This window comes from Crinia signifera, chromosome 11 (genome assembly GCF_055691185.1).
Source record: "Crinia signifera chromosome 11, ASM5569118v1, whole genome shotgun sequence".
Classification (NCBI taxonomy): domain Eukaryota; kingdom Metazoa; phylum Chordata; class Amphibia; order Anura; family Myobatrachidae; genus Crinia; species Crinia signifera.
The window spans coordinates 99,023,821-99,095,909 of NC_139227.1; the positions used below are offsets into that span (position 1 = coordinate 99,023,821).

The following is a 72,089-nucleotide window of genomic DNA, read 5'->3' on the forward strand; positions in this document are numbered from 1 at the left end:
TATATGTAAATAGGCCTATATAACCGAACCATGCCTAACCCCAAACTTTTTATATCTCTTCCTTATAGGTCTGGGACTCGATAGGCGTGTGGGTAGTCGGCCACTCTTTTATTAATTGGGCGGCCAGGTTAGCTGGCTCAGGTAGGGGCCCCTCCTTTGCTTGCACCGGGGCGATCAGATGGCTGGGAGTCCGGGGGATGTCATGGTTGGCACTTCGGGCTTTCCTTATGAAGAACGTCCGCAACTACGGGTTTCCCAGGGTGCTAGTGCTTCATTTAGGGGGTAATGATCTTGGAAAATTGCCCCAATTGGAGCTCAGGAACTTGATCTTAAGTGATCTAGCCGCCATTATTACATCTTGGCCTGGCTGCACCATTGTCTGGTCCTTTGTGGTTCCCAGGCTGACGTGGAGGGGGGTTGGTAATCCAAAGGCGCTCGACGAGGCCAGGAAGAAGTTGAATGCGGCAGTAGCTAGATATGTGCTGGTTTCTGGGGGGGCAGTGGTCTCCCATGAGAGGATCAGATTTGGGTACCAGCACCTCTTTAGGCCGGATGGGGTTCATCTAGGCGATGAGGGCCTGTTTATATTTCTGGAGGATCTGTTTTTAGGTATTGAGTCAGTAGTTGGGTGGTGGCGGGGCGGGGCATCTGTTTAGATGCCTCGCTTTGGCGGGAAAGAACGGCAGGTTTTAATAAAAGGAAGTTTACATTAGTTATTGATCTTGCGTATATGGTTTGTTTCGGTGCTCTCACCTCTCGTTTATTTAGGCCTGTCGCTGTAACACCCGTGTCGGGGTCAGTGACCCCCACCCGGCTGGGTGGGTAGTTCATGCAGTGAGGTGAGTTGGATACCGCTATGTTGAGTTAGGATAGTCACGTGGGTAGTTGGGGTGGAGTTGGAGTTAATAGCCGTTCTTTCTTGGCCACCATTAATCAAACAATTAAATTAAAATAATCAAATTAGATTAAAAATTCCGATAAATAAATCAGTTAACAATTTCTGCCAAACCCAAGTCTCCGAGTCGTTATTTCAGGTGTTTATAGTGATAAGTTGTTCGAAAGAAATGTTTAAAGTTTTACACAGGGCCGGACTGGGACCAAAAATCGGCCCTGGCATTTTGAGCCCACAGGCCCACCTGCAGCAGGCAGGACCCTTGCACGGCGAAAAGGGGGTGTGGCCTCATGGAAAAGAGGCATGGCATCACAAAAAGGAGGCATTACACATTATGGCACACACCGCAATGCCCATTACACATTGTGGAACACACCGTAATGCCCATTACAAACTATACCACATAACATAATGCCTATTACACATTATATTACACAGTCATATACTGTGTATATTATAGATAGCTGACCGACACTTGTCCAAAACTTTTGAAAATGCCCAGATGCACTCCAAGTAGATATACAGTATAGTGTGTAATACACACAGGCAGCACGCATGGGACTTGTGTTGCCATCTAAAGAAACTGCAGCCCACACCATGCAGATTAAAGACTTAAAGGTCTTTAGTCTGCTGGTGTGGGCTGCAGTTTCTTTAAAACATAACACAAGTCCTATGTGTGCCGCCTGTTTGTATTACACACTATATATATATATATATATATATATATATATATATATATATATAAAAGGACCAACCCCCCACCATGAATTAACAGTACCTGCGATTTGCTTCAGGTGTACCCTGACGATGAGCGCTGCTTCATCCGTCAGTGGGGTCGAGAGCTCATCTAGCTGATTTCAGCAGGCACCGCATGGAATCTTCCTAATAGCCTCCTGATGCACAGTGGCATCTTCAGCGCGGCCGCGCTCTTCAGCAGGGGGAGCCGGGGAAGCCGCCACGTGTGTGAGGGAAGGGGGAGCAGCGGCCACGGCCCAGGAGACAGGTGAGCTCCAGGCACAGTGGAAGGGGGAACGGCAGCCAGGACAGGGTGCAGGGGGAGCCACGGACTCTGGGGACAGCTCGAGCCCCATAGCAGCTACGCGGGCCGGAAATACACGTCATATGTAAATGACGTGGCTCAGGCTGTCAGCTCATTACAGAGACGCCGCCGGAGACGGTGCTGAGCTGACAGTCAATCGGCCCACCTGGCCATCGGCCCTTCTGGCATTTGCCAGAAGTGCCAGATGGCCAGTCCGGCCCTGGTTTTACATGTTAAGAGATGACAAGTAAGGTGATGGGATGTTTAGAATAACGCAATGCCTACAATAGGCATGTAGTGGGTTAAACATCCCCACCTTCGTCACACTAAAAAGCATGTGACTAGGGGACCCAATAGAAGGGGTGGGTTTGGCTAGGTTAACTTAGAATATAGGGGCAGGAAGGGGAGGAGGATTCCTCTTCTTCCTGCTGAAATTCCCTCCCGCCCTCCCCATTTGTTGGTCTTTTCTTTTTGGAGGGGTGGGAAGTTTTAATCGCGTTAGCTGATTGGCGGGAAAGAACGGCAGGTTTTAATAAAAGGAAGTTTACATTAGTTATTGATCTTGCGTATATGGTTTGTTTCGGTGCTCTCACCTCTCGTTTATTTAGGCCTGTCGCTGTAACACCTGTGTCGGGGTCAGTGACCCCCACCCGGCTGGGTGGGTAGTTCATGCAGTGAGGTGAGTTGGATACCGCTATGTTGAGTTAGGATAGTCACGTGGGTAGTTGGGGTGGAGTTGGAGTTAATAGCCGTTCTTTCTTGGCCACCATTAATCAAACAATTAAATTAAAATAATCAAATTAGATTAAAAATTCCGATAAATAAATCAGTTAACAATTTCTGCCAAACCCAAGTCTCCGAGTCGTTATTTCAGGTGTTTATAGTGATAAGTTGAGAAATGTTTAAGGTTTTACATGTTAAGAGATGACAAGTAAGGTGATGGGATGTTTAAACACAGCCTGAGCAGGCGCGTACAATGCATGACACTGTATAACACAACCTGAGCAGGCGCGTACAATGCATGACACTGTATAACACAACCTGAGCAGGCGCGTACAATGCATGACACTGTATAACACAACCTGAGCAGGCGCGTACAATGCATGACACTGTATAACACAACCTGAGCAGGCGCGTACAATGCGTGACACTGTATAACACAGCCTGAGCAGGCGCGTACAATGCGTGACACTGTATAACACAACCTGAGCAGGCGCGTACAATGCATGACACTGTATAACACAGCCTGAGCAGGCGCGTACAATGCATGACACTGTATAACACAACCTGAGCAGGCGCGTACAATGCATGACACTGTATAACACAACCTGAGCAGGCGCGTACAATGCATGACACTGTATAACACAACCTGAGCAGGCGCGTACAATGCATGACACTGTATAACACAACCTGAGCAGGCGCGTACAATGCATGACACTGTATAACACAGCCTGAGCAGGCGCGTACAATGCGTGACACTGTATAACACAACCTGAGCAGGCGCGTACAATGCGTGACACTGTATAACACAACCTGAGCAGGCGCGTACAATGCGTGACACTGTATAACACAACCTGAGCAGGCGCGTACAATGCATGACACTGTATAACACAACCTGAGCAGGCGCGTACAATGCATGACACTGTATAACACAACCTGAGCAGGCGCGTACAATGCATGACACTGTATAACACAACCTGAGCAGGCGCGTGCAATGCATGACACTGTATAACACAACCTGAGCAGGCGCGTACAATGCATGTCACTGTATAACACAACCTGAGCAGGCGCGTACAATGCATGACACTGTATAACACAACCTGAGCAGGCGCGTACAATGCATGACACTGTATAACACAACCTGAGCAGGCGCGTACAATGCATGACACTGTATAACACAGCCTGAGCAGGCGCGTACAATGCATGTCACTGTATAACACAACCTGAGCAGGCGCGTACAATGCGTGACACTGTATAACACAACCTGAGCAGGCGCGTACAATGCGTGACACTGTATAACACAACCTGAGCAGGCAGGTACAATGCATGACACTGTATAACACAACCTAAGCAGGCGCGTACAATGCATGACACTGTATAACACAACCTGAGCACGTACGTACAATGCATGACACTGTATAACACAACCTGAGCAGGCGCGTACAATGCGTGACACTGTATAACACAACCTGAGCAGGCGCGTACAATGCATGACACTGTATAACACAACCTGAGCAGGCGCGTACAATGCATGACACTGTATAACACAACCTGAGCAGGCGCGTACAATGCATGACACTGTATAACACAACCTGAGCAGGCGCGTACAATGCGTGACACTGTATAACACAACCTGAGCAGGCGCGTACAATGCATGACACTGTATAACACAACATGAGCAGGCGCGTACAATGCATGACACTGTATAACACAACCTGAGCAGGCGCGTACAATGCATGACACTGTATAACACAACCTGAGCAGGCGCGTACAATGCATGACACTGTATAACACAACCTGAGCAGGCGCGTACAATGCATGACACTGTATAACACAACCTGAGCAGGCGCGTACAATGCATGACACTGTATAACACAACCTGAGCAGGGGCGTACAATGCATGACACTGTATAACACAACCTGAGCAGGCGCGTACAATGCGTGACACTGTATAACACAACATGAGCAGGCGGGTACAATGCATGACACTGTATAACACAACCTGAGCAGGCGCGTACAATGCATGACACTGTATAACACAACCTGAGCAGGCGCGTACAATGCGTGACACTGTATAACACAACCTGAGCAGGCGCGTACAATGCATGACACTGTATAACACAACCTGAGCAGGCACGTACAATGCATGACACTGTATAACACAACCTGAGCAGGCGCGTACAATGCATGACAGGGTATTGTCTAATCGCTGTGCCCAATTATCCCCCCACAAATGACATAACTCTCTTGTTGGATAAAATTGGCCACAGCAGCCATCTTTATTGAAACAATACAAAATTAACAATAACCAAAAACATTCCCCACGGAAGGTGGTCCCCGAGGCCCTCAATAAATCAATCCACACCTCTAAGCACTTCCAGGAGTTGTTACCCCCAGCCGATAGCGATTGGCTCGAGGGCACCAATTGTCAACACCCAGTGCTCATTAATTAGCCTCACCCAGGGGAGTCCAGCCCCCTCATGGGGCCCTCCCCGCCGCATAATTAAGCCTCAATGCCACCAACCTCGAGGACCCCCCTCCGCACAGGCCACTGTGACAAAAGACAACCTATCAATAATTCTTCCTAAAAATTATAAAATTAGGGAGGGTGGGTGGGAGCTGTTCAGAAAAATCTCCCAGTGACCCCTATTTCCTGCCTGCACTCTGCTTATATACCCTTACTACACCCCGTTAAGCCCCTCCCCCTATGACCCTCTCCTTAGACACCCCTTCTATGACTGTCCAGCTAGTCAGCTCCCTACAAACCCTGTCAGGGGAGCCTACCCCCAGGCTTTGCCTCCAGTCCGGCTCCTACATGACAGGGTATTGTCTAATCGCTGTGCCCAATTATCCCCCCACAAATGACATAACTCTCTTGTTGGATAAAATTGGCCACAGCAGCCATCTTTATTGAAACAATACAAAATTAACAATAATCAAAAACATTCCCCACGGAAGGTGGTCCCCGAGGCCCTCAATAAATCAATCCACACCTCTAAGCACTTCCAGGAGTTGTTACCCCCAGCCGATAGCGATTGGCTCGAGGGCACCAATTGTCAACACCCAGTGCTCATTAATTAGCCTCACCCAGGGGAGTCCAGCCCCCTCATGGGGCCCTCCCCGCCGCATAATTAAGCCTCAATGCCACCAACCTCGAGGACCCCCCTCCGCCACCAAGCACGGGGTTAAGCCCTTGACCCCGGGCGACCCCCCCACATCCGGAACGCTGTTTCTATCCCTTCCTGTAGTCCCAAGGACCAAACATCGATCCCTACAGCGTTCAAATGCACACCGTCTCCTCTCCAAAAAGCACCGGCACCAGACTCAAGTTCCCTGTGCCTCACCACCACCGCGCCGTTTCTAGCCATAAAACGCCCAATTGCCCTGTTGACTTTTATCCGTGCCTTATTGATCTTGTCAGCCGACCTTGCATCCCTCCAATAACGGCGCGGCACAATATCCGACCAAACTGTGATCACCTCTGGAAACATTGCCCATAAACGTAGGAGATCAAACTTGATATCCCGTATCAACTCCCTAAATGGTCTGCTCCCAAGGTCATTCCCTCCCACGTGCAACACTAATATGTCGGGAGCCCTATCGAGCCGAACAAAACGGTGAAATTCCTGTAACATTCCACTCCATACCATACCGCGCTTCCCCAGCCATCGAACCACTGCCTCCTCTCTATCCAAACCTAGCTGGCGGCCGTTCGGTCTGACATCAGCCCGCAAAGCTCCCCAAAAGACATATGAATGTCCTAAAATCCAAATCAGGCACGGGGGATGCCCTAAAATTAGAAAGAACACAATCAGCCTCAACAATCCCCTAAACGAACATATGAACGAAAACGAGACGATTCCCATCGCCCAATGCGCTTAATCAGCTCATCTCCCAAACCCATCCTAGCAGCCTCAGTTGCGGCCCCGATGCGGAAAGAGTGACCCGCGTATTCCTCCCCCTTGAGGCCCAACGTCCGCAGGACTGCTCTAAACACGCTTGTGAACTGGAACCGTGATAAAAAGGACCCATTCGCATGCATCAGCAAAGGATCCCTTTCTCTGCCCACTCTGACTTCCTTAAATATCCTCAGCCGTGCTACCGGGCACATATCTGAGCCCGGTACAGAGAAGAGAACTACCTTCTTCCCCCTCCCTAATTGATCCGTCTTAGACCTCCTCACCACTAGCTCCACCCTATCCGAGTATAAATCCACATCCTCCCCTAACAAACCTCCCGGCCTGGAGACGCTTGGACTCACGAGTTCACCAATCCGCAGTGCCCCGAAGAAGGCAAGCGAAAAGGCTACCCCGAACAACCTTTCCTCGAAATTGGAACTACAGACCTCACCCAACTTCCTGCCCATATTCTGCAACAACTGGAAGGACACCGGCCTTCTCTGATCCTGTACTACATGTCCTTTTCTCCAGCCTTTTAAAGCCTGCGCAATCAGGAAATTCTTTGTGACATCAGGCCTCCCACCTGCACGAAACCCAAAAGCTAAGCCCGCCATACAGCGCGTGATCTTAGCCACTGACCAACCAATCTCCTTACAATGGCCTATGTATAGCAAGACAGCCAACTCGTCATCATCCTCTTTCAAACCTACTACCTCACGCCATTCTAACCAGCTCCGCCATTCCTGGTTGTATGCCGACCATGTATTTGGGGCCAAGGATTCCCTGATGAGCTGATCGACTACCCGTCCAGCAGAGCCCAGAGCCGACTCGGGAACCCGGTCCCCTCCCTGTCCGCCTCTGGCGCCAACTCCCGGAATCGTTCCCACTGTGAACGAGATAAAGAATCCGCAATGCCGTTAGAGACACCGGGAACGTGCCTAGCCACAACCCACAAATTCAAAGCCAGACATTCCAATACCAACTGCTGCAAAATAGTAACCACCGGAGGTGAAGATGCCGACAATTGATTAATAGCCATGACCACCCCCAAATTATCGCAGTAAAAACAAATCTTCCTATCGCGGAACAGCTCACCCCAAACAACAACTGCAACCAAAATAGGAAACAATTCCAACAATGCTAAATTTTTAACCAAGCCTCTCTGCACCCAAGACTCCGGCCACCGGCCCACACACCAATGTCCCTGGCAATAAGCCCCAAAACCGCCACTCCCAGCGGCGTCTGTGAAAAGGTCTAGCTCTGTAGCCACGCACGTGTCTGACATCCACAACGCCCTGCCATTAAAGGTTTCCAGAAAAGATGCCCACACCCGCAAGTCCCCTTTCAACTCACTACCTAATCTGACAAAATGATGAGGAAGAACCACCCCTGCTGTCGCTGCTGCCAGCCTCCTGCTGAAAATGCGGCCCATCGGCATAATGCGACACGCAAAATTCAACTTACCCAGCAAGGACTGTAATTCCCTCAATCTGATTTTCTTCAACAGCAACGCCCTCCCTACCTCGGCCTTCAAACCCAGTAACTTTTCTTCAGGCAAGCGACACTCCATATTCACAGTATCAATGACAATACCCAAAAAACTGATCACAGTCGCAGGGCCCTCCGTCTTTCCCGGAGCAAGCGGGACCCCAAAGTCTGCCGACACCCTTTCAACAGTCCTCAACAATAAATCACATACACCGGTCCCCCCGGGACCAATACATAAAAAATCATCTAGGTAATGAATAACTGAACTGCACCCAGAGACATCCTTAACCACCCACTCCAAAAAGGAACTAAAGGCCTCAAAATAAGCACACGACAAGGAGCACCCCATCGGTAAACAACGATCAACAAAAAACTCCCCATCCCAACAACATCCCAACAAGCGCAAACTGGTTGGATGAACAGGCAGCAACCGGAATGCCGATTCAATATCAGTCTTTGCCAACATGGCCCCTTTCCCAAACCGCTTCACCCACTTAACGGCCACATCAAAGGATGTATAAACCACCGAGCAGATGTCGGGGTCAATGCCATCATTGACCGACGCCCCTTTTGGGAAGGATAAATGGTGTATCAGACGAAACTTGTTCGCCTCCTTTTTTGGCACCACCCCCAACGGAGAGACTATCAAATCTGGCCACGGTGCCGCCCTAAACGGTCCAGCCATACGACCCAGCTGCACCTCCTTAAACAGTTTTTCCTGCACCACTTCAGGATGCTCCCTAGCAGACTTCAAATTCCTCCTAAAACTTCCTGACACCTGCACGTCAGAAGGTATCTTAAAACCTTCCCTAAACCCCTCCTCCAACAAGGCGGCTGTCCGCTGGTCAGGATACCTACGCAGATAACCCAGCATCCTTTCCAGCCGAACTGGTGTCGCCCCCTTTTGAACTACTGTCTCGGGACTTCCCTCTGAAGCATTTATTTGCCCCATGGTTCCCTCCACATGATGAACATTCATGCTTGAATTTGCATTTTGCTCCAAACCGGCATGACCCGTCGTTGAAGGCAAAGCAGAGTCCCTTCTGCATGGCCGTCCCGCTTGTGGCCTCTCTCGGCCCCCCCCCATCCCCACGAAAGGGCTGCCCACTTTTTATGGGGGCCGTTACCTTTAACCATAAAGCAATATCCTTATGATCCCAACGAATGTTGGGGCGAACCGCCTTCCTCTGCCTAAACTGCTCATCATACCTGAGCCAGGCCATGCCCCCGTACACACGGTATGCCTCTCCTATCGCATCCATGTAACAGAATAAGCCTGAACAATTGTCAGGTACCTTCTCCCCAATCACACTAGCTAAAATAGCAAATGCCTGTAACCAATTTGTGAATGACCGCGGTATCAGCCGATACCGCCGCCGTTCCTCCTCCTCCTTTTTCTCCTCCTTGCGGGGCCTATCCAGGTTAAAACGCTCTAAGGGTAGTAATGAAAATATATCCACATATTCCCCTTTCCAAATCTTCTCCCTCACCTCCTGCTTCAGGTGGGCCCCCAATGGCCCCTCAAAACATACATACACCTCCCCTTTCGCAGTGTCACTAAGCCTCCCACTCTCATCCTGCGTCACCACACTGCCCCCTTCAGCCCCTGCCCTGCTGCTGCTTTGCTCCCCGCCGGATACCAGCACCACGCTGCTCCCCGGCACCCCACTGCTAACCGGCACCCCACTGCTAACCGTCACCCCACTGCTAACCGGCACCCCACTGCTAACAGGCACACTATTACTGACCGGCACACTAATGCTAGCTGGTGTGCCCGAATTCTGCGGTGCCCATGCTGCCGCCGGGGACGGCCCCGCCCCCTGCCGCAAACCCACCAGCCAATCTGCAAAACCACTCAATAATTCGGTAAAGCCCCTACTCATTTCCCCCTGGGGGGCTAACCCTCCCCCCCCCCTGACTTTGTGCTAAAGCATTAATAGACATAGAGACAGACTCACCAGGCTGCCTGGGGGCTGTGAACCCAGCAGCCGCAGGTCCAGTGTCCTGACGGGTCCCAGATGAAGAAGGACCAGGTATCTCTCCATCGTCTGCTGACGCTGCCATCTCTCTTCTCCTGTCCTCCCGACCTTCAGGTATAGCACCAGCCGGCGTGACCGCGTTGGAGGCGGAGCCAGCTGTGCGTCTCTCGCTCCGTGTACCAGGCCTGCGGTCCGCAGCCTGTACTTCTGCCCCCCTGGCACGACTCACCCCGCGCTGGGCAGCAGCATGCCCCGCATGCCCCGCCGCTCCAGGTCCAGACCCACGTGACGCCGGATCTTCTTGCACGTGGGGGGGGGTTCCCCCCGCGCGGAGGGTTCCGCCTGCATGTTGGATTCCTCCCAGACCTGGTCCTGCGGGCGGAAGGTGCCCGGCCCGCAGCCTGGCCTGGAGGGTCCCTGACGGGGCTCCTAGAACGGCGCTGAACCCTGGGGGACACGGATGGGCTGAAGCGCTCCGGAGGCCTGGACCTCCGAGGCCGTGCGCCCGCTGGAGCAGCCTCCTGCGTTGCTGCTCCCAGTCCCCCCAGCAGACCTGACATCTGCTGCTGCAGCCACTCTGTCCCTCTGGTGCCTGCTGCCTCCCTGAGGGCAGCCAGCGCTGCAGATACCTCAGCATCAGCGTTTGGGGAAGCCATGGGAGATGCAGTGCTGCTTAGCTGTTCAGAAAAATCTCCCAGTGACCCCTATTTCCTGCCTGCACTCTGCTTATATACCCTTACTACACCCCGTTAAGCCCCTCCCCCTATGACCCTCTCCTTAGACACCCCTTCTATGACTGTCCAGCTAGTCAGCTCCCTACAAACCCTGTCAGGGGAGCCTACCCCCAGGCTTTGCCTCCAGTCCGGCTCCTACATGACACTGTATAACACAACCTCAGCAGGCGCGTACAATGCATGACACTGTATAACACAACCTGAGCAGGCGCGTACAATGCATGACACTGTATAACACAACCTGAGCAGGCGCGTACAATGCATGACACTGTATAACACAACCTGAGCAGGCGCGTACAATGCGTGACACTGTATAACACAACCTGAGCAGGCGCGTACAATGCATGACACTGTATAACACAACCTGAGCAGGCGCGTACAATGCATGACACTGTATAACACAACCTGAGCAGGCGCGTACAATGCATGACACTGTATAACACAACCTGAGCAGGCGCGTACAATGCTTGACACTGTATAACACAACCTGAGCAGGCGCGTACAATGCATGACACTGTATAACACGACCTGAGCAGGCGCGTACAATGCATGACACTGTATAACACAACCTGAGCAGGCACGTACAATGCATGACACTGTATAACACAACCTGAGCAGGCGCGTACAATGCATGACACTGTATAACACAACCTGAGCAGGCGCGTACAATGCATGACACTGTATAACAATACGAGCAAGCGTGTACAATGCGTGACACTGTATAACACAACCTGAGCAGGCGCGTACAATGCATGACACTGTATAACACAACCTGAGCAGGCGCGTACAATGCATGACACTGTATAACACAACCTGAGCAGGCGCGTACAATGCATGACACTGTATAACACAACCTGAGCAGGCGTGTACAATGCATGACACTGTATAACACAACCTGAGCAGGCGCGTACAATGCATGTCACTGTATAACACAACCTGAGCAGGCGCGTACAATGCATGACACTGTATAACACAACCTGAGCAGGTGCGTACAATGCATGACACTGTATAACACAACCTGAGCAGGCGCGTACAATGCATGACACTGTATAACAATACGAGCAAGCCTGGATATTGCAGCTTCTGCACTACACACCTCAGAACACTGTTACCCAGACAGTGGCACTGAGCACTGGCGTAGGGCGTAACCCTGACAAGCTGGAACAATGCAATGGAGAAGCCGTTTATTTCCAAACAATGTTGGAACATCCCATAAAATATAATAGTTTATTGTTTCACTGCTTATTAAATTGTCTCATACAGGGACATGTAACTAGTGAGGATCTGCAGCATTCCTGGGGCACTGCGTCATTTTCTCTGTGTCCTGCTCTCGGCGGGAATCGGTCATCTATTAGAATGAACTTAGGTCTACAGTCATTAGGTCGACCCCACTAGGTCGACTGGCAGGAAGGTAGACCTGACTTAAGGTCGACATGGCCCAAGGTCGACATGACTTAAGGTCGAATTTGCATAAAGGTCGACATGAGGAAGGTCGACTGGTCATAAGGTCGACATGGGTTTTTCACTGTTTTTTGAGCTGACATGTGCCGACAGGCGGTATTTCATGCCCTACCATCCACTAGGGCGTGGAGGAGGTTATTAAAGCTGTGGCGAGCGAAGTGAGCCACCGTGCCCGATGCATAGCGAGCGAAGCGAGCAATGCGAGGGTCCGATTCTCATTGCCAACTGTGTCCATGTCGACTGTGTCGACATTCGGGTCAAAAAACAGTGAAAAACCCATGTCGACCGTATCACCAGTCGACCTTCCTCATGTCGACCTTTATGCAAATTCGACCTTAAGTCATGTCGACCTTGGCCCATGTCGACCTTAAGTCAGGTCGACCTTCCTGCCAGTCGACCTAGTGGGGTCGACCTAATGACTGTAGACCTAAGTGTGGTCTGACAGATGTACCGATTGCGTACAGGGGATTTCTATATTGTGAGGGCCCCGCTGCATATGTCGGAGATACCTGCAGCAGACCCCCTAGCAAAAATAGTCCTTTTAGCTTTTTATGGGGTATGAGGAAAAGCCCAATTTACCATTCGTAAAAGCGAAGCGTTCCAGAACTTGTCCCACTGTCCTATTGGCTCCTCTCTGTCTCTCGTCATCATTCTCATCGGAATGTTTATGTTCCTCTCCTGGAGTCCATAGCTGGGCGCGGATTCCCAGTAGATAAGGTGGGTCAGAACTATCACGATTACATTGCATTCTGCATTGGGACTGGCATTTATTGCACCCGCTGTCCTGGCAAGAGAATTTTGATAAATTGTGCACAAGTATTCTGGGTGTGCTGCTTCGCAGTTTGCCTGTGATAAGAGCATCATTGCTAAATAAATGTTAATGTACTCGTTATGTATGTTGTATATAATTTAAGACTAATAATTCTAAAATATGGATCACATATTAAACATGTGAGGAATTTACATTGTCCAGTGTCATCCCATCTTTACGTCTTCGCACTTTTCACTAGGAAGTAAGAGAGATGCAGCCTCACCCCAAAATGTAAGGGTTGCCTGATTGTAGATGAGAATGAAGCAGGTGGGGGAGGACAGAGAGAGGAGGATGTCATAGTGCAACACAGAGATCTAGGGGGCATTCCAAAGCTTCTGTGCTTCCTGCATCAAGTTCCATGTAACAGTGGTTGCCATGGTAGCCACATCATATTGTACATAATGTGTATATAATGTTAATTAAAGACTTAGGAAACAAACCATGCAAAGATAATAATTGTCAATGTTATTCTTATAGCCTGATGCAGTAGCAAATGCAGGATATCTAGAGGGGGGATTCAAAATTCAGTCCACAGTCTCCCACTCTGCAGAACATTGGAGCAAGTGCGGGAGTCTGGGGGAGCGGTAGAAGAACCTAATAATGACCCTGGACATTGATGTACACATTGGTATTTTATACGCTGGATACTGTATGGGATACAGCATTTATATCTAACACTATAGATGGTCTATACTAGTATAGTCTGTTTCACACATATTAATAATATAAATAAGTGGTAATGACAAAGGTTAAACATCCCATAATAAATGCAAAACAGAATAGAATCAGTTCTGCACCCTCTAAGCTCATATTCTCCCACTTAATGATAAGGCTCCTGTCTCTTCTTCCTGGCGGCTGCTCTCTAGTCCAGTGCACTGACTGAGGACTCAGATCCACACACACAGCAAACTTGGTAGAAGAAGCTGCTACCACCGGTCATGTGCATCAGCTCCTCTCTGTCCCTTACACTGATGTGGCGGCAGCTCTAGTAATCCTATTATATACCATTGCTATTGTTGTTATAATTTGAGCCACTTGCCAGAGTATGGGGTTTCTGTTCAACTGGAAACCCCCACTGCATTCGCCTATGTGCCACATTGTTCATGTTATTAATCATAAGCTGCCTGCACATGTTTCTGTTACCTTACAGCTATCTAGCCCCACGCCATGCATACAACCTGTAATTTTGTGCAGTGATATAACATCTCCATCGAGCAGACAGTGGACATAGCCAGGAGTGCTGTGGAACTACAAATCCCAGCACATCTTGCTATAGGATGGTGTGGCATTCTAGGGCTATTTATCTGCGTTATGAATGTTTCTGATGACCAGTGGGGAAATTGTAATTAAAACTTATCATAATGGGTAATGTATGAGTAGTTAAGGACTGCTGGGAAGTAAATATACTGTACAGAACACTTGGTGCTGACTGTGGTCAGGAGTCATTATAAGAATAGACAGAGCAGGGATATTTCAGAATGGAAAATATTACTGTAACCATCACTTATAGAGGCGCAGATGGCTTCAGCCTGGTTTCTGCTGGGATTCCACCTCCGCTCAGCTGTCTGTAGTGATGGGAAACGACGCTCCGGCATTTGTATTCTCCTACTTGTAATGTGCATATGGGAGGGGTCCTACTAAGCCCCTCCCATAGAATTCTCACAGGACCTCAATGGCCGCTGGGCCCTAGCTAAGAGCCTAGGCGGCCTAACAGATCATCTGGGCTATTTATCAATACTAGGAGAAAGGCTTGTACTATCACTGTTCATCACAGTGATAGAAAACCTCCTATCACCTTCATTTATCAACAGAATACCTCCAAGGTGACTAAGCAGTTCTCATATGCTTGGCGATAAGTCCAATCGCATCGGTGACCCAACTAGGAAGGACAGACAAAAAGCCTTTTTTTCGCCAATATGTGATCAAGCCTGGGGCCCGCTGAGGTGTAGAAAAGTCCTATTGCCCTTTGAAAAATAGACTGCATGAGATTACAGGGAGAGCAAGAGGAAAACATCTCTTAAATGAAATTTTGGCGACAGAGAAATAAGCAGAGGAAATGTAAGAGTTTCCGCTAAAGGGATTATCCGGCGCTATAATGAATCACACACTGAATCCAGACTGGAAGTTACTGGTTATTACTAATTCAATAAACATGTTGATACAAGGCAGCTTCTTACTCCTAAATATCCGTCGCTCTCTTCATTCTTTGTCCTTACATCTTTCTTCCATCTGTTTTTTATTAACCTCCCCCTCCCTCTCTCTCTCTCTCTCTCTCCCTCCTTCTCTCCCAATTTAGCATGCTGCATGCTCTTGTCTATCTCTGGTGGCCCCTATAAGTTTACAAGTGGGCTCATTTGAGGGCCTGGTTATCATTTAATATTTACAGATAATCCTCTAAAAAAACCCATCCTCAGTAGATTCCTGCAAAACAGCGGGGTTTCCTATAGTGACGCAAACGCTAATGCGAATTGCGCAGCGGACTACCGGTAGTTATTGAGACAATGAAGAAAGCTTATCAGCCTGCAATTATAGCCCATTATCACGTGACCCTGTGGGCACTGGGCTCCCCACTGCAGGGGCCTTGGTTTTGCATCTTGAGGGCATACCATTGGCTGTCCCAGGAGACTATACAAAATGGTTTTGAATATTTTGCCCACCTAATACCCAGTTTCCCTCAATTCATCCACACCTGCCTCCAGAAATGGGAATTCCTTCTCATTCAAAAAATACCGTTTACATACAACAACTGACCCTTTTGACCTCAGCAGGCTGACCTAATTTGTCACTTTATGGTAACATTTGGCATAATCTGGCTTTACATAAGAAAGTCCCTCCCAAAATACAGTCCTCCAGAGAACACAATCTGCTGCCGGAACTAATTCATGTCTGTAATGACAGGGAGGCGCCGGTATAACGCATCCCTGAGGTGACGAGCCACTGAGGGGACCAGCTTTGATCCTGCTCTCTGTTCTTATTATGATACTGGAAGAGCTTTTATTGAGGCTGCTCCATGTTTCTGCTTTTGAAGTTTATGCGTGAATGGGAGCGTGTCGGAGCGATTCATCTCTGGGTCCCAAAGGTGGCGACGGCGTCATCTAACCATTGTAACCTATTCTAACCTGCGGCCGCTGCAGCCTGCCCCGCAAATGGTCCGGATACACCCGCAACTCTCCGCCACCACCCCAGCAATGGCGAGTCACCACCCCATCAGCTTTTAGATTGTAGCCGAGCATGCGTAGTTTGCCAGAAATCGCGATCGGCTGTTTTTCGGTAATTTGCGGCCAGAACTGAATGAGGCCACAGTCTGCAACATGGCAGGTAGGGGCTGATTGGCTGGTACTTTATTTCTCTCCACTTTGTATCCCTCCAAAGCTTAATAAATAGATCTCTTATATACTATGTAGTGTAAGGTAACTAATAGGCACCAAGCACCGACCCCCCCATTGACTCCCTATTGACTCCCATGCATTCTTTGTTCAAGAGTATAGTATTAGATGGTGTCCGGATGATAGGTCTATAGTGTCTACGTCAACAGTCAATAAGTCGACATCAAAAGGTAGGCATGCACTATGTCGACATTGACAAAAGGTTGACATGCACTTGGTCGACATAAATAAAAGGTCAAAGCAATTAAAGGGTCAATGCAAAAATGGTCAACACATGAAAATGACGACATGAGTTTTTCACAGTTTTTTCTTCCGTATGACTTTTTCATGCTCACGATCCACAGGGACTATGACTGAGAATGGTAAGTGAGGGGAGCAAGGCACCATGCCCGAGGGTATGTGCTACACTAATTAAGGGCCTGTGTCGACAGGTGTGTCGACACTGTCACAAAAACCCATAGAAAACTCATACCTACCTTTACACATGTCAACATGCGCAATGAAACCAACCTGGGACGGAAGTCCAAAAGTGGGCACGACCGCCAAGAAGTGGAATTAACACATCGGGTGGCCACACTGCGCCGCGGCCACGGTTAGCACCATACAGTCCCCCAGATCACCCGCTTGTCACTCCCACCAATGAGCACAGAAAGACAAGAGACAGACAGTTTTATAGCTTTTATATACAGTACGCAGGTGACCTATATGTACAAAACACGTATCTGCCAGGCTCCTAGCTTCACTGTGTAACCCATCCGCTGCCAGGAGAACCCTACAACCGCCATTGTAGGATCTGTTCTGGGACCGACGGGTTAACGATACATTCGCTTGTGTAATCAACGGCATTCAATGTTCATCCATAAAATATTCCTCGGCTTCACACCGTTTATCTAGCGCTTTACGTCTCTATAATCCTGAAGCGTTACATCTGAGCGAGTGTCTCTAAGGCAATGCCGCAAATCGTTCTGCGGTTTTTAATCTACCTCCGATTGTCAGGCGCTCGGCTGATGTGTCACCCCAGTAACATTTAGCATTGTCCTTTATTCCCAATGCCGTCACCTGAAATCGCAGGAACTACGCTACCCAGTGATAGGACAGATAATCAGTAGCGACAGGGTCTCGCCCAACATTAACCCATCGATTCCCTCTCCCGCAGAGATCAATCTCTCTGTAATACTTTGCCAATGCGGCAGCGATAACTGAGGGACAGGAACCATCTGCCAATACAATAAATATTCTGCAACGCATCTTATAAAAGTGCAGTTGCCCACGGTCCCTAATTTCAAGGATAATGCCAGATGTGTCCCTGCACAATCCTTTTCCTAGGATTTCGATACAATTCTTACCATCAATCCATATTCTGTGGGGTTTATAAACCGAGAATGGAGTAAAATATACATCGTAATAAGATTCAGTAAGCAGGACGTGATGGGACTTGTAGTACTCCAATGTGCATGGAGACAGGGCTTAGATAGGCTCCCAGACTCTGCCGCAATAAGTCCCTGGAAATACATTTAAGTATGTTAAATATAGTATAATATGTCTTCCGCTGGACTATTTGCATCATGTTAATAAACTGAAATAGCGGTGGGGCAATTCTCTGCAACCTATATGCTAATATCCTGCGCCCCTTGTGTAGTAATTGGGGTGGGGGGGCTACTCTCTACCAACCCCCTTATGAGAACGCAACTGCCCCTGTCTCCAGATCAGTGGGAACTCAAGTGCACCAATCTGTGCGAACAGAATTCTGGCCTCTAGAGTCCTCTACTGAAGCCCCTACATGATTACTACGCAAGGTGCTGGAAATAAAGTAAAAGTGTTATGTATATCTGGGAAATAGCCCTTTTCTATACCCCAGTAATATACTGTAGGGCAGGCATGTCCAAAGTCCGGCCTGGGGGCCAATTGCGGCCCGTGCCATCATTTTAAGTGGCCCAGCCAGAAGAGGGCGGAGCATCAGATGCAGGATGCACAGGACACTAAAGATGGGGTCCCAGCGAGCGCGCCTTTACCTTGGTGTCTGCAGCAGTGAGGAGGTGCCGGCAGCCACAGTGAGATGTGTTTGGCGGCTTTCGGGTGAGTGCGCGTCAAACCCCTGGACATTCAGAGAAGGGGGGGGGGGGGCAAGCTACGGGACAGAGTTAATGGGTGCAGAGTGGGGAACATACAGTGAATGGGGGGCATACAGTGAAGGAGGGGCAGGCTGGGGGACATACAGAGGAGGATGGTCAGGCAGGGGAATATAATGTGAAGGGGGTAGAGTGGAGGACATACAGTGAATGGGGGCAGGCAGGGGAATATACAGTGAAGGGGCAGGCTGGGGGACATACAGTGAATGGGGGCACACTGGGGGACATACAGTGAATGGGGGCACACTGGGGGACATACAGTGAATGGGGGCACGCTGGGGGACATACAGTGAATGGGGGCACGCTGGGGGACATAAAGTGAATGGGGGCAGAGTGGGGGACCATTCTGATGTGATTAATGATTCAAAGAATGTCAGGCTGAATGGTCGGCCCCCACACATTTTCACCTCACCAAATCTGGCCCTCATCGCAAAAAGTTTGGACACCCCTGCTGTAGGGCGACTCTGCAGACTCTGAAAATCTCTTTGCCTTTCTATAATAGATTTATTTCTATATGATGTATGTGTGCCTATGTACTACAGTGACAGCGCTGGCTGCAGGGGACAAGCGCGGGATGTGGGGGCTGGAGTGAGACCCCCAGTCGCTCGTTTCATACATTCACTTTGCTTGGGGTAAATCTGCCGCTTGTACAAGCTTATTTCTATAAATAGGGGGTCACCATGTTCCGTACAGGGCGGCTCTGGGCCTAGGAATCTCTCAGTGTAATCGTGATTCTTTGGAGCCTATAGAATGACTGTGATCCCATCATCATAACACCCGTATCGCTTTAAACCGCTGTAGCCACTGGCTTAGGATGGCGGCATGTTTTGCGCTTGATTTTTTTTTACATTTGCCCGCGCCTTCTACTCCTGTGGCAAAGCGGTTAGCGCCCACCTCCCGTGAACAGCGGGCAGGGGGGTGGAGGAAAGAAGTTTGTGGCTTGATTTGCAAAAAGTGGCAACATTTGCAAAAAGTGGGCACACAGGGACCCGTCAGTGGCTCATTATACTTTTAAAGTTCAGGCTCCGTCCTTTTAATTTCAAACAGCATACCCCCCCCCCCCTCCCCCAAATGTCTGACGGATCGCGGCCTAGACTCCAATTTTCATGTCCACGTCCTGTGTGTTCCTTATGTCCTGCTGCGTCACGGCATCCTCTCCATGGTTGCTGGACTGGTCCTGAGATACCAACTGTACCATCTCCTGGGACTTGACCGTGTCGCCATTTTGCTCCATGACGACGCCATCTTCCAGGCACCCTTTGTTGCCGTTTATGATCAATTTCTTCTTATGGCCGCATCTGAGGAAAATACAGCATTAGTCAGCGGTGGAAATAATAACAATGGCAAAATGCACCCCCTCATCCGCTCGCTGACAGCGGCCATTTCGTGGTATCAACCAATATCCATGAGAGTGCGCCTCATCATTATCAACTAGTAATGTCTTTGCGGCTTGAGGCACGGAACACCTCATGGCTTAGTGATAGTACTAGTTTGGATTGGTGCCTCTTAATAATTGCATTCACTCTGCAGGGATGACATCTACATTTTTAGAAAAAAAACGTCCCTTACATACTGTGCAGCTGCCATTTTCTTGGCAACTACTGGAGATGTTGTTCATATCAGCCAATTAAATTATATTATCTTCTAAAAGGTGCATGAATGTGATTGCTAAGGAAACATCTCCACGTCTCTATAAACCGACACTTTAGCATGCCCTCCAAGACCCATTCCATTAGGTACAAAATGCTCTGTTCCTGGACTTCCCTGCCAAGGGCAGTTACAGAGGTTGGACCCGAGCACAGTCCAAAATTCAAATATGGGGGTCACATAAACTGCCAGTGTGTCCAGGACAGTGATGTTCGGAGTGACATTAGGTGTGACTCCCCTTTTTGAATATTGGACTGTGCTGCAGCCCCACCTCTGCAACTGCCACTGGTAAGGAAGTCCAGAAACAGAGCATTTTGTACCTAATGGAATGTTCCATGTTGGAGGGTATGCTTTAGTAAATATATGTACTCTCATCCTGTGCGTAAAACAATCCGCAATTCCCTGACTACCTAGCAAAAATGAGCAATCAGCAATCAGTCTCAACCGAGAACCATTCTAAGGATGTCAGCAGCACAGAGTATTTAAATGATCTCAAAGTGATCTTAAAATAATGTGGTGTCAATTAATACCTTTACATCATTTATTTATATCCCACTTGTGTCCCACAGACGATCTGCCGACTGTCGCATACTTAATGTTGCAGAATATTGGCTTGAAGTAACATTTAATCATTTCGCCCTGTATGTTTACCACAGGTGAGACAATCACATGAAAGGGCTAATTATCACTGGGAAGGGGCGACGCAGAACCAAGCAGCTTCTCCCAGGGCGTAATTAACTGTTTGAAGGCACCCGAAATAAATCGTCCCTCCTAATTAGTACTTGTACTGTAATAGGCCAATAAAAGTTCATTTTACTTTGGAACTTGCTGCTGTTCCGGCTGTGTCATAGAACTGATGCTCCATAATGGTGAGTCCCATCTGTCAGTCTGCGGGAGCCCCGGCCCTATATCTCCCAGTTTCTGCCTTGTGAACGCACCGCGGCTTTTTCTTTGCAAACAGTTCAGACGACCGCGTGGTCACCGCATACTTGCCTACCTGACCCTCTCCATGCGGGAGAACATGCTCTGTTTCTGGACTTCCCTGGTAATGTATGATTGCCATCACCTGTGGGGAGCTAGGTAAAGGTGTCACCACAGGTGCTGGAAATCATACATTACCAAGGAAGTCCAGAAACAGAGCATTTTCTCCCGCATGGAGAGGGTCAGGTAGGCAAGTATGGGTCACCGCCCAGGACCACCAATGTCTGTGCGCCCCCAGATCTTCTGCAAGCGACTCCATACGCAATATCGGCCTCTGGTATACTCCGTGGTGCGTGTGCGGCTTTACGGCTTTTCTGCGCAGCATAAAAAAAAAAAAAATCGCTCAGCGGTTCTAACATCGGAATTACGTCCAGCTCTAAATCAGTATCCAGATGATAAGTCTACAAATGTATAGGTCAACAGTCAATTGTGGAAATTTACTAAGATGGGAGTTCGATGTCACATGGGACATTGCTATGGGCAACCAATCAGATCCTATCTATTATCTTCTAGAAGGTGCTAAATAAATAATAAGAAGTAGATTCTGATTGGTTGCCCATAGCAACATCCCATGTAAAATACAACTCAGATTTTAGTACATTTTCCCCAATAAGCCAACATCAAAAGGTCAACGTTGACATTGCCAAATTTTCGCCTTGCACTAGGTCGACAACGACAAATTGGTGTTGTGCACTAGGTCAACGTTGAGAAAAGGTCGACACAAGCAAACGGTCGACACACAGAAAGGTCAACATGATGGGTTTTTTTTACATTTTTTTGCTTTTCCATCCAGGTGGGCACAGTAAAGTGCCCCATACAGAGGGTATGCATAATGGGGTCCAAGTGCTCAGGAGTCGATATGGACATCATTTTTTTTTTTTTTAACTCATGTTGACCTTTTCATTTGTCAAACGTTTCCATGTCCAGCTCGTGCATGTTGACCTTTGATGTTGACCTGTTGACCTCTACGCTGTCTATCCTATGATCCTGTACATATCCATTCCCTCTAAAACAGTTCCAATGTGAGCACTTTATAATATACAGCAGGAAGCAGAGCCGAATTTCCCATTAGGCACGTGAGGCACCGGCCTAGGGGCGGCACATGTTTGGGGGCGGCACTTGGATGCCTGTGATAGTACTGTCAGCCCAAAATGTACCATTAACTGGAAAATATCCACTGTACTGTACTATATTCCATCTTAAATAGAGTGTAAATGGATAGGACATGCAGATACTGCCCCTATAAAATGTCCTACTTAGTAAACATTATTGTTGTGCCTAGGGGCGCCCTCATCCCTAAATCCGCCCCTGGCAGGAAGTCCCTATAATATAACAGTGACATCACTCCCCAACCAATATAATATTGCGCCCTGAAACCGACTTATTTTTTTCCTCCTATTACTGCGCAATTGTTTTACAGTCCCCGCTGCAATCCCTCAGAGTTGAACCAGGAGCTTTTACAAAGTCAGATCCCAGCTGCTGAGGAAACCCCCTCCTCCTTCCATGAGATACCCCCAGACTCCTGGGCTTCCTGCAATTCTACAGGAGGGGAATGTTTCCAATCAGGGCCGTGTGCATTGTACACATACCAGACCCAGGGTGACCGGCCTCATGGCCGCAGCCTCTGTTTCCACAGCAGCGATAAACTCCAGGTTCCTACGCAAAGCTGGTCTGCTCTTCATTCAGCCCAGATCTGGGGTTTAATAGGTTCCTGGTGACACGGGAAGAATTGCGCATTCCAGTGAACGCCACCCCATTCTCCATTTATTAATCGTTTATATAAAGAGAGGTGACTGCAGCCGGTGGATTGGCTACTTTCGGCTAATTGTGTAGAACGTGGTCCTATTGTGCTCCTGTCCACCACTGCCCACTTTTAGTATTACCCTAAACCAATGGCGTTTCCCTCGCTTCTCTAGGTTGATATAAGAGGTACCACTTACATTCTGCCAGCGTTGAGTGCGATGCAGACTGAGAAGATGAGCCCCAGGCACACCAGCGACACACACACTATCAGCCACTCTGTAAAGAAAGGAAGATCATCAGTATTTAGCAACACAAAGTCAGGGTCTGGAGAGGGCAGGTACGTTCCATGGTCTGGTTGTTAAACTGACAAATATATTTTAATTTAAGTCAAACAAATCAACATTCTAAAATATGTCAACCGAACAGACATTTCCTTTAACTGTCCGTCCCGCACTATATGGACAATAGCAGATTGCTGATTGGTTTCTTTGGTTTATGGTGTATTTACAATCATTTTCACAATGTCTGTTAAACACGGTGCTTCCTAAACTTTAATCTGGAGATTGGTGCCACAGAAAACTACCACAGGCCCAGGCCCAGGTCCAGGGGGGAGGTCAAATTCAGAAGGTCCATGACCATGCCCCTCAAAGCCTTAGCAGTGACCCTGGGCCTCACCAACAATTAGTGAATACCCTCCCCTCTCGATGCCTCTGGAGACCCATGGGAGGATAAAACATCCAAGAGAGATAAAGTCGAGAAGTTGCTATGGGCGACTTCTCTCTTGGAGGTTTTATACATTCCCCCCCATGGGTCTCAAACCAATCTTCAGTTTGGGAACCACCTTGGGAATGTTAAACAGACATTACTTGCACCCCGGCACTGCACCCTTCCAAATGGGATTCACCAACCAACCTCCAGCCCAACTGGGATAATGCCTTCTTGTAGAGTTGGACTGTGCTGCCTAAATCGGGAGGTATGCTGTGCCGGTAGAGCTATCTCACCTGGAACCGCCGCCCTCCTTCGCACTTTGTTCTGATTCGAGCCAGAAGATTCATCTGTTGATCCAGCACCCTCTTCACCCTCTTCGTTTTCATCTCTCAGCTTTTCTCCATCCATCGGATCTTCATGGGCATGTGTGTGGGTGTTGTCTGTAGGGTAAGTAGACGGGGCAAGATGACAAAGAAAGCCGGCGGCACTGTGACAATCTCATTCTGCTACAACACTTTACTACAGCGAGAGTCTCAATGCCAATATATGGGTAGCGGTCCTTTCATTCTCTAGAAACCAGGGAGTCATGTACCATGTCATTTATCTACACCCTAAGAACCAGCGAGGTCACCTGAATTCAGGGTTTCTTCACAAACAAGTGCAGTATAATTACCCCTAGTAAGGGGATAACTACCCAAGCTAGCAGGGGTAACCTACTTGATGTAGCAGCCTTGTGTGCCGATGCTTGTTCACAACCTACTCTGCGGTGTTTGTGGTCATCAAGTAAGTACGAGTCCTATGAACTTTCCCTTAGAGAACCCTAATACTGTCCCTAAATCCATGACATGTCTGCAGTTGGCAGCAATGAAATAGGGAACCAATCCGGATTTGTATGTCACAGAGGTTGGGGGAGACTTGCCATTGTTCTGGTTGACATTGTGGAAGGTCTACAAAATTTGGGGGCTATGACCAGTAATCAGATCCCTTACTTATGTGCTTTAGTCATAGTCTGGAGATATATAAAGCAAAACCAAAGAATCCAGGTGCTGGTGGTGGCTAGTACACCAACCCAGGACCGGTCAAATCCTGAAAATGTCTCTTCATACATCACCTGGAGACCAGGTATAAATAGGAGGGTATTTCCGAAGGGCTTTGCCTGAGAGTTTTAGTTGCTTCCCCAATGATGACAATATCAGATTCCAACGCTGAGCATATTAAGCTGACAGATAATATTCCATCTCCCAAAACCAATGAACCGGTATATTATAGTATGCATACTCACCTTTCACAAACAGAAACTTATACAGTTAAATTAATAAAAAGAAGAAAACATACAAAAAGTCCAAAGACCAATACGAAGAGACACCAGGGACACCGGGGACAGGACACCACAGACGTCTAGGAACAGATGTAGACTACTGAGACTATATACAGTCGTGGACCTTATACTAATACCCAAGGCCGGGCACCCTCCTACCATGGATGGAAGCTGAATCCTGGTGAATAGAAGGATCTGTAGGTGCCGCAATGTCATCTTCTGGATCGGTCGAATGAACTGGGATCAGATCATCGGGGTTAGTATTGCTGACATATACAACACTGCCGTCATTACTAATATAGGAATCCTTTATGTCTCCGTCTTCGCTCGCTCCCGGGTGATCACCTGAGTGATCAGGCTGCTCAGTGTCTGTCTCAGGCTCCGCGGTACCATTCTCCAATTTATTCCCTTGCTCAGGATTTGCGGAACTTATGTCGAGCCCAGGGTGAGTGTCACTCACGTTAATGGACTCAGTATCATTGAAGGCTCCTAACATGCAGGAAGAGAGTAAGGAAGGACTTGCTAAGTAATAGGTCATCCCTAGAGACATGTAGGGTTGCAATTTCCATAACATGCGCCTGTCACCCGCACACAGTGCACAATGCAGCCAGGTCCCCTGAGACAAACTTAGGCACTTCCTGTGGCATGCAACGGAGTGCAGCCATTTTGCGGCATGACGAGAGAAGCCTGTGCTCACAAAATGGCTGCCTGCTCTGTGTGTAAGTGACAAGTGCACTCTTCAGGCAGACAAAACAGTGGAATGCAATGGTGTCACATTTCTATGAATAAGCCTGTCCTCTTCAGCATGTTGGCTTCCGACCCGGCAGGCAGGGAGTTGCCAACATACATGTACTGTAGACTGAGCAGAAGGCTGGAGTTCGGATACACTCGCCACAAGGCTATGGAGGAAGCGCTGCAGCGCATTTCGCTGTGGTGGATTCTAGTAATTTTACATAAGCTGAGGGTTCACTATATGGTTTCCCATAATTACTATCGCTACCAGCAACTGGAGTTAGTTCTACGTTTTTTTTTTTTTTTTTTTAGACAAACCTTCCTCTTCGGTCGGATCGTAGGACTGAACGCTCTTATTGCTGTAATCATACTGCTCGCAGTTCTTGTCGGTGGTCTCTGCAGGAAAACACAACAATGTCAGCATAGACGCAATAGGTATATCATTATATATATAAAATAATGAATGAGTATAGGCCTCATCCTGTATGCAGGTGGTTACTAGTGCACGATAATCCGACTCTTCAGTGGGCGCATTATAGAAGGGCCGCCGGTATAGGAAGATGCGGCCAGACAGAGAGACTGCCCCTGCCACCGAAACGGTCCAATAAATCGACATTAAAAGCCATAGTCAATAAGTTGACTCCAAATAGTTGACATGCAAAAGGACAACGGGGTCAAAAAGGAGACATGTAAAAAAGTAGACTCTATGAAAGGTTTTCAGGTACATACGGTCAACAAGAAAATGCTCGACACGAAAATAATCGACACTGGGTTTTTTTGGTGTTATTTTGTAAGCTCCTACTTATCTGACCAAATTAGTGGAAGCGTAAGCCCTCACCAGCTCACTGCGCTCACCGCACTTCCGGTACGTTTGAGAATATGGAAAAAAAGTTTAAAAAAAACTTGCGTTGACCATCTGTCCTGTTGACCTTTTGAACCTGCATAACTTTTTCCCTTCGACCTTTTGACCCTGTTGACCTTTTTCAAGCAGACCATTCGGGGACCTTCTGACTGTATATGTTTTTACTGCAGCTCTATTAAGCCGATACCTCCCGTCACGGGGCTGGTGCAATTATTGTCAGCTGCAACAAATGGCGGCATCTAAGGACGCATCAATCGGAATTACATAGTGCGCAGACGCCAGATGTGGGCTCCACACTTCTGTATAGGAACTTAATTTTAGATATTAGAACTCCAAGAGGTCAAAAGGTTGCACTTGCAGTGAATTGGGCGGGTCGGGGTGCGCCTGCTAAGGGATGGCGGATGAGGCATGCTAATGTGTAATTATAGCACTGAAGTGTGATATGCTCCTGTCAGGATAAGGTTATTTCCAGTGGCGGATTCAGAGGGGGAGCCTGTAGCACAGTCCAAAATTCAAATAGGGGAGCTACACCTACTGCCAGTAAGTCATTTTGGAATGGCAGTTGGTGGCAGTTGCTGTGCCTCCCCTGTGTGATTTTGAACTGTGCTGCAATGCCCCCCCCCCCCCCACACACACTTTTTCGGAGACACTGGAAAACCGCAAACTGTCCCTATAATGTGCATTATATCTCTTCTATATCTAGATGCAAATTACTTGGTTTAATTATAATAAGATTATGCAGGAGTCCCCTATACTACAGGAATAATGTAAGATATAATATTAAAGTAAATACACCATTCAGTAAACCCCATGTTAGAAGTTTATATCCCAGATGTGGGACATACTGTAGTACCCACAATCTGACATTATTTCCGTAGCGTTGCATACAGACAGCAGTCAGGTAGGAGTAGTGCTGGGGCTGCGACCCGAAGTGTTTCAGCTTTTGATGTGAATAATGTGCTGCAGCTTCCTGAGAACTAAGTAGGCCTGGCGTGAAGCGATAGAGAGCCGCAGACTGTAGTTCTATGTGCAACTATCAAGATGAGCTGGTTGTGTTAGTGGCAACTGGTAGTTGTAGGGTTATGTGGAGCCCCAGAAGTTCTGTTTGCCACCACCCGTGCTAGACTGAAGGGTCTATTTATGAAGCTGAGAAAAGCCCTTTCACTGGCATTTCACCATACATTTTACTAAAAGGTTAACGCTGATGACTGCCTTTCCCATAGTGGAGCAGACATAAAGACCAGATGGACCTAGCAATATCACTGGCCACCAGCCACAGGGTGCATTGGGGCACGGTATGTATGGTGATCAGCAGGGGCGAATTTAGGGGCCAGGCCGCCCCTAGGCACAACATTTTTGTGTCCCCTCCCCCTATTTTAATGTAATCATATATGCATATATATTGTTATTTAAATATTTCATAAAAATGTAACTGTAGCCCACCTTAATATTTTTTTAAGCACTCTGGACTGCTCACTGTACCCGGAGGGAGGGAGGCACTTATTAGTACAGTGATTAGCACAGTGTCTCCGTCAGTCTCTCACCGGCTCACACACTGCGACTGACAGCGCAGGGAGGATCTGTGCGCCGGTCAGCTCAGCTGCTGGATATACAGCAGCCAATAGACTGTGTATGTGTAGACTAGCCAATGGGCCGGAGCCGACAGCAGTGAGCCTGAGCCATTTCCAGACGCGCAGGAGGACCGTCGGACCCAGCCATTGAGCGGTGATGTAATGTGCATGGCAGAGTGGGTGGGCAGTGGCTAGTGACGAGCGGTGCTGCCGCCGACATATGATAATTCATGTCTGCGGCGGCGGCGCTCGTCACTCGCCGCTGCCCACCCGCTCTGCCATGCTGCTATTTAACAGAATGTCAGCCTGCCTGCCGCCCTTAATTGGTGCCGCCCTGAGGCCGGTGCCTCACGGGCCTAGGCACAAATCCGTCCCTGGTGATCAGACATGAGTTACCACCAGCCCCTGACAGTGGACATCAGCCAAGTATTACACAAATCCCATCACTGTACATAAGATACATTACTGACCTGTGGCACTGTAGCAGTAGACATCATACTGAGAAGTGGAATTAGAGTGGATTACAATGACACCAACGTAATTGGCAGCACATTTGGGATTCGGTGTGATACGGGGGATGAGAACGGTGCTGTTATGCACCCAGCCATATCTGCAAAGAGAGGCGACACTTAAAACCTGGAAAAATTGTGGTATAAAAAAGTGATCTGCAGGTTTATTCCAAATGCCAACACTTGTTTTCATGCACAGGAGGAGACACTTTAGTGCTGCGGTCGTTATTGAGACACAGTAATAGATACTGTAGTGCTGCAGTGGCCAATGAGACACAGTAAGGGACACTGTAGTGCTACGGTGGCAACTGAGACACAGTAAAAGATACTGTAGTGCTGCGGTGGCCACTGAGACCAGTGGCGTAACTACCTATTATGCGCCCCCCTCGCCGCAAAATTTTCGGCGCACCATCCCCCCCTTAAGGGACACTGTAGCGCTGCAGTGGTCAATGAGACACCAGGAGAGAACAGTAGTATATAAAGCTGCACTGTGGCTCCAACGTTCTCCCCAGACTAATACGTAGCATCAGAAAATAAAGCAAAAGGGTAGAACTTTACCTGCAAGTCTCAAAGCCAACTCCATGCGCCACATGCACCTGCTCCTTGGTCGCTATGTTGGCGTCTAGATCAGTACACGCTTTTATGGCGTCATCATACAGTAGACTGTATCTGGTTTCTAGCTCCACATGGAAAACTCCCTGGAATCGACAGCTGATCGCTGAAATATAAAGCACATGGTTTAGACCAATCAATCATCAGACTCAGCGGGCGATTTAGAGAGGAATTGTCAGTATTGAAACAGCAGTATATGCACCAGGAGAGAACAGCAGTATATTGCACCAGGAGAGAACAGCGGTATATTGCACTAGGAGAGGACAGCGGTATATTGCACCAGGAGAGAACAGCGGTATATTGCACCAGGAGAGATCAGCGGTATATTGCACCAGGAGAGAACAGCGGTATATTGCACCAGGAGAGAACAGCGGTATATTGCACCAGGAGAGAACAGCGGTATATTGCACCAGGAGAGAACGGTATATGCACCTTCCCCAGGGATGTACTGTACCCTTGGTGTACCTGGGTTGCACATGTACCCCAAGCTGTATCTATACTGCACGCATACCCCAGGGCTGCACTAAGGAAAGGGTTGCCTACCTGACCCTCTCCTTCAGGGAAAAAATGCTCCGTTCCTGGGCTTCCCTGGTAATGTAGGATTACATAAGGGGTTCCTCCGCAGGCTTTGAATGGATGTTTATGCGAAACATCCATTAGCAGCCAGTGCATGCGACACACGCTGCGAGGGGGGCAAGGCCACCATACGCAAGGTGGGTTTTGGTGGACTCGCAAGGCTGCGAATTTGCAACCTTGCGAATCAACCGGAATAACCCCCAAAGACATTGGTATTAGACTCTGAGGATGGCTCCAAACCTGGCGTTTCCATACCGTCCTCGCGTGACCAGTAGTACACCGGTCACACCCAGACACACCTACTCTCCCGGAATGGCCGGGAGGCTCCTGAATCGTAGGTGGTGCTTCTGCCCAGAAAAATATTCAAGATGCCTGCAGTTACCCGCCTGGGTAAAGTCGGTGTTCCGGCCTGTCCATGGCTCGGTTTGCGACAATGCAGTCCCCCCCCCCTCCCACCCCCCCTTATCCCCCCCACACACATAGGGACAAAGATAAAGGCTGCACTGACCAGCATTGCTGGGGGAGCTTCAGACCTTTATTCCCCTGTTGAATTAACCGTTTATTTTGGGGTTCCGTTTTCACAGCTAACCCTGTATGTTCCATCAGAATGTCACTATACTGTACAGAGCAACAGCTGCTTATTGGTGAGATCATGTTCCAGATGGGACATCGCTTATGTGGGAAGGAGAATTCTCCCTCTACAGCCAACAAAGTGCGAGGTCCTGGTGAGCTATCTGCGCACTGCGCCACGTCTCTGACCATACTGTCCGGGGCTCGTGGCTGCACAGTCCTAATATAAACCTGGGGGCATTATGGCCAGCTAACCTGAAATACTGTATAAGTAGGGATCACAGCAGCAAATTATCATAGGACCACTATCAGCAGTGTAAGAACTGGGCACTGTAAATTACATTTACTTTATGCTGTGCTTGATATGGCAGCGGTAGCATATGTGCCTGGCTTACGCTAATTGTTTGTCACAGCAGGGCCAGAGTAACATATAGGCACAATGGGCACTACAATTGGGCAGTGGTCACAGAATCCTCTACCGGCCTCCCAGCCTGCAGCCAGACAGTGAATGACTGCCAGCATGCTGATTGGTGGATGGCTGGAGCTATCCTCCAATCAGAGTGCAGCATTCTCTACCTGCCTCCCAGCCTGTGGCCACACAGTGAATGGCTGTCAGCATGCTGATTGGTGGATGGCTGGAGCTATCCACCAATTAGAGTGCAGCATTCTCTTCCTGCCTCCCAGCCTGTGGCTACACAGTGAATGGCTGTCAGCATGCTGATTGGTGGATGGCTGGAGCTATCCACCAATCAGAGTGCAACATTCTCTTCCTCCCTCCCAGTCTGTGGCCACACAGTGAATGGCTGTCAGCATGCTGATTGGTGGATGGCTGGAGCTATCCACCAATCAGAGTGCAGCATTCTCTTCCTGCCTCCCAGCCTGTGGCCACACAGTGAATGGCTGTCAGCATGCTGATTGGTGTATGGCTAGGGATATGGACCTGGAGTATAGGGCTTTATGTGCATAGTAACAAGAGATCCAGGGTAAGTATAAAAGGACTAAATAGTTATTTTGTATGAGGCGTTGAACACGCGTCGGCGTAACAACATCCAGCGTCTGGTTATGTTCAGCCCTTTAATTACAGACACAGACCGGGTGACGACTAGGTGTACATGTTGTTCAGCGCAGAACGTTGTGTAATCAGATTTTATCAGACAATTTTGGATTATTCATTAAACCCTAATAATGCAGACGAGAAAAACGATTCTCAGAACCAATAAATGCTGCAATCACTGTATTGTTCTAGCTGCTTGTGCTCCAAACAATCATCATTTGCCAATTCATTCTTCCAGATGATATATTTTGCCCTCCCCCTGGCGTATCCTGGGTATAGCAACCAGCAATCTTCTGATCAATCCCCAGTTTGACTTCTGATCTTTCTTTTCTTCCAGACGCCTTTAAGGACTAATTAACGTTATTCATTCTGTTTGTTGCTATAACCCCTCTCCGGCTGGAATCTCCTCTGCCCAACCGGCGCCAACAGTTCTAGCAAACGTCAGCACGGTTGGCATAGTGTTCAGCACAGGTCTGTTTGAGGAATGCGTCATCCAGGGCACAGGGTCTCAGCAACATCGCACATCAAACACACTGCGGCCTTGGCGCATTCGCTTATACAGTATATAGATATATCTATATTACAACACATAATTGCAAAGGGTGCGGTATAGAGGTAATTAGACAGTCAGCATAGTCGACATGCATTAGGTGGAAATGGAAAGATATGTGAAAGAACTAAAAACTTGTGCCGACTTGGTTCGTCGACCACTGTTGAGGTACCCACAGGTACATAAACACAGGTCGCCTTTTGACTGTCGACCTAGACAATGTCGAACTAATGACCTGTCGAACTAACGACCTGTCGAACTAATGACCTGTCGAACTAACGACCTGTCGAACTAATGACCTTTGGACCTAAAAATGTGACAACCTTTTCCTGTGTCGACCTAGACCCATGTCGACCTAATGGTGTCGACCTAATGACTGTCGACCATCATGCTGTAGACCGTATCCCAAAGAAACAAATATAATACACAAGCAAGAAACACATGTAACAGCCTTTACATAACATGAACGTAGGGAAACGATCCCATGAATCCTGCAGTTAGGTCCCTGATTAATTGTACATAGCGCTAATTGCTACATGATGCAGACAGATGCTCAGCGTTACCTGCGCACTGTGTACACGGCAGTCTGGGGGACTCGCTATTGATTAGACCACTGTAACCTATTTACCACAAACTGATCACAATGCAACCAAGCAATAATATTATTGCAACAATCTATTCCTACACCTGTCCACCAGCTAGGTGGTCTAGGAAATGTGACAGTTAGTAATGACTGCACCTGTGCACCAGCTGGTTCTGGGAAATGTGACAGTAATGACTGCACCTGTGCACCAGCTAGGTGGGCAGGGAAATGGGACAGTAATGACTGCACTATTTTAGGAGGTTTGGGAAATGTGACAGTTAGTAATGACTGCACTTGTGCACCAGCTAGGAGGGCTGGGAAATGTGACAGTTAGTAATGACTGCACCTGTACACCAGCTAGGAGGGATGGGGAATGTGAGTTAGTAATGATTGCACCTGTGCACCAGCTAGGTGGTCTGGGGAATGTGACAGTAATGATTGCCCCTGTGCACCAGCTAGGGGGTCTGGGGAAGGTGACAGTTAGTAATGACTGCACCTGTGCACCAGCTATGATGTCTTGGAAATGTGACAGTTAGTAATGACTGCACCTGTGTACCAGTTAGGAGATCTGGGGAATGTGACAGTTAGTGATGACTGCACCTGGGCACCAGCTAAGTGGTCTGGGAAATGTGACAGTAATGACTACACCTGTGCACCATCTAGGAGGGCTGGGAAATGTGATAGTTAGTAATGTCTACTCCTGTGCACCAGCTAGGTGGCCTGGGAAATGTGACAGTCAGGGCGGAGGGCGGAAGATGGAGCAGGTGTGGGGACACCTTGATGATATGGAGGTGAGCGGTAAGGTAACTGCCCCCCAACTTCGCGGCCGCCACGGCATCGACCCCCCCCCCGCCACCCGTGGAGTGTCTCATCAATCACTGAGTGCACTGTCTCCTGCGGGGGGGAGCACGCCTGGGGCGCTCTGGCGGCCTGCACCGTCCCTGGTGACAGTTAGTAATGACTGCACCTGTGCACCAGCTTGGTGGTTGGGAAATGTGACAATAAGTAATGACTACTCATGTGCACCAGCTAGGTGGTCTGGAAAACATGGACTGTTAGTAGATCTCGAGGACTGGTTTGGCCAGCCCAGTCATAGACTGTAAGTAAATTCTGTGCATTGCAAATGTACAAGCGCAGCAGGGAATGGCGTCCGTGAGAAGGCGCAGAACACAAAGATTACAACACGATAACCGTGCAGCCCTGCGCGTCGCTTTGTGGATCTAACACCTGATTACACAATCGCTGCTTCTAAGCAAATCTATTCAACTTAACGTTGCATCAAAATGTATCTCTGGTTTGCGGTTTGCAGGAAATGTTCCGCTCGGAACGTTCTGTAGCACATCTGCTAGGAGACGGTTGCTATGCTGTGTATCCTGAGACAGTACAGACTGTCAGCTCATTAATTGTGGGGTACTCTTCTCTTCGGCGCTTGTAAATGAATTGTTATTTTTATCTTCTTCAGTCTCTGTGGAATAAAACAAACTTAAAAATGTTTCTGGCCAGAGTACAGCCGTCCGAGACGCATTCATGGAGCCAAGAGAGCACGGTCCTTTCATGGACACAACCAACGTGGCCTAGTCGATGACACCACACACATACACACACACACACACACACACACATTTTGCATTTAGGAACATTGAATAAAATATGCTGCTATGGGTCACTCTCATATACCCAAATCTCTGCAAGGTTGGGTTTGGGGGTGCGACGTGAAATTAAAATATTTGGGCATTTCCGTATCTGGTTGACGCTGGTATGGCCCAGTCTGCAGCTCTGCCCCTCCTACAGGGTAACGTGAGTCACAGATATTACATTAGTGTGCAGATGCCGGTCAGCAGCAGCCAGATGGATGACAGTGATGAGCTCACCCATCTACATTGGGAACCTTCCTCTCTCTGCAGTGAGCTAGGTAATGGTGATACATATACTGTGGTGCTTGTCAGCCGGATTGCAGCAATACATGTGTCTATGTATAGGACACAATACAGTGTGGGATGCTCCTCTGTTAACCCTTTGGATCCTGATGACATTTGATCAGCCCAGAGGAATGTCCTGTAAGATTCCTCCAGATACCCCAGGGGTTAATTACATCCATGCTGAAAATCAAGTGTGTGGCCTTTGGCTGGCAGTGGCACAGTGTGTCGCCGTACCGTCTGTACCCTGCATAATGCCACCACCTGACACCCATCTGGGAGAATGCACTTACGTCTAGCTGTGTGTTCCTCATGTGGAAGGAGGACTCATATATTACAGTCGGTAGGGTACATGGAGGGGTGATTAGGAAGACAGTGTCCAGATAGAGTGACAGTCAATAGGTCCACTTCAAAAGATCGACGTGCAATAGGTCAACATGGTGAAAAAGTCGACGTGGTCAAAATGTCGATATGAAAAATACAGGCAAATGTTGCCGTAAGTTTTTGTACATTTTTGAGTGGCAATGTCATAGCGTGCATGCGCAAGCTCAAATAGCAAAACAATAGCGTATGTAATGTATAGAGAGCCCTGTGCAATGTATAGAGAGCCCCGTGCAATGTATAGGGGAGCCCTGTGCAATGTATAGGAGAGCCCTGTGCAATGTATAGGAGAGCCCTGTGCAATGTATAGGAGAGCACTGTGCAATGTATAGAGCCCTGTGCAATGTATAGAGAGCCTTGTGCAATGTATAGAGAGCCCTGTGCAATGTGGAGAGCCCTGTGCAATGTATAGAGCCCTGAGCAATGTATAGAGCCCTGAGCAATGTATAGAGCCCTGTGCAATGTATAGAACCCTGTGCAATGTATAGAACCCTGTGCTTTGTGGAGAGCCCTGTGCTTTGTGAAAAGCCCTGTGCTATGCGTAGAGCCCTGTGCTACAGTATATGGAGAGCCCTGTGCAGTGCGTAGAGCCCTGTGCAATGTGTAGAGCCCTGTGCAATGTGGAGAGCCCTGTGCAATGAATAGAGCCCCGTGCAATGAATAGAGCCCCGTGCAATGCATTGATTCCTGTGCAATGCATTGATTCCTGTGCAATGTATAGATTCCTGTGCAATGTGTAGAGCCCTGTGCTATGCGGAGAGCCCTGTGCTATGTGGAGAGAACTGTGCTATGTGGGGAGCCCTGTGCTATGTGGAGAGCCCTGTGCAATGCATAGATCCCTGTGCAATGTATAGAGCCTGTGCAATGTGTAGAGCCCTGTGCTATGTGGAGATCCATGTGCTATGTGGAGAGCCCCATGCTATGTGGATAGCCCTGTGCTATGTGGAGAGCCCTGTGCTATGTGGAGAGCCCTGTGCTATAAGGAGAGCCCTGTGCTATAAGGAGAGCCCTGTGCAATACATAGATCCCTGTGCAATGTATAGAGCCCTGTGCAATGCGTAGAGCCCTGTGCAATGTGTAGAGCCCTGTGCAATGTGTAGAGCCCTGTGCAATGTGTAGAGCCCTGTGCAATGCGTAGAGAGCCCAGTGCAATGCGTAGAGAGCCCTGTGCAATGTGTAGTGGATCATAGTTTACCCCAAATCTGGTCCAATTTCAATTACTTAAAATAAAAAAGAGATTTTATTCTCATGCAATAAGGAAATGGAACTGCGTCTGGAAAATCCCAGAATTTGGAATAAAAATACTGTAGCCATGTGGAAAATTTGACAAGAACAAAAAAATGCTAATTTCTCTTTAATTTAATCTGCATATCCTGATTTTTTTAATCCCCCCCCCGTCCCCCCTTCCCATCCCCCTTCTCTTGAGCATCCCTTCCGTCGCTAATCCAAATGTTTACTGTTAAGTTTAACCACTCTGATTGCGCATATTATACAGCTGGCCGGGCGTGACTTGGCGCGGTGTGGAGGGATATGTTGTCACAAGCTATTGTTCTATAGAAGCCTAGTGTGTTCCTTGTGATATGTCAGATATCTTGTGATCAGGTATCTAATGAATCCATGTCTAATCTGTGCAGGCAGAGCGCTACGCATATTAGGAAAGACATCTTACGAAATTCCGCACACTTTAAAAGTAAGTTTCACAAATTGTTACAGTGCCCTCCAGTTCAAAATATTCCATGTTGCAGTGCACCAGTTCATATTACACCACATTATAGTGCCCTCCACATTACATAGAGCAGATGAGATTTATGACACCTTTCAGTGCCCTCCAGTTCATACTGACAACATTACAGTGCCCTCCAGTTCATACTGACATTACAGTGCCCTCCAGTTCATACTGATATAACAGTGCCCTCCAGTTCATACTGATATAACAGTGCCCTCCAGTTCATACTGACATAACAGCGCCCTCCAGTTCTTACTGACATAACAGTGCCCTCCAGTTCTTACTGACATAACAGTGCCTCCCAGTTCATACTGACAACATAACAGTGCCCCCCAGTTCATACTGACAACATAACAGTGGCCTCCAGTTCTTACTGACATAACAGTGCCCTCCAGTTCTTACTGACATAACAGTGCCCTCCAGTTCAAACTGACATTACAGTGCATCCAGTTCATACTGACATTACAGTGCACTCCAGTTCATACTGACAACATGCCAGTGCCCTCCAGTTCATACTGACAACATTACAGTGCCCTCCAGTTCATACTGACATTACAGTGCACTCTAGTTCATACTGACAACATGCCAGTGCCCTCCAGTTCATACTGACAACATTACAGTGCCCTCCAGTTCAAACTGACATAACAGTGCCCTCCAGTTCAAACTGACAGCATGACAGTGCCCTCCAGTTCATACTGACAACATTCCAGTGCCCTCCAGTTCATACTGACAACATGAAAGTGCCCTCCAGTTCAAATAAGGCCACATGACAGTGCCCCCTTACCATTATCACATACCCTTTACAGACCTAAGAACGTAACATCAAAAAATTCAGTCTGGGCAATGGATCAGACCGAATTGCTTACCAGGCCGGGTGATTATCGGTAGACTGCAGGGGTCTGGCCTGTAGTACACATGCCCAAGGCCTCCCTGCTACTTTCTTTATCACTGGCTGGTCGCACAGGGCTGTCGAAAGGGGGGTGGGTGTACTTTTTACCTGGGCCCTGGTCTGCTGGAGGGACAGTGAGGAGAGATGACAGGTTGCAGCAGCACAGCCTCTCTCCCCGGCTCAGCACACGCTGCTCAGTGCCGTGTGCTGATCTGGGGAGAACGACATCTGCAGCAGCCGCCAGCAATCCTGCCCTGAACATGGGCACATGCCCCTCACGCGGAGGTTGCAGCTAGCATCCCCTGGCAAACCATTATTTAACAGTCCATTATTCCGTATCACCCTCGACCGTCGCACGTTGTATCATAGAGTTACAGTACAGTATGTCATATTTCTATTGTAGTATTTCCCATCTGTCTTTGTCCCAGTCAGTGTGTCAGCGCCTGTGTTGTCATAGTTCCCTGTTTCCAGCAAAGAAAGCGCCGTGGCCCTTGTGCTGATTGAAGTCGTTCTGTTTTTGTATCATTAAATGTCCATGTCCCTGGAAAACCCAATTAACAAAACACAACACAAAGGAAAAAGGAAAAATCCACCTACTTAGAAGGTGGGTGCGTCACGCTTGTTATTATACCAGTCTTCACAGAAAAATGTCACTTTAAAGCTCTGGGTGTGGGCGGCTGTACAGAGGAGCCCAGAACCCGCGCCAGATGCTACAGAGGGAGCACGAATTTGTGATCTATGGCCGGAGTCGTGTTCCAACAGCGGCACGTCATGGGCACGGGAGCTGATGGCGGGTGTAACGCAGGCCTGTTCGCCTAGGTGTTGTCAGTTGCCCGGCCCTGGAAGGGTATGCCCAGGAAACGCAGGGTGTTTGCACCCTTGCCTGCCTCCATCCCGCCCCTCCCCCTTTACAAGCGCCGCGTAGACTATGCAAGTCTCTGAAGGCGCCCTCACAGAAGCCCTCACAGGCTTCAACATTGGTCCCCCTTACAAACACATGGGGGACCAAGTCAACTAGAATCAGGGCCATAATGTATATTTTCCATAATTCTTTCTGGACCGCGATGACGTCCGGTAGTTGCTCCTGTGTTTCCCCATTTCCCTTGGCTCCCGTGTGCAGCCGCCAAGACCAGCAAATCATTCCACACTAGGGATCAAACGGACTTTAAAGGGGAAAGTTTGCCTAAATTTTGATCCTGTATTACAGAAAAAAGGCGGAATTTGGCCGATTATTCAGACAAACCTATTTGCACTTGTTATCTTGAAAAGCAAAAGCTGGGCCAAAATGAATAAACTCAGCACGAGAGGGCTTACGTTGTATTTCTCCTGTCCTCTAAGGGAAAGGCGGTGACAACGGAGCGAATGTATTGCGCTGCCAGCCATGATTACTTGCACAGTGCACTGTACATCGCTGACCATAGTATCCCACATATCATTGCGGAGGTTCCCACATGCATTACTCACCTAACTTCCCCCATATCTCTCTGCGTCATCTGATCTGGAGATTGGTAAATCGGACAATGGCAGCGGCAGCCCCTATAGAACCTTTTTTTTTTTTGCAAATAAAACTGGAATCTCATTGGAATCAGCTGCAGCCCTCTTCCTACCACAGTGTGATGAAAGCATATTATTTAAGTTCTACACCCCTATTCCATACTGGCGGGAGGTTATATTAGAAAAACCGAGTGGGGTTGCACAGTAATGTTAACAAAAGTCAAGCTGTATAAAAGCAGCGCAGATACAGGATGCACCGAAATATGTACTGTAAGTGGCAGAGGACTTGGCTGATTGCAGAGTTCTAATGTCCTCTAAAGGTCCATACACACTGGGCGATTATGCCCAGCGTGTATGGACAGCGATGATCTGGCTGGCTGCCCTCTCCCGGAAAGGGCAGCCACAATGCAAACACACTGAGCAGCTTTCCCCCTTGCCCGTCGCGGTCAGGGAGGGGGGTAGGGGTGCGGACGGCTTTGCATAGCGCAGCGCTATGCAAAGCCGTTCTCCAAACTTGGTGTTTTGAGCGGCTTTCAGCTCATAGTCACCCAGTGTGTATGGGGCTTTATATGTTCCACACATACTATGGGCCTTATTCAGATCTGGTCGCAGTACAAATTTGTTCTCAAAATGGGCAAAACCATGTGCACTGCAGGTGGGGCAGATGTAACATGTATAGAGAGAGTTCAATTTGTGTTAGTTATTTTTTTTCTGTGCAGGGTAAATACTGGCTGCATTATTTTAACACAGCAATTTAGATTTCAGTTTCAACACACCCCACCCAAACTTAATCTCTTTGCACATGTTACATTTGCCCCACCTGCAGTGCACATGGTTTTGCCCATATTGAGAACAAATTTGTACTGCGATCAGATCTGAATAAGGGCCATACTGTATTTCCCTTTTTCCTGTAGATTGTAAGCTCCAGTGCTCCCATTGTTATTGTGGGGATGATTTAGAAAACCATAGAGAGGGATAAAGTGGAGAGAGACAAAGTACCAGGCTACTCAGCTCCTAACTGTCTTGTTACAGACTGTGGGCCTGATTCAGCATGAGTCGCAAATTCAGGGTTGCCTACCCTCCCGGAATGGCCGAGAGGGTCCCGGAAATCGGGTCCCCCTCCCGGCCCACCGGAAAGAAGGGCAACCCTCCCGCAAAGCCACCCGGCTCCCGCGACCCCCCCACTGGTCAAATTACATGAATCGCGCCGTTTTAGCCTCGCCCACCGCAGTGCAATGCCTTAAAAATGGCATTGCCTGTCAGGGGCGTGGCTAAAAAAAGCACGTTCATTCTGGTCACTCCCACAAGCAAATAGCCACCCGTGTGGCTCCTCCTCTCCCTCCCCACCCTTTTTCACTCCCCGCAGCCCCGCCCCCCCCTGAGCTGGCTGCCCTCTCCCGGAAAGGGCAGCCAGAATGTAGGCAAGTATGCACAAATTCTCCCAAAAAAATGCTAATCATGATTTTTGTCAATCTGCGCATGCGCAATCACTTAAAACAGCGGTTACATTTGTGAAAAATGCAACCGCAGTCTAAGGCATGACAGGAATCTGCAAGGGGGCTCCAATGAGGTGACAACTCAGCATTGGGGGTGGGGGAGGGGGGCTACTGAGCCTTTGCTGGTACCGTTTCTGGGGCCGGCTGCAGCAACCTGAAAGATTTTGCAAATTTTCACAAAAGTACACCTGATGCTGGACCAGGCCCGGTGTCTGTAACAGTTAGGGGTTGATTGTCTGGTTCTATCTCTCTCCACTTCATCATCTCTCTACATCTCTTAGTACTGTACATCTGCCCCTAATTTGGCAAAATAGCATATGTGCTATCCAGCTCACAAGTAGATAGTTTAGAAATAATTTAACATAACTTTAACATATGCCAATATTTCTAACAGATAAGCGAATACACCTTGTTAGCTATACTATAACCATGTATTAATGCTGGGAGGTACATGTTACTGATCCGCCTCACAGCGCTAGTCACACCCCTGGATACTATAATCATGTATTAATGCTGGGAACTACGTGTTACTGATCCGCCTCACAGCGCTAGTCACACCCCTGGATACTATAATCATGTATTAATGCTGGGAACTACGTCTTACTGATCCGCCTCACAGCGCTAGTCACACCCCTGGATACTATAATCATGTATTAATGCTGGGAACTACGTCTTACTGATCCGCCTCACAGCGCTAGTCAAACCCCTGAATACTATAATCATGTATTAATGCTGGGAACTACGTGTTACTGATCCGCCTCCCAGCGCTAGTCACACCCCTGGATACTATAATCATGTATTAATGTTGGGAACTACGTCTTACTGATCCGCCTCACAGCGCTAGTCACACCCCTGGATACTATAATCATGTATTAATGCTGGGAACTACGTGTTACTGATCCGCCTCACAGCGCTAGTCACACCCCTGGATACTATAATCATGTATTAATGCTGGGAACTACATGTTACTGATCCGCCTCACAGCGCTAGTCACATCCCTGGATACTATAACCATGTATTAATGCTGGGAACTACGTCTTACTGATCCGCCTCACAGCGCTAGTCACACCCCTGGATACTATAATCATGTATTAATGCTGGGAACTACGTCTTACTGATCCGCCTCACAGCGCTAGTCACACCCCTGGATACTATAATCATGTATTAATGCTGGGAACTACGTGTTACTGATCCACCTCACAGCGCTAGTCACACCCCTGGATACTATGACCATGTATTAATGCTGGGAGCTACGTGTTACTGATCCGCCTCACAGCACAATTTACACCACTGGATACTATAATCATGTATTAATGCTGAAAACTACGTGTTACTGATCCTCCTCACAGCACTAGTCATGCCCCTGGATACTATACCCATGTATTAATGCTGGGACTCGGAGATGCGTGCTACTGATCCGCCTCACAGCACTACTCATGCCCCTGGATACTATAACCGTGTATTAATGCTGGGAGATACGTGTTACTGATCCTCCTCACAGCACTAGTCACGCCCCTGGATACTATAACCGTGTATTAATGCTGGGAGATACATGTTACTGATCCTCCTCACAGCAAAAGTCACGCCCCTGGACTATAATCATGTATTAATGCTGGGGGATACGTGTTACTGATCCGCCTCACAGCAGAATACGTACAACATCCAGGGGATTCCTATAATGGATGACAAGGGGCATGCAGGCGATACACCCCGGCTCAGGAAATGAGCTGCATAAAGGCCACATCTAATGGAGGTCAGAGGCATCTCAGTTATTGTTTCTTTGTGCATAAAAAAAGCCTCAAGAATATGTGACCAACCCAAGGCCTGAGAGACAGGACAGGAGCACCTCACTGTGCCAACATATAGCGAAAGAAGTCCCGGCTCACTCACTGAGAACTGTGCACCGTGACCCTGCTGGTCATTCCACACAGAGATACAGTGTGTACTATTTGTTTTGATTTAATATGTAACATAAAAACATAGAATTTGACGGCAGATAAGAACCATTTGGCCCATCTAGTCTGCCCCTTTTTTTATCCTTCAGGTAATGTACAGTATTAATGAGGGATTCAACAAAAATCCCCGTCACATTCTTAAATGCTGCATTTAATTGGCCATCTACTTCCACTGCAGGCAAACATTTTGTCAGCTGACCAGATTCAGCCAATCCATTCGCTAGGAGCTAGTGACATCACGGAAATAGTGACATCACGAAAATAAATCTGTTCACATCTATAAATAACTATTTGTTCCTAATGTAGTGCACCCAGTAACAGAGTTTTATCGTATTTGGCTCCTCGCAGGAAGGTGATGATGCAAATGTCGTCCTCATGGCCTTGCCTCCTGATGCATGATGTCATGAAGTGTCGTATATTGGGGGATGATGCAAATCACATCAAAATGCTTTTTGCGCTTCCCCTGAAGGAGTTTTTTTCTGGAATCCCTACAGGGACATTACTTGGGTCTGAAAGACCCTGGAATTGTAGTTCTTATGGAAAAAGACTACGGAGAAGCCAGGCACCCTTCCCATCTCCCATGTGGCCCTTCCACCTCCCATGTGGCCCTTCCACTTCCCGCGTGCTTCCTTTTCTAAAAGAAAATACATAATCATTTCAGTGTAAAATGTAAGATTCCAACCTTTCCGGCATTATGGGACTACTCAATGTTTTGTCTGACGCACTTCCACCCAGTACTGTGACCTTTTATAATAACATAGTAGGAAACTGGTGCAATGACCTGAACAAGCCACAAGATTTAGCAATATTCTACAAAGAACTAAGAAGTATTGCAAAATATATACGCACAGTGCGATGGCTGTCCACATGTTGCTGCTTGGTACATACGGGGAGTAACGCTACATACAGACAGTGCGATGGCTGCCCACATGCTGCTGCTTGGTACATACGGGGAGTAACGCTGCATACAGACAGTGCGATGGCAGCCCACATGCTGCTGCTTGGTACATACGGGGAGTAACGCTGCATACAGACAGTGCGATGGCTGCCCACATGTTGCTGCTTGAAAGTTTTGTTTGTTTGTATTTTAAACTTAAGGTGCGTACACACGGTTCGATTCTGTTTTCGTTTCGATTTCTATCAGATATGGACTATTCATCCTGCTCTGAAGTTTTTTCTACTCTTTTTCGATTCCCACTATTTTCTATTTGACTTACCATTCGACGTCCATTCCATTTGCTATCAGATTATCTATTAGATCAACACTGGCGTCAGGCAGGAGATGGACATCGAATCGAATGCTGCAGTGAACACATTAGATTTGTGCTATCTACTATTATGCTGTCCATACACTAGTGAGATATTGCATGCAATCATTTGATTTTGACCACATCTGGCCTATAAATCGAATGATTGTATGCATTTTTTAAGGGGACATTTGACACGATGCACGGGCACGCCAGTCGAATGTCGGGTCTCAAGATCTTATGTGCTGCAAATAATATCTATCGAATCGCAGGAGCGATCGCATGTGATTTTTAACCACATGCGATGCTCGAATGCAATCCGCAGGTAGGGGGCAGAGGGAACGCTTTTTCATCAGCGTGGGGATAAGGGGGGGGGGGGGGCGAAGGGACCGCTGGCGGCGTGGGCGATGGTGGGCAGAGGGCGGCGTTATGTAGCGCAAGAAGTAGCGTTAGAGGGTGGCGGGGGTCTGTCAGTGGTGGCGGCAGAAGTGTTTAAAACACTGGAGAGCCCTCTGATTGTCTGAGCTATCTCAGCCAATCAGAGGGCTGCCCAGTGTTTAAACAATTCTGCCGCCACTGCTGAGTGACCCCCGCCACCCGTTTGCGCTTCTTGCGCTACATAATGCTGCCCTCTGCCCGCCCTCTTCCAGCACCCGATGTGCCATCTCAAGATCGGGTGCTGCAAAGGGGGCACTTTAGCACCACAAGATGCGATCGGGTTCGATGGACATTGCACTAATCCGATCGCACAAGTGTATGGGCAGCATAAGATTTCCACTATATACTCTTGTCTGCCACTACACAGGAGCGCACATTGGGATCGAATCTGCATCGAATGTAGAAGAACCATTTGACTTCTATTCAATTTTGCTTCTATAAGCTAATCGAATAGAACATTTGTGCATATCTCACCGTGTGTATGCTCTATAAAAAAAAAATCTTTAAATTGATGTCATTAAAAAGATTTGTCTGTGACGAGAGGAAGCCGTTATCTGCTTCAGTCACAAACACAGGAAACACAGATAGAGAGATTGTTACCCACATCCCATGGATATACAGCACAAAGTATGCACATAGCCTTATGGTCGTCTCCCCATTGGCAAGGGGGCAAGATGGGGGGGGCGTGATAAGGGGGTAACTGTGTTTCTTAAAAATTCTCCCAAGTTTCACCCAATTTCTGGCCTCTTATGCGCTCTTGGAAAAATGCAAGAGGAAATTCAAATAAGACCATGAGAACATACAACCAGTGGTGGGACTCCCAGAGACAATGGAGGCAAATGTGGCTGGGCTCCAGCAGTCAAAGGGTCCCTGAGAAAGGGAGCCGCTGAACTATGGCAGATCTCTCTCCACTCAGTTCATATAGTCACTGCTGACTCACAAACCCCCTTCGCAACCCCTTTATGGCCATAATTAGCTACAAAAAGGAGTCTGCAGCAAGGTTACAAGGTCGACCTCTGTGACTGATGGGAACTATTTTTATTGTGGAAGGAGAACTTTATTATTAATAATCAAGTGATACAAAAAGAAAACCAAATATCTTTGTATAACTCACATTTATCTCATCAACTATTTCTCCAGCTACTCCGCAGTTCATTACTCATAACCGTAGCTGTAGTTCCATTTCCACCTGCACCCTGGAACTAACCACAATGACACCAATAACAAGTGGTAAACCCCAGCAACAGGTCACATTAACCAGGACGTGTTTGCCACTAGCAGAGGTCAATACTGGGGCTCATATGCAGTTGGCGGAGGAGCTGGCCTCTGGGGAATGTCGCTGTTACGGTTTATAGTGGGGAATGTGGTGGAACAAATCTTATTACAGAACCGGCCTTGTGGAGTGTGGAACCAATGCGATTATATATAGGTGGCATGGAGCAGCCATGTGATGAAATGACTCAGATACTGTAACACGCAACATAGAAAAGGTCAGAAAGGCCACGCGTGTTTTCATATGTTCACAGGCAAATGCAGATACCATGGCAAACTCTGAACGATAAATAGTTATCCAGAGGTAACGGAATCTGCTCCTTACACAGAGGAAGGGAATATCCAATTTCCCTTTCAGCATCATTTATTTTTATTACCATAGAATAAGGATGGTCATTGTAGATTGATGTATCAACAATATCGATGGTTTATAGCCGATGGTGAATACTTTTCCCATTGATGGGGGAGAACCACATGGTTTCCCGGCACAGAAGATTCCTATTGTTGTCTTTCTTCTTTATGGTACCGGAAACCAGAGCAAAGCACCGTCCCTGACACCTGCAAAGCCCTGCCTCCAGATTCTGATTGGCTTACAGGCCAGGCTTACATGATGCAGGTAGACCAGAGATTTTCAACCTTTTTGAACTCGCGGCACACCAAACAAGATTATAAAATTACCAAGGCACACCATCTGGTCCCCACAGGAAATAAAAAAAACATTGGCTCCCATGTGAAAACACAATCACACTGGTCCCCACAGGTAACAAATATAACATGCATTGGCCTTCACCAGTGGCGGATTCAGGGGGGGGGCACCCGGGCACGTGCCCCCCCCTGTCATTCATTTTGTAGATGAGAACCAGTGCTTTCCAACGAGCCCAGCCCCATGTCTCTAGCCCCCCGGGAACCGGAGATATCGCCTGGCAAAGCTGTAACATTTTTTTCCCCATAGGATAATATGGGACCCGTCAATTCCGACCCCCACCTGATTCCGACGGCTGCCAGTTCTCCCCCTGGCATCACAGGAGCTTGTGGTTGTTGTCATTCAATTCCAAATCGCTGGGCCTTCAATATGATACCGGGATAGTCCATATCGGTCAATCGGTTCCAGAGATATAGCGTGTAAATCGTTTTTTTTTATTTTTGAAATGTAATTTCATGGCTGTTCATGTTCTTTGAGGGCAGATTACTCTGGAACCAAATGGCCCAGTTTCACTGGACCAAAATCATTCAAAGCCCACTCAAAAGTTCTTCAATATGATACTTGTCTCATGTAAATGGGTCAGTTGGTTCCGAAGATATAGTCGGTTAAATGAGATAACTGGTTAAAGGGGGGGAGGGGTGGTTTTCTCTCCCCCTCACACCAGAAAATGCAGGGACTAGGCTGGTGTAAAAGGGGCCAACCTGGGAATGCATTTTCTGGTGTGAAATGGCTATTATTTCAAATAGCTGGGACCTGCAGTGCTCGAAATACAGCCAGGCTCTGCCACTGTCAGTGGCTATCACTTTTGTCTGGCGGCGGCTGTCCCCCATTTACCACAAGCATGTATTCCCCGTTGGCAATGAGCATGTAATCCCACATGGCAACGAGCATGGAACCTCTGACAATGAGCATGGAACCCTTGGCAATGAGCATGTAGATCAGCAGCACTTACTGTATGTAGCATCATTTTTAATAGGCATTATGGTGTTTGGCATAATACATAATGGACATCATGCCGTGTAATTTAACGTGCAATGGACATTATGGTGTAAATGTTTAATGCGCGCCTTTGGTGGACAATGTCCCTGTTTATGAAGCGTATTGTGAATTTTGTCTTAATCTGTGTGGCATTATGTGAATTCTGGCTCAATCCGTGTGGCATTATGTGAATTTTGTCTCAATCCGTGTAGCATTATGTGAATTTTGGCTCAATCCGTGTGGCATTATGTGAATTTTGACACAATCCATGTGGCATTATGTGAATTTTGGCTCAATTCATTTGGCATTTTATGAATTTGACTCAATCTGTGTGTTATTATGTAAATTTTAGCTCAATCCGTGTGGCATTATGTGAATTTTGACACAATCCATGTGGCATTGTTTGAATTTTGGCTCATTCCATTTGGCATCATGTGTAAGGGGCAAGTATAATGGGGTCTAGTATTTTGTTGCATAATGTGTAGAAGTTGTATATGGTGTTGTACACTACACTCAAGGACACGCCCCCTGTTGAGTGGCCACACCCCCTTTTCCAGAGCGCGCCTTCGGCGCGCGCACAACTACATCCTTCACTTTTGTCGCCATGGTGGGCCTGCGTACTTTAAATGTCAGGGCCTATTTTTAATCCCATTGCCACCCTCTCTCTGCCGCTCTCTTAGCATGTACACTGGCACGACTAACACTGGCCCTCCCCCACCTAAACCCTCTTTTATCATGGTGCCCCCCCCTGTCATTTTATCCTGGATCCGCCCCTGGCCTTCACATGAAAACAAGAGACCAACTGGTGTGGACATCTCTAGATTTTGTGGCACACTGGAGAAGACCTCAAGGCACACTAACGTGCCACGGCACAGCAGTTGAAAAATTCGGTACTTGTGAGTTATCCGGACGCCCGATTTCTAAATCGGGTCGGATCGGGCACATCGCATCGCATCGCATGCGACCATCGGATGCGATGCGATGCGATGACCCGATTTTTCCATAGGAATCAATGTTAAAATGGACTGAGTCCATTTTAACATGGAATTCAATGGGAAAAAGGGGTCCTTTTCATACCCCTACTATCCAAGTGGGCATGGAGTTGGATATAAACCTGTGGCGAGCGTAGCGAGCCACCGAGCCCGAAGCGTGGCGAGCGTAGTGCGCCCCGCGAGGGGACACGGAATACCGTCCCCTCGCGGGGCTCGCTCCGCTCGCCACGCTTCGGGCTCGGTGGCTCGCTACGCTCGCCACAGGTTTATATCCAACTCCATGCCCACTTGGATAGTAGGGGTATGAAAAGGACCCCTTTTTCCATAGGAATCATTTTAACATTGATTCCTATGGAAAAATCGGGTCCATCGCATCGCATCGCATCTGATTGTATGCCTTAACTTAAGGCATACAATCAAAAAATCGGGCGTCCAGATAACTCACAAGTACCAAAAATTCTTAGGTAGACAACAATAAAAAGGGCATCAGTCAATAATCAACCATTATTGGTTGGTATGCCTTATGTCGACATGGTCAAAAGGTCGACACATACAATAAGTCAATGTTAATTTTTCGCTTTTTTCCCCAAAACAGGTGGTTTTCAACACTTTACTATCCAATTGGACATAGGAGTTAGATTATAATTGTGGCAAGCGTAGCGAGCCATGCGAGGGGACACGTTACATTTATACAGTGCCCTTGTCGACATATGTCGACACAGACACAAAAAAGTGAAAACTCATGTCGACCTTTACCATGTCGACCTATAGCTTGTGTCAACCTTTTGGCCCTGTAGGCCTAAGCCATGCCGACCTTTTTCATGTGTCAACCTATCGACTCTCGACCCTATGACCCCTACCCCGTCTCACTGAGGCTTCCTCATCAGGGAGCGCATTCAGTTAGATGACAACAATGAATGTAGCAGTGTAACAATGTTATATTGAGGGTTCCACAAGGTGTACGCAGCTCTGTACAAGAGGTAGTAGAGTTTGCGCCTCATCTCTATGGGGGGAATCAAGCATCTTACGTGTAATGACACAACATGTATAAAAGAGTATTATTTAGGAGTAAGGTCCTCCCCTGAACGAGGCGTTGCAGCAGCTGTGCCGTGATATTGCGGCGTCTGTCACTGCACCGAGCAGTGTCAGTATTAGTGACGACACAGTTACTAGTGGCAGCAATGTGTGCAATACAGAGAATTAGCCGACATGTTCTGGTACATCCTCCTGCTCCCAGCCTCAGCCGCCTTCCCCTGCCACCATGTGCTTCATCTCCTCAGGAGCTGACAGAGGCAAACGCTGAGGGGAGAGGGCAGAGTAATTGATTCCTGAAATACACCTCAAGGCATGAGGCTTTACAATGGGACTCTGTTCCAGGCCAGCAGCCCCCAGTCCCCAGCCCCTGGCCCCCAGCAACAGACCCAAACGTGCTGCTGGCCTCTGCAGCCTCCTCTGTAATACAGGGGAGATCTCTCCTCCATACGCCTCCCCCCTGCTCAGCTATAGGACAGTGTGCAGCACTGCGGGGGTTAACGCCTCACATTCATAGAGAGAACATGTATTAAGGAAAGTGTTAATGATGCCTGCGCGGGCGCTGCGGCCATGCTGTCCTACTGTTTGCTCACAGGCCAGATGCAGGCTGGGAATACGGCCCTCACCGTCTCCGGAGTAATATAGCCGCCTCCTTATCATTCAGACAGAAGCGTAGAGTTATTGTAACGTATTTGTGCCCTTCCTACTAACATACTGGAAGCATTCCGCCAGCCTAGGTCTGCGGAGTGACATTATATTTACCTGCGCTATGTCTTCTGGAACAGGAGTGATAAAGGGGCTTATTTTATAATCGGAGCAAGCACATACAGTATCCCTGCCAGACATTCAGCCATCTCTGGACCACGTCTACTTCCAGTAAGGAGGACTGTGGCGGTAATGTACCGTATCGCTCTAGAGGCCAGATGTATCAAGCTTCAAAAAGTGATAAAATGGAGAGTGATAAATAGCCAATCAGCTCCTAACTGCCATGTTACAGTCTGGGTTTAAATAATGACAGGTAGGAGCTGATTGGCTGGCTGTTTATCACTCTGCACTTTTTGAAGCTTGATACATCTGGCTTAATGTAGAATACCGCCACAAATGCTCTTTGCGTCGTGCATCGGAAAATTTTTGTTGCTAAATTGCAACCATAGAAACCGCCTCATATCCATCCATACTGCTGCAGTTTCCTCTACCCCTTAGATGCACAGTTCTGCGTGGTTAGTTTTCCCCACTAGCTGCTAAATGTGCCCAACTCCCTTCCTAGGTTTAAGAATTAAATATGGGGGGGGGGGGGGGGGGGGTGTTGTGACGGTGGGGTGTTCTTGGGTACAAATGATCAGGTTTGGGCCTCTTTGGTGCCCCAGGAATGAAGGGCAGGTGCAACCAGGTCCCCCATGAAGCCAAGCATTCCACTAGAAGCATAGTCACGCCCCAGAGTGCGGCCTAACCCCCAGCATTGGCGACTCTGATAATGACCGCATGCTGTATAATATGAGCATAATAGATCTAACGGGGTGACTTCAAATGTGTATTATAATATATGCAGGAATTGAGAACCTGGCACCATATTTTGTATCATATGGGATCGCTGTGGCAGACTGACATAATACAGCCGCAACACCCCTGCATATATGTGTGAGCGTGTGTGTGTGTGTGTCGTCCTTTATGGAAATGTCAATCTAATAAGTTTATAAGTGAGGTTAACAACGCCTAAAGCTTCCCTTGTCCCATTATAAGTGACGGGAGGCGGGATACTAATTAAGGACACATGTAATGCTCACTTCAGAGGCAACCAGAACGATTAAGGCCTCTCCAGCCCCCCCCCCCCCCCCCCCCCTCCTCCCCAACGCGGAAGCAGAGGATCAATCACCAGCACAGACTCCTATTACTGTCAGGAAAAGATGGGGAAGAGGTGGCAGATGAGACCCATATGGAGCATCCTAATCCCATCACCTCACTTATTGGCACTACATTCTCCTGAATGGGACACTGGCACACATTCCTTACATTCCATTACTGTATATTCCTGGCAGAGGCTAGTATACAGCAGGGCAGATGGGTACTTAGCCCAGGCCTACAACTCAACAAGGGTCCCTGATGTGAGTGTGGCCCTATATGAGGCGGTGGTGATCGGTCCCTGATGTGAGCGTGAGCCCTATATGAGGCGGTGGTGATGGGGTCCCTCATATGAGTGTGGGCCCTATATGAGGCGGTGGTGATCGGTCCCTGATGTGAGCGTGAGCCCTATATGAGGCGGTGGTGATCGGTCCCTGATGTGAGCGTGAGCCCTATATGAGGTGGTGGTGATCGGCCCCTGATGTAAGAGTGAGCCCTATATGAGGCGGTGGTGATCGGTCCCTGATGTGAGCGTGGGCCCTATATGAGGCGGTGGTGATCGGGTCCCTGATGTGAGAGTGAGCCCTATATGAGGTGGTGGTGATCGGTCCTGATGTGAGCGTGAGCCCTATATGTGGCGGTGGTGATCGGCCCCTGATGTGAGCGTGAGCCCTATATGAGGCGGTGGTGATCGGGTCCCTGATGTGAGAGTGGGCCCTGTATGAGGCGGTGGTGATCGGTCCCTGATGTGAGCGTGAGCCCTATAAGGTGGCGGTAGTGGTTGGTCCCTGATGTGAGTGTGGGCCCTATATGAGGCGGTGGTGATCGGTCCCTGATGTTGAGCGTGAGCCCATTATGAGGCGGTGGTGATCGGTCCCTGATGTGAGCGTGAGCCCTATATGAGGCGGTGGTGATGGGGTCCCTCATGTGAGAGTGAGCCCTATATGAGGCGGTGGTGATCGGTCCCTGATGTGAGCGTGAGCCCTATATGAGGCGGTGGTGATCGGTCCCTGATGTGAGCGGTGGTGATCGGTCCCTGATGTGAGTGTGAGCCCTATATGAGGCGGTGGTGATCGGTCCCTGATGTGAGCGTGAGCCCTATATGAGGCGGTGGTGATCGGTCCCTGATGTGAGTGTGAGCCCTATATGAGGCGGTGGTGATCGGTCCCTGATGTGAGTGGGAGCCCTATATGAGGCGGTGGTGATCGGTCCCTGATGTGAGTGTGGGCCCTATATGAGGCGGCGGTGATCGGTCCCTGATGTGGAGTGTGGGCCCTATATGAGGCGGTGGTGATCGGGTCCCTGATGTGAGTGTGAGCCCTATATGAGGCGGTGGTGATCGGCCCCTGATGTGAGCGTGAGCCCTATATGATGCGGTGGTGATCGGTCCCTGATGTGAGCCCTATATGAGGCGGTGGTGATCGGCCCCTGATGTGAGCGTGAGCCCTATATGAGGCGGTGGTGATGGGGTCCCTGATGTGAGCGTGGGCCGTATATGAGGCGGTGGTGAACGGTCCCTGATATGAGTGTGAGCCCTATATGAGGCGGCGGTGACCTGTCCCTGATGTGAGCGTGGGCCCTATATGAGGCGGCGGGGATTGGTCCCTGATGTGAGCGTGGGCCCTATATGAGGCGGTGGTGATCGGTCCCTGATGTGAGCATGGGCCCTATATGAGGCGGTGGTGATCGGTCCCTGATGTGAGCGTGAGCCCTATATGAGGCAGTGGTGATCGGTCCCTGATGTGAGCGTGGGCCCTATATGAGGCGGTGGTGATCGGTCCCTGATGTGAGCGTGAGCCCTATATGAGGCGGTGGTGATCGGTCCCCTGTGTGAGCATGGGCCCTATATGAGGCGGTGGTGATCGGTCCCCGATGTGAGCATGGGCCCTATATGAGGCGGTGGTGATCGGTCCCCGATGTGAGCGTGAGCCCTATATGAGGCGGTGGTGATCGGCCCCCTATGTGAGCGTGAGCCCTATATGAGGCGGTGGTGATCGGTCCCTGATGTGAGCATGGGCCCTATATGAGGCGGTGGTGATCGGTCCCTGATGTGAGCGTGAGCCCTATATGAGGCGGTGGTGATCGGTCCCTGATGTGAGCATGGGCCCTATATGAGGCGGTGGTGATCGGTCCCTGATGTGAGCGTGGGCCCTATATAAGGCGGTGGTGATGGGGTCCCTGATGTGAGCGTGGGCCGTATATGAGGCGGTGGTGATCGGTCCCTATGTGAGCGTGAGCCCTATATGAGGCGGTGGGTGATCGGTCCTGATGTGAGCGTGAGCCCTATATGAGGCGGTGGTGATCGGTCCCTGATGTGAGCATGGGCCCTATATGAGGCGGTGGTGATCGGTCCCCTATGTGAGCGTGGGCCCTATATGAGGCGGTGGTGATCGGTCCCTGATGTGAGCGTGAGCCCTATATGAGGCGGTGGTGATCGGTCCCTGATGTGAGCATGGGCCCTATATGAGGCGGTGGTGATCGGTCCCCTATGTGAGCATGGGCCCTATATGAGGCGGTGGTGATCGGTCCCTGATGTGAGCGTGAGCCTATATGAGGCGGTGGTGATCGGTCCCTGATGTGAGCGTGAGCCCTATATGAGGCGGTGGTGATCGGTCCCTGATGTGAGCGTGAGCCCTATATGAGGCAGTGGTGATCGGTCCCCTATGTGAGCGTGAGCCCTATATGAGGCGGCGGTGATCGGTCCCTGATGTGAGCGTGAGCCCTATATGAGGCGGTGGTGATCGGCCCCTGATGTGAGCGTGAGCCCTATATGAGGCGGTGGTGATCGGTCCCTGATGTGAGGGTGAGCGCTATATGAGGCAGTGGTGATCGGTCCCCTATGTGAGCGTGAGCCCTATATGAGGCGGCGGTGATCGGTCCCTGATGTGAGCGTGAGCCCTATATGAGGCGGTGGTGATCGGTCCCTGATGTGAGGGTGAGCGCTATATGAGGCAGTGGTGATCGGTCCCCTATGTGAGCGTGAGCCCTATATGAGGCGGCGGTGATCGGTCCCTGATGTGAGCGTGGGCCGTATATGAGGCGGCGGTGATCGGTCCCTGATGTGAGCGTGAGCCCTATATGAGGCAGTGGTGATCGGACCCTGATGTGAGTGTGAGCCCTATATGAGGCGGTGGTGATCGGGTCCCTGATGTGAGGGTGGGCCCTATATGAGGCGGTGGTGATCGGTCCCTGATGTGAGCGTGAGCCCTATATGAGGCGGTGGTGATCGGTCCCTGATGTGAGGGTGAGCGCTATATGAGGCAGTGGTGATCGGTCCCCTATGTGAGCGTGAGCCCTATATGAGGCGGCGGTGATCGGTCCCTGATGTGAGCGTGAGCCCTATATGAGGCAGTGGTGATCGGTCCTGATGTGAGTGTGGGCCCTATATGAGGCGGTGGTTATCGGTCCCCTATGTGAGTGTGAGCCCTATATGAGGCGGTGGTGATCGGTCCCTGATGTGAGCGTGAGCCCTATATGAGGCGGTGGTGATCGGTCCCTGATGTGAGCGTGAGCCCTATATGAGGCGGTGGTGATAGGTCCCTGATGTGAGCGTGAGCCCTATATGAGGCGTTGGTGATTGGTCCCTGATGTGAGCGTGAGCCCTATAAGAGGCGATGGTGATTGGTCCCTGATGTGAGGGTGGGCCCTATATGAGGCGGTGGTGATTGGTCCCTGATGTGAGGCTGGGCATCCCTTTAGGCACGGTGCCTTGCTGCGCTTTATTCTCCAACCACGCCTTAGTGATGGTAGGGCATGAAATACCGCCTGTCGGTACATGTCGGCTCAAAAAACAGTGAAAAACACCATTTCGACCTTTTGACTGTCGACATAATGCTTGTGTCAACCTAATGACCTGTCGACCTTGACCCATGTCGACCTAGACACATGTCGACTTAGACACATGTCAACCTTGTTGCCTGTCGACCCAGTGGTGTCGACCCAATGCTTGTAGACTAGTTGCTGTAGACCTAATGACCCTATCCCAGTTTTTTTATCACTGGTTCCAGTTGTAAAGCACAACAGAATTTGCTGCAATAGGCTGCTAATAAATAATAAGAATAATGCCTTTCCATTCCTCTTCTACAATACAATGCCCTAGGCTCCCCCCCCTCCCCCCCCCCCCCCCCACCACCACCACCACCCCAGCGCCCAGCCCCACCCCATTTTTCCAAAATTGAGCAAGATGAGAATGAATTTTGGAGCCAGAAAAGTGTTTGTTCCATTCAGTAACCAAGTTTAAATAAGTATATTATATTAGAGTAAGATGTGATGGGTGTGAGGCTGGAATGAGAGGCTGAGGTGAGAGGCTGGGAGGGGCTGAAGTGAGAGGCTGGGATGAGAGGCTGGGATGAGAGGCTGAGGTGAGAGGCTGGGATGAGAGGCTGAGGTGAGAGGCTGAAGTGAGAGGCTGAGGTGAGAGGCTGGGAGGGGCTGAGGTGAGGGACTGGGATGAGAGGCTGAGGTGAGAGGCTGGGATCACCCATATTGGTGCATGCCTCTGTTATTTCCCAGACGTACCAAATGTCCCATATGCAATCAGCCTGCCAGACTGGTGCTACATGTATATTATCCCCACAGCTCAGGCTGCAGCAGTGGAATATATAGAAGCACGTGCGCTGCAAGACTCTGCTGGCAGGAGATACACCCACTCTGGGTGCCCACTCCAAACCCTGCACGCTGGAAGTATAGTCAAACATAAATATAAATGTACACACACACACACACGCACACACACCGCACAGCCACTGTGCATGGGCTAAATACAATGCACTTTTACAGAAGGTTTACAGCAGTCCGAGAGGCGGATGTACTAGGTCTTGAAGAGAGATAAAGTCCCAGCCAATCAGTCCCTAACTGTCATGTTATAGGCTGATTCAAAAATGTCAGTTAGGGTCTGATCGATGGGTACTTTACCTCTCTCCTGAGTATAGTCTCTCTGTCCCTTAATCATCAATATAAGCTAGTCATAGGAGAACTACAAGTTCCAGCCTGTCCAGCAAGGCTCCAGCTAGGGGGAGCCAGAAGATGACCCTCTCCAGCTTGGCACAAGCTACATCATACTAATAGGGGTGACTCACATCATACACTAAAAAAGACAATACACAAGAGACCCAACTACAGTACATCTAAGCAAGAAAATCCTAAGAAGGCAATGGTATGTAGGTATCCTCTGCAGAGGCTGTGCAGTGTGACTCTGCCCAACATCTGACTTCTGGGGCCACCAATGCAGCCAGCAGGAGATGACCAGAAAGCCACATTAGCCTCCTTATAGCCAGGGTGACCCCAAGCCTTGCTACAGACCCCAGACAAGGGTATTTCCCCAGAGATATGCTGGTGGGATAGGTCCCATGTATATAAGTCTATATATAGTGCCTGCAAGTTACAGTGTAACAAAGAAGCAAGTACCACAGCGGTGCCCAGTCCATAGGGGCTGCACACTGGCACCAGTGCCTCTATGGGTAACATATGCCCCTGGTGCCATAGATTGAACATCTTACCTATCTTTGCCTGGCAAACACTCATCCAGCAACATAATCCAACAGAGAATATCCACAGCAGTTGGGTCATCTTCTGACTCAGAAATCTGGTGGTTCCCTCCAGAAGCTTAGATCCAGCCACTGTGCAGCAACAAGGAGCTTGTAACTTTGCAGCACTTATTACTCTGATTCAAAGGAGCTGATGTTGTGTCATAACTGGGAGGGAACGTCACACCCATAGAGGGGAAAGGAGATCGCAGACAGGGAACCCAACTTTCCTCCTCAGTGTCCTATCTGTGCAGCTGCAGCAGAGCCTGAGTTCTGGGGAAGGGGTGTCCCCTGACCCCCCTCCCCTGAGTGGGCACTTGTAGGAGTTCCAACAAGTAATCTGACACAGGATGCTTCCGCCAATCTGTCTGCATCCATCAGGGTTGCAAAGACTAAAAAAAATTTTTATCCCATGAAGGGTTAATCACAAAGCTTTTCTTTTTTTTAGCAGGCAGTGGATGTTCATTCATAATCAGAGAAGCTTTTGTTCGTCAGGATATAAGATAAATGTGATATTGCAAGGGCTGGCTGTGTTAGATTTCATACAATTCTATATACAGGGTCTCCAAGTAATCAGGGGGATATTACGGAAAGTTCCCTCGCTCATCTTTGGGCGTGGTACGGTTGACGGAAGTGTATCTGGTCGCTAGGCCTGGTTCAGAGATGGACGCAAACCTGAAGTTTTTGCACTTGAGCTATTTTTGGACGACTGCGTGCGTCTAAGAGAGTATTTATAGCAGGGTTACCTACCTGACCCCCTCCTTCAGGGAGACAATGCTCTGGTCCTGGACTTTCCTGGTAATGTATGATTGCCATCACCTGTGGGGAGCTAGATAATTGATAAGAAAGGTGTCACCACAGGTGATGGCAATCCAACATTACCAGGGAAGCCCAGGAGAAGAGCATTGTCTCCCTCATGGAGAGGGTCAGGTAGGTAACCCAGTTCATAGCCAAAGTAATTGACAGCCAGGGACCGTTTGGGGGGAGGTAATGGGGTATGGCAGCCATAACGCAAGAGTGATGTGAAAAAAATGGGAACGTTATGAAAAAATGGGAATCGTTTATTGTTAGGATGGTCCCTGATGTACAGACAAATATATTTAAAATTGTGAGACTACTGAATGTTTTTTGTACAGACAACTAGATGAGTACACTATGTACTCTCCCTGCATGATGGATTAACTGATGTCTCAGTACTGAAATGACCCTGCAAGGTAATGAGGCACGTTATGTAATAAGTTCTGATCTGGATCTTGATTTTTTTTATCATGAAGAAGCGTGTGTTTTGCCGAAAAAATCCTATGTTTTGCCGTGACCAAAAAAAAGAAATCGCACTACAAAAATCGCATCCAGATGTTTTCCCATTGAAACATCTAAGTGGTAGATGCAATAGGGTGCGCTATTTGAAATCGAAAAGTAAACATGACCAAAAACAGCAAGAACCACAAACTGGTTTCTTTAATACAGGGGGGAACCCAATTATTTTTTTCCGACATATTTGGGAAACCAGGGCTGGTTCAAGATCACCAATGAGGTACATCTCAGCAATGGCCACCATATAAGAGTAAGTCCTTCGCCGCCCCCGGTCTACGGTTGTCTTGTTGGCTGTTATATCTGCAAACCTTGACGAGTTATCAGAAGACGAGTGTCCTGGCCACAGTCCCAGCTCCAGTATATGAAGATGTCTTGTGTCTCCATCTTCCTATCACTTTGACAACTAGTTTGTGTTGCGTGACTTCACGGGACTAATATTGTGAAAAAAACTAAAAGCAGCCAGTGTGTAAGCGACGGACGCTGACAATGGCGGCAGTGTTGTGAGGCTTTGGTGGAAGACATGAGGAGATAGAGGATTCTTTGTGTTCTTCCCTCGCAACACTTCTCCTCGTATAAAGTGGCTAGCTCCTATTATTTAGCAGACAGATCAATACATTATTCCAATGCTTGGCAGCGACCGGAAAGTATCAAAGATGTAACTAATTTGCAGGATGTGTGAATATTTATTTGTGACCTTTTCTTGGGTTGTTCACACCCTAACGAGAAGCTGAAATAACGAGCGAGCGCACGGTGATGGACCCCCAGGCTGAAAGACAAGGAAAATTTGGCTTAATAACTCAAATTTTTACATTTTTACAGACAGAAACTGTAAAACCCACCTTTCGGAGGAGGGGAGGGGCAGTTGGGCCCACCAGGGATTTTCCCTGTAGTCCTGTGGGCCAGTCGGATCCTATGAAGGTGTGATTTTGCAATCGAGTGATGAGGACAATGGGCCTGATTAGTTTGTACACAACGGCTGATGTTGACACAACGGAGTGATTATTGGCAGACAATTGCAACGTGCGTGCACCAAGGTCTCGCCGCAATCCTCCTCGCAATGAGGATTTCATGGGAAATTGATTGACAGGAAGTGGTTACGTGGCGCTGCCAGCAGGGAGTTTACCGTGCAAATGTGACACGGTCATTTCAGGACGCGGAACTGCCATCAGCTCCAGGCTCGTACATGGAAATAATAAATAAATAATAACTAATAAATAAAATACTGCTGTGTCCGTTCTGCATAGTCATAGACCAACCCTTTAAGTCCCAATGTTCCTCACATTTGCTAGATGCTGCGAATGTGTACGCAATTGCGAATGAGACCCTCTGGTGAGCTTCTGGGCCGCAGCGTCACTTGCTAACATAAGTGGTCCTGAAGCCTAGAGAATCACAATTATTATTATTGTTGATTTATATGGCGCCACAAGGGTTCCACAGCGCCTGACAATACAAAAATGAGCACATAAAATAAATAACGAATTATAGTACAAGACAATTTAGGACAAGTTCATGGTAAATTAGGATAGTTCCATCAGTGGACAGGACACTGAAGCAGTTAATAGGGTGGCAGATATATATATATATATATATATATATATATATATATATATATATATATATATATATATATATATATATATATATATATATATATATATATATATATATATATATATACAGAATAGATGAGGCGTCACTCCTGGACTTGCGTGAATCAAATTTTAATGTGAGGTGGTCAACCCCGTTTCGGGTGTTACCCCGTCGTCAGGACCAAATTCTCAAACAACCATATATATATTCTATCTATATATATATATATATATATATATATATATTCTAAGAAAAGCACATAAGGAGAGAGGGCCCTGCTCGTGAGAGCTTACATTCTAAAGGGGAGAGACAGACAGGGGTGACACAGAAGGGGTAGAAGGGAGCATAAACAGAAGATGATTCCAGAAGATGAAGAGGATGAGAGATGGTTGCAATTGCATTTGACATTAATTAGGCCGAATGTCCTAATCAGGGTGTGACCCGGGAGGATCAGGGTAGTGTAATTTTGTCCAAAGTTATTTTTAAAAAACAATTATGAGGCACGCACCATGTTATGCCAGAGTGAGCTCAGCAGCTCCTATAAGGAACATATTACTAATTACAGCAAAACGGTGTCTCGGCTATTGGGAAAGGAACGCACAGTAAGGTGCTGATCAGTGCAAACAGCCAGCGGATGAGTCTTTTTGAATGTATACCTCTCTGATTTCTGTGTTCAGCAAAAAATGTACAACTGCATAATATGGGAAATCTGCACAACTGCATAATATGGGAAATCAGGGAGATTTGTAGACTCTGCAGGGTCAGGGAGATCGTTACTATTTCAGGGAGCCTCCTGCAAAATGCTGGAGAGTAGGCGACTGTGGTCTGGAGCAATTTGAATTTCAAAACTAGATGCCCAAACTCAGCATATGGGTGAATCTCTTATATATTTGGCTACATCTGTCACTCAAAGTGTGTCTGGAGCTGTAACGCTGTATTGTGGACTACCATCTTAATTTATGATTGTCATCACCTGTTTTAAACAGGGTAATTGATAAGAAAGGTGTTTAAGCACAGGTGATGGTAATCCATAAATTAAGAAGAAAGCCCAGAAACACAGGTGATGGTAGTCCAGAAACAGAGCAATGTGTCCCTCCTGGAGAGGGTCATGTTGGGAGGTATGCACCTCCCTCCCTCCCTCCCCCCCCCCCATTCACGGCATCCCCACGATTAAATGGCACATGCAAAACACTGACATGGCTATGGTCGACAATGAAAAAGGTTGACAAGATTTATTTTTCACTTTTTTAATGTTTTCATATTCATTCTCATGTGTCGACATGGACACCAATGAAGTGCCACACTTATGTCAACATTTACATGTGTTGACCTTTCTGTGTTGATTTTTTCTTGTGGCGATTCGCGGCACCCCCCGCGACCCCCCTCCCGCGATTTGCAACACACCCCCCGCAATTCGCGGCACCCCCGGTGACTCCCGCGATTCGCGGCCCCACCCCGTGACACCCCCCCCCCCCTCCTGCGATTCGTGGCACCCCGCGACCCCCCCTCCCACGATTCGTGCCAACCCCCCGTGCCCCCCCTCCCGCGGTTCACGGTGCCCCCCACCGCAATTCCCCACCCCTGACCCCCCCCTCCTGTCATTGCGGCAACCCCCCGCGACCCACCCTCCCGCGATTCACTGCAACCCCCCGAGCCCCCCCCTCCCACAATTCGCGGCACCCACACTCCCCCCGCAATTCACGGCATCCACCCACGACCCCTCCTCCCGTGATTCGCGGACACCCCTCACCTCCTCCCTCCCCCCCCACCCCTGCGTGCGATTCAGCCCCAGGATTAAATGGCGCATGCAAAACACTGGCATGGCTATGGTCGACAATGAAAAAGGTTGAGATGAGTTTTTGAAGATTTATTTTTCTTTTTTTGAATGTTTTCATATTCCTTCTCATGTGTCAACATGGACACCGATCAAGTGCCACACTTATGTCAACATTTACATGTGTTGAACTTTCTGTGCTGATATTTTCTTGTGGCGATTCGCGGCACCCCCCGCGACCCCCCTCCCGCGATTTGCAGCACACCCCCCGCAATTCACGGATCCCCCGGTGACTCCTGCAATTCGCGGCCCCACCCCGTGACACCCCCCCCCTCCTGCGATTCGCGGCACCCCGCGCCCCCCCCCTCCCACGATTCGCGCCAACCCCCCGGGCCCCCCCTCCCGCGGTTCACGGTGCCCCCCTACCGCGATTCCCCACCCCTGACCAATGTTCCCTCTAATTTTACGAAGGCTGTGTGCGGCTAAAGATTTTGGCTGTGCAACTTTGGAATTACATTTACATTTTTGTGCGTCACTTATATATAACTGAAAAATGACGTTCAGCATTTGCATTAACTTTAATTTAAAATGATATTAAACATTCAAAATACAGCACACAATGTAGTTAATGGGTGAAACACACATTAATTGAGTCCACAACTGCAAAAAGGGACCACTGCTGCTTTGTGCGCTCAGTTGTAATGTCTGTGCGCACGCTCGTCGAGGTGTGTGCGCGCGCACATGCGCACAACTTAGAGGGAACACTGCCCCTGACCCCCCCTCCTGTCATTGCGGCAACCCCCCGCCCCCGCGACCCACCCTCTCGCGATTCACTGCAACCCCCCGCACCCCCCCCTCCCACAATTCCCGGCACCCGCACCCCCCCCCCCCCGCGACCCCCCCATCCCGCAATTCACGGCATCCACCCATGACCCCTCCTCCCGTGATTCGCGGACACCCCACCCCCGCGCGCGATTCACGGCAACCCCAGGATTAAATGGCACATGCAAAACACTGGCACGGCTATGGTCGACAATGAAAGGTTGACATGAGTTTTTGAAGATTTATTTTTCTTTTTTGGAATGTTTTCATATTCATTCTCATGTGTCGACATGGACACCGATGAAGTGCCACACTTATGTCAACATTTACATGTCTTGAACTTTCTGTGTTGATTTTTTCTTGTAGCAATTTTTTTCCAGTGACAACTATGAACTATGTGCACGTCAACCTACACATCATCAACCAATTCTTTGTATAATATATAACACCTGTTCTGTTTTACTGTAGGTGTTTTAAGTCAGACCTTTTACTGCTACTATTACTGTTTATGTAAATGCATTCTGAATGACAGCAACATCCTACCATCCTTCTACAAGAATATAGAACCAACTAGGTGATTCATCGCACCCCGTTCCCCCCCCTCCCGCAATTCACGGACCCCCCCTCCCGCGATTCGCAACCCTACCTTGCGCAATTCACGCCCCCTCCCACGCTTTGCGGACCCCCGCCCTCTCCCGCGATTCGCCGACACCTGCGCCCCCCCTCCCTTGATTCACGGCACCCCCGCGCCCCTCCCGCAATTCATGGCACCCCTAAGCCCCTCTTTAGTCCCCCGTATACTCACACACCCCTATCACTACCCAGCTTCCTGCTCTCCTGAACCGTAACTTCCACCACTGGGGAGTCGCTGACGCTGTTTTGCCCACATGCCCCTATCATGCCTCATAGCCCAGCCTCCTGCTCTCATGCACCCGAACACCCACCCAGTAGGAGGAGACACTGACTAAGGGCCACCATCCTGTACTCCTGTACTGCCACCCTGGACCCTCACCCACTGGCAGAAGCTGCACAGTATCTCCCACCCTCCTCTTTAGTCCCCCTTATTTCCACACACCGCTATCACTACCCAGCCTCCTGTTTTCCTGTGTCGTGACCTCCGCCAGTGGGGAGCCGCTGGCTCAGAAACACCCTACTATACTATTGCACACACACACCTAAACAACATGCACACACAGCCCCCCCCCACCCACAAATGTCACTGTACCCTCCACACTATCAATGTACATCTTACTCTGCAACCGCTTTTTAATTAAACAAAACAATACACACCCCCTTCCACATCATATGCTCTCTATTTAACACATTTCACCTATAACTCAAGTTGCAATACAGACATCTGTCATACAATTCTAACCATCTTTCTCATATGCAAATGTTCACAAATTTAGGGCGCGATGAATCACCTAGTATCCTAATATTCCTCTGTGCACTTATGGGTAAATTTAGTGAAGTTTCTAAAACAGACAACCTTTGGTGTTGCTTGTAGCAACCAATTAGATTGTGTCTTTCATGTCTATATTGCATGACATGAAAGACACAATCTAATTGGTTGCTACAAGCATGTCTATAAGGCGCTGCAGACCCATTGTGACGCCATATAAATAACAGATAATAATCAATGGAATATCTGAGTCATCAGCTGCTGATGAGAATCTGCACGAATCCGCTGAGATCCTTAAATTATTAGGAATTTATACATCTTTAGGATATTTCATCACCTCTCCCCCTCTCCTCTTCTCAGGCTCTTCCACTGAGTCAGGATGTCCATCTTGAAAGTCCCATCATCTGAGTGTCCACACCCCTCCTGGGTGCAGAAAACAGGGACTGTTGCCAGATATATGAAATATATATATATATGAATATAATAAAACCCCATATGGAGCCTAGGATACAGCCCAGCTCAGCGCCCTATGGGCAGCGATCTGTACGGGTGACACCAAATCCCAATTCGGTAATCTGTGACGGCAGCTGTTACAGAAATAGGAGAACTGGGATCTATGAAGCATTGTATTGTCTAGCAAACAAATATATTTCTGTAATATTATATAACGTCACAATGTATTATAGGCTTCTAGGATGAATGATTGCACCTATTTGTTATAAGACCAGTCCAGCTGTCGATGTGTCGGGTGTCTTGTGTTTTCGGTGTGTTTGCGTTGTGTTTGCAGTGTGTGTAGGGTGTTTTTGTGGTATATTTGCTGTATGTTTGCAGTGTGTGTAGGGTGTGTTTGCGGTATATTTGCTGTATGTTTGCAGTGTGTGTAGGGTGTGTTTGCGGTATATTTGCTTTATGTTTGCAGTGTGTTTGCAGTTTGTATAGGGTGTGTTTGCGGTATGTTTGCAGTGTGTGTTTGCGGTGTGTGCTGGGTGTGTTTGTGGTATGTTTGCAGTGTGTTTGCGGTGTTTGTGGTAAGTTTTTTTGTGTTTGCAGTTTGTGTAGGTGTGTTTGTGGTGTGTTGGCAGTATGTTTGCGGTGTGATTGGTGTGTTTGCATTGCAGTATGCTAGCGGTGTGTATGCGGTATGTACGATGTGTTTGCGGTGTGTAGAATGTGCTTGCGGTGTGTGTACAGTGTGTTTGCGTTCTGTTTGTGGTGTATTTGCGGTGTGTGTGCGGTGTGTTTGCCGTGTGTGTACGGTGTGCTTGCAGTATGTTTGCATTGTGTGTATGGTGTGTTTGCAGTGTGTGTACAGTGTGTTTGCAGTGTGTGTACAGTGTGTTTGCAGTGTGTGTACAGTGTGTTTGCGGTTTGTGTAGGGTGTGCTTGCGGTGTGTGTGTGTGCAGTGTGTGTGGTATGTTTGTGGATTGTATGGTGTGTTTGCGGTGTGTGCGGTATGTTTGCGGTTTGTACGTTGTGTTTGCAGTGTGTGTGCTGTATGTTTGAGGTTTGCACGGTGTGTGTGCTGTGTGTGGTGTGTTTCGGTGTGTGTACAGTGTGTGTGTGGTGTGTTTGTGCTATGTATGGTGTGTGCGCGGTATGTTTGCGGTTTGTACGGTGTGTTTGCAGTGTGTTTTCGGTGTGTGCGCGGTATGTTTGCGGTTTGTACGGTGAGTGTGCGGTGTGTGCGCGGTGTGTTTGCGATATGTACAGTGTTTTGTGGTGTGTGCAGGGTGTGTTTACGGTATGTTTGCGGTGTGTTTGCTGTATGTTTGCTGTATGTTTTTGGTGTGTTTGCAGTTTGTGTATGGTGTGTTTGCACTGTTTGCAGTGTGTGCCGGGTGTGTTTGCGGTATGTTTTCAGTGTGTTTGTGGTATGTTTTTGGTGCTTTTGCAGTTTGTCTAGGGCATGTTTGTGGTATATTTGCATTGTGTTTGCAGTAATTTTTTTTGTGTTTGCAGTTTGTGTAGGTGTATTTGTGGTGTGTTGGCAGTATGTTTGTGGTGTGTATGGTGTGTTTGCAGTATGTTGCGGTGTGTATGCGGTATGTGCGGTGTGTTTGCGGTGTGTGTACGGTGTGTTTGCATGGTGTTTGTAGTGTATTTGCTGTGTGTGTAGGGTGCGCTTGCGGTATGTTTGCGGTGTGTTTGTGGTGTGTGTGCGGTGTGTTTGCAGTGTATTTGTGGTGTTTGTGCGGTATATTTGCGGTTTGTACGGTGTGTGCAGTATATTTGCAGTTTGTGTGGTGTGTGCGGTATGTTTGCAGTTTGTACGGTGTGTTTGTGGTGTGTGTGGTATGTTTGCAGTTTGTATGGTGTGTGTGCGCGGTGTGTGCAGTGTGTTTGCGGTCTGTTTGTGGTGTATTTGCGGTGTGCATCTGGTGTATTTGCTTTGTGTTTGCGGTGTGTGTGCAGTCTGTGGTGTATTTGCGCTGTGTGTGAGGTGTGTTTGCGGTTTGTGTGCGGCAAAGTTACCTTCCCTCCTGCATTCTGCAGGAGACTCCCTGACATAGCAGCAATCTCCCTCTCTCCCTCATTAGTCTAGCAATCTCCCTCATGTCACCTAGCCCATATTACACTGTTACATTTTTGGAGGAAACAAGGAATGAGAGACAGATACATTTACTGTACAATAAATCATCAGCCCCATTTCCCAGCACTTTACCAAGTATAGTATCTCTATTACTAACTTCTTTGAGGCTCATCTACATTTGGATATAAGTCATTTTAACAGATGTAGCAGTACACACCCACGCTTCTAGGTGCCACGTTCACAATCTCTTCACAATCTCTCCATGGGTGGGATGTACTAAGTGAAAAATGCAGTAAAACCCCCATTTTCTGGGTTTTTAATGCATTTTCAAAGGTACTAATACCAGGACGCCGCGTCGTCGCAGGGCAGGGTATTGTCACCTTTGGGTGGCCATACCCTATAGAAGCCTATGGCTGCCCGCCGAGGACTCCTACCCCCCTCCCTGTCCTCCATGAAACTCCTCCTCCCCCTAGCATATTTCACAGCCGGATGTCCTTCCGGCTGCAGGGCGGAGAAGGAGGCGCCGGGGACAGCCGCACTGAGCCGGGATGTGATGGAGACACCCCCCCGCACACCACATCCCAGGTATCGCGGGGGCCCTCTGTCACCGCACTGCGATGCTAGCCGCATATGTTAATACATATGGGCTAGCATCGCTGCGGCGGCGTGGCGAGGGGCAGCGATGTATTTTAATACATCCCGCCCCATATATGGAACTAGACACGCCCTTTGGGTGGGGCATGACACGCCTCCTCAGTGGGGCGCTGTGTAAAATTCTATTACCATATATATTCTCCCTGAAACTAGTTTTCAAAAGTAGGCAAGTATGGTTTGCGGTCTGTTTGTGGTGTATTTGCGGTGTATGTCCGGTGTGTTTGTAGTCTGTTTGTGGTGTATTTGCGGTGTATGTCCGGTGTGTTTGCGGTCCGTTTGTGGTGTATTTGCGGTGTATGTCCAGTGTGTTTGCGGTCTGTTTGTGGTGTATTTGTGGTGTATGTCCGGTGTGTTTGCGTTGTGTATGTGGTGCATTTGCGGTGTATGTCCGGTGTGTTTGCGGTGTATGTCTGGTGTGTTTGCGTTGTGTTTGTGGTGTATTTGCGGTATATGTCTGGTGTGTTTGCGTTGTGTTTGAGGTGCATTTGCGGTGTATGTCTGGTGTGTTTGCGTTGTGTTTGTGGTGTATTTGCGGTATATGTCCGGTGTGTTTGTGTTGTGTTTGAGGTGCATTTGCGGTGTATGTCCGGTGTGTTTGCGGTCTGTTTGTGGTGTATTTGCGGTGTATGTCTGGTGTGTTTGCAGTCTGTTTGTGGTGTATTTGCGGTATATGTCCGGTGTGTTTGCGTTGTGTTTGTGGTGCATTTGCGGTGTATGTCCGGTGTGTTTGCGTTGTGTTTGTGGTGCATTTGCGGTGTATGTCCGGTGTGTTTGCGTTGTGTTTGTGGTGCATTTGCGGTGTATGTCCGGTGTGTTTGGGGTGTATTTGCGGTGTATGTCCGGTGTGTTTGCGTTGTGTTTGTGGTGCATTTGCGGTGTATGTCCGGTGTGTTTGCGTTGTGTTTGTGGTGCATTTGTGGTGTATGTCTGGTGTGTTTGCGTTGTGTTTGTGGTGCATTTGCGGTGTATGTCCGGTGTGTTTGCGGTCTGTTTGTGGTCTGTTTGTGTTGTATTTGCGGTGTATGTCTGGTGTGTTTGCAGTCTGTTTGTGGTGTATTTGCGGTATATGTCCGGTGTGTTTGCGTTGTGTTTGTGGTGCATTTGCGGTGTATGTCCGGTGTGTTTGCGGTCTGTTTGTGGTGTATTTGCGGTGTATGTCCAGTGTGTTTGCGGTCTGTTTGTGGTGTATTTGCGGTGTATGTCTGGTGTGTTTGCAGTCTGTTTGCGGTGTATTTGCGGTATATGTCCGGTGTGTTTGCGTTGTGTTTGTGGTGCATTTGCGGTGTATGTCAGGTGTGTTTGCGGTCTGTTTGCGGTGTATTTGCGGTGTATTTGCGGTATATGTCCGGTGTGTTTGCGTTGTATTTGAGGTGCATTTGCGGTGTATGTCCGGTGTGTTTGCAGTCTGTTTGTGGTCTGTTTGTGGTGTAATTGCGGTGTATGTCTGGTGTGTTTGCGGTCTGTTTGCGGTGTATTTGCGGTGTATGTCCGGTGTGTTTGTGGTCTGTTTGTGGTGTATTTGCGGTGTATGTCTGGTGTGTTTGCAGTCTGTTTGTGGTGTATTTGCGGTATATGTCCGGGGTGTTTGCGTTGTGTTTGTGGTGCATTTGCGGTGTATGTCCGGTGTGTTTGCGGTCTGTTTGTGGTGTATTTGCGGTGTATGTCCGGTGTGTTTGCGGTCTGTTTGTGGTGTATTTGCGGTTTATGTCCGGTGTGTTTGCGGTCTGTTTGCGGTGTATTTGCGGTATATGTCCGGTGTGTTTGCGTTGTGTTTGAGGTGCATTTGCGGTGTATGTCCGGTGTGTTTGCGGTCTGTTTGTGGTCTGTTTGTGGTGTATTTGCGGTGTATGTCCGGTGTGTTTGCGGTCTGTTTGTGGTCTGTTTGTGGTGTATTTTCGGTGTATGTCCGGTGTGTTTGTGGTCTGTTTGTGGTGTGTTTGCGGTGTATGTCCGGTGTGTTTGTGGTCTGTTTGTGGTCTGTTTGTGGTGTATTTGCGGTGTATGTCTGGTGTGTTTGCAGTCTGTTTGTGGTGTATTTGCGGTATATGTCCGGTGTGTATGCGTTGTGTTTGTGGTGCATTTGCGGTGTATGTCCGGTGTATTTCCGGTGTATGTCCGGTGTGTTTGCGGTCTGTTTGAGGTGTATGTCCGGTGTATGTTCGGTGTATGTCCGGTGTATTTGCGTTGTGCTTGTGGTGTGCGATATGTCACACCAGTCACATTTTCGGCCCTTTGTCCTAGCAGACGATCGGATTTCTCTCACTATTCCCTCTAGAGAAATACAATCTGCTTACGGCTTCTATGTCAGCGGACAGTTTATTTAACGAGACGTTTAGCCATTAATCCATGTTTAGTCCTCTCCCAGCGTTTGGTTTTGGAGGGAAGGGGGGGGGGGGGGGTGCCCTGTAAGGGAATAATTCCCAGCTGTTGTGAAAGGTGATTTCAGGGCATAGGTTTTCCTTGCGTTGTGCCAGAGTCTGTCTGGCCGAATACCTCCCACCACCACCCAACACACACACACTGGCACCCACTGGCAGTTACCAATGGGGAGGCATACTCAGTGCAACTGGGATGCATAGGGAGTTCTGAAAACATCGGCCAACTGCGTCCATGGCTGTGTTGCATCCTATTAGCGTGCGCATGTTGCAGCAATAAAGCGGCAGCCAACATAGAAACTCTTCACGATAGAACCAGGGACAGATCTACTGTGAAACTAATAAGGTCATAAGGCTGGCGCTGTCCTTGCAAGGGCAGAAGCGGCTCTTTGGGCCTTGGTGGATATTGCCCTATTGCTATTGGTTACATCAGGGCCTCCATAACAGTACAAGGTATTGAGAAGAACAGACCCCGCAGTCTTACAGAACTTGAATATAAATGAAATGTCACCAAGGAAAGCAGGAGCCCATGATATAGCCCCCTGTTTCTGGAGAAGTGATTAGGGGTGACCATTGATGGTGTAATACAGATAGTAGTTCTACCATCGACGGATGATCAATGATGGCGAACAATGGCCGTGGAGGTCCGATGTTGGCCAGGGCCGATGAATGGGCGGCTATGGTCTGCACGTATATATAATCTGGGGACACCTCTAGTCGTTGTGCATCTATATATTAAGGCCATGAAGGAGTGGCCCTTCGTGGTCGGGGGCCCACTGGGCATCTCTGGGAAGCGGCTCGAACAGAGGGTGATTTATGAAAGACGGCAGCACAGAATTATATGCGGGTTTCCTTCTGATCAGATTTACAGTATAAGCAGCTGTATGACGCCATTACCTATTCCTAGTCATGTGTCGTTCTCCTGAGTGCAGTATGGTGTAATGATCGCCTTGTAATCCCCCTTTATAGACTCCGATCTGGAGAGACGTCCCTGCGGTGTGTAATAACTGGGATCACACAGCTGTCTGCGGATAGCGCTGCTCAGCCCCACACACACCCAGGACCTGAAGCTGTATCAGCTGCATTACTCCCCGCCAGTGGCTCTGAGGTAACCCTTTCCCATGAAGCTCAGCCAGAACCTCTTCTCACCCTCAGTAGTGGCCGGATGTAGGCCCCAATGGCAGATACATACAGTATGAGGCCAGCCATTATCTGAGTCAGGGTAATCAAGTCCATGGGAACGAGTGACATCAATGAGGCACGAGGCACCAAGTGCTGAGTGAACAGAGAACCGGCACACAGTGTACAATGAGCAATTACTGGCGAACTACAACATCAAGCATGCCCCATGTGCACCAGGCTGGGACTGGCATATCTCTACTGCCTGGACCACGGCTAATCTCTGGAACTACTTATAATTTATCCTTTATAATTATTTTGTTTTAATTTTTTCCATCCCAATATCCCACTCTTGGATTCTTGTGTGGAATTCCTCTGATTCTGCTTTCAGTTGCCTTTTTCCAGCCCCAGTGTTACATTTTTTATTACACTGTTTTTGCCAAATAACTCTGTTAGTTTCCTTAAAAATGTAAGTATTTGCCTTGTCCGCCAAATCTACCAACAGCGGTTCCCCCTCAGGCAGGCACTGTGCCAGCTACTGTCACGTGTGTGGCTCCTTGTCCTATAGAGCCACATTTCCGTGCCTCCTGCTTGTCTATCTGAGCCCACTTATACACCTGACTATCAGGAGGCTCTCGTCACGCCAACATAGCAGCAGGCCAGGCATGAATCGTGTACTGGAAAGGGCAGAGGTCAGGACGATGTGTGTGGGAGCATGTTTCCATTGATTAGGTGCTGGATTTATGTGGAACCCTTTTCTTCTGGATAAATGGGGGGCACATGCCACAGCCTTACGTGGACCTATGAAGGACTCAGTACGGCGTGCACAGATCCCAGTCCTGGAGATGCGGATTCAGATGGGACTACAATCCTGCTCTTGTCAGTCCTGTGGACGAATATGGACAGCTTATATCATACCAAATAAAGGACAAGCAGAATTAGCATTTTGGCCTAGTCAGTGTACGCGCCAGTTTCCAACGTTTGGCCAAAGTCACATTCCAATATGGTCAATATGTAGTGTATAACTGGATGAGATCTTGATTTATTTACCAGATATTCTATTTCAGATATTGCTGTTTTCGGACAATATGGGGAGGTGACTAAAATGAAGGTCTTCCTGGGTGCCTTGCCTGAACCCCAACTCCCCCCCCTCCCCATGGGACACTGTCAGCCCCGGGTGGGATGCAGAACCGTCCCCATAAAAACAGGACAGGACTGCAAATATCAGGTCAGTTGGGAAGTGTGCATTGCTGATAGAAAATGGGGACACTAATGATCAGAGCCCTGGGACTGAGACAACTTTTACTGTGGGAAATCCAAGTAGTGGAGTTTGATATGACCGCTAAGCTCTTAGACAGGAGATCTTATACCCGTATAACAGAGCAGCAGCCATGTGCAGCCCAGAACAGAGGTATTCCCCATGCAGAAACAGTGAGGGACGGGAACAGAGCAGATTGGGAGTTCCTCTGGATCCCAGCGCAGTAACCGCTCCTGTGGTCTCACACCAGATGACATGGCGCAGAGCCACGCTAAGGAGACACAGTAGTGAGCGATGTGTAGGAGGAACCATATCAGTGGAGGGAGAACAATAACATGTCACATCACACTCACGTCGCTGTAACACAGGCTGCGGTTAAACACACTCATCAGGCCTGTAGGGTAGGGGAACGTTTGCAGCATTTCCAGCAGATGACAGAGCCCGCAGAAGAGGGGGGCTGGGGGTGGGGTGGGGGCAGAGTAACTGGGCAAAACTTTAGGAAACAATTCTGCTCTGTACCACAGATAAATGTGTAGTGACTGCAGATTACTATGGATACCAGAGTACAGTGCTAAATAAAATTAGATGTATGTAGTTGTAGGGTATGTAGGGCCAGATTAAGCCTAGGGGTGCCCAGGGCACATAAGACAGGGGGACCCGGGTGGAAGGCAGTGGGGTTATATTACATTGTGCATATCTCTTAACATGACCGATTCTAGAAGGGACAAATACTCTCTACCTGGACTTTACTCTTAGGGCAAAATGTAATAGGGTGAGAGTTTCAGAAAGTGAGAGGTTTTGGGAGAGTTTTCC

At 48.5% G+C, this 72,089-nt stretch overlaps 1 protein-coding gene across 2 annotated transcripts; it reads right to left on the reverse strand.

Moving 5' to 3' along the window:
* Positions 1-17,072: 17,072 nt before the first annotated feature.
* CD44 (CD44 molecule (IN blood group)) lies at positions 17,073-56,694 on the reverse strand. 2 transcript variants are annotated; one of them, XM_083163880.1, is made up of 8 exons: positions 56,411-56,694; positions 29,168-29,327; positions 28,571-28,710; positions 25,986-26,063; positions 25,095-25,424; positions 23,911-24,057; positions 23,107-23,185; positions 17,073-19,836 (listed from the first exon to the last, which is right to left on the reverse strand). In XM_083163880.1, the coding sequence occupies exons 1-8, from the start codon at positions 56,478-56,480 to the stop codon at positions 19,629-19,631; spliced, it is 1,212 nt and encodes a 403-aa protein (XP_083020006.1). In that variant the 5' UTR covers positions 56,481-56,694; the 3' UTR covers positions 17,073-19,628. The 2 variants fall into 2 exon arrangements, with proteins under 2 accessions (XP_083020006.1, XP_083020007.1); XM_083163881.1 differs by lacking the exon at positions 25,095-25,424 and having other exon boundaries at positions 56,411-56,692.
* Between the last annotated feature and the right edge of the window lie 15,395 nt (positions 56,695-72,089).

What these genes read in the sequence shown, in the direction of transcription:
- CD44 (XM_083163880.1), bottom strand. Translation starts at nt 56,480, where the DNA reads ATGACCCAACTGCTGTGGATATTCTCTGTTGGATTATGTTGCTGGATG. An exon ending in GGATTCAGCTTCCATCCATG is followed by an intron (nt 24,058 to 25,094) that starts GTAGGAGGGTGC and finishes CTTACCCTACAG; the next exon opens with ACAACACCCACACACATGCC. An exon ending in GCACTCAACGCTGGCAGAAT is followed by an intron (nt 19,837 to 23,106) that starts GTAAGTGGTACC and finishes TATTTTCCTCAG; the next exon opens with ATGCGGCCATAAGAAGAAAT.